We start from the raw sequence: 55,000 nt of genomic DNA, 5'->3' as shown, positions 1-55,000 counted from the left end.
TTATGTCCTTTAGATATTGTACATGTATGTGGACATAAATAAAGCATTTAAAATGTGTGTGTGTGTGTGTGTGTGGGCGTGTGTGTGTGTGTGTGTGTGTGTGTGTCTGTCTGTCTGTCTAACAAAAACAAGGTTTGAACACATTACACTAATCGTGTGTGTGTGTGTGTGTGTGTGTGTGTGTGTGTGTGTGTGTGTGTGTGTGACTGGCTGTGTGTGTGTGTGCGTGTGTTAAGATCAAACCCGGAATCAGTTAGCTTGAATCATGGTGGACTAGAATAGAGAAGCTACTGTATGGAGACCACTAAACACACTGAGAAAGTATTGGAAGTCTTAAACTTGTTTAAGTTGTTTTTAATCAAGTGAAATGGAAAGGTTATGGATGCCTGTAGTAAGACGTTGGATGACCCTTTATCAAACACATCATTACCCAAATGATAATAACCAACAGAAATTCCATCCTATATTTTCAATCCAACAATACAATCAGTGTCTTGTAGAGAAAAGCCAGCCTGGTTGTTTCTTGTGATCAGTTGATACAGTACAGTCGATCATGAGGTACAATCTTGACTGTCCCTCCTAAAGACCTCTTTATCCCCCCCTGACTGATGACTATAGATGATTCACTTAGGCTACTTTAGACACTTACTTTACTGTACTTGTGATTGCTTTGGATAAAGGCGTCTGGTAAAAGTCTAATATGTGAATGTAAATGTAGAATCTATCGGCTCTCTTTTCTATCTTCAACTTACCTTTTTTGTGTGTCTCACGTGTTCTTTTTGTCTCACAAAAAGGTTTATTTTTTCTGAGTGGGGCAGTCAGTCCCACTCATATTATTCATTTTATTGGACAGATACAGTGAAGACAGACAGGAAAGTAAGGAGAAGAAGGGAGAGAGGGCATGTCAGCAGGGCATGGGCCGGGTTCGAACCCATGCCGACATGGGCATATGTGTGCACTGTAGACCCCGGTGCTAGACCAACTCAGGCCACTGTACATTTTCGAACTACTCAAATACCAAGGCACAAACACAATTGCAAAGGTATTGTATACATATACAAAATAACTCACCGCCATTAGGCACAACAGAAAATGTTTAATTATTTCAGTGGCTGAGAAATGAGAGAGATCTTTACATTGGTTGCTGCTCCCAAAATGTGTACTGTAGCTTTACTAGGAATTATCTCAATGACAGAGTACATTTCGTACATTTTAGACCTTAATTTCTTTGTGTTTCTAAATGTTTACCCACTTTTGTGGTAGCTCGCAAATGTCAAATATTGACTTTTAACGCCATAGGATTAGAAAGTTAAATTGTTGTTGAGACCATGGGAATGCAGTGTGTGGAACATATGCCGTCATACTAATTGTTAAAAGTACTTCCAAGAAAGGCTCGCATTCTTGCATGCTGCATGTTTGTTCTTTATTGAACTCATTTTACTAGCTACACAATATTGTGGGTTTTGTCTTTAACCAATATTGTCTGTAAAACACCGCATAAAAATATGAAGATGTTTTCAAGGCATGGTAGATCAACTGTCCATTCCACAAAGGAACAAGTCTAGCATTCTCTAAAGTAATTAAGAGGAGCCAATCCAGAACATACATAAACCAAAATTACAAAGTAATATGGGTGATAGATCTGGGACTCGTCCCACACTACCCAGTACTTTGTTATTGGGGTTTGAGCTTTTAAGAAGTTAGTAGACTTACGTTATTATTATTTTATTTTGTTTTACAACGACTTTGATGAAGAAGTCATTAATTAAATAAACTTTCCCACAGTTTCTCTGACTGTTACTATGCATGCCTGTCATATAGTTGGTCAGCTTGTGCCAATATCTAATATGGGATCAACCGTTTGAATCAGAAGGCCTCAAAAACAACAACAACAACACCTAAAGTATCCATGGTTACAACAACAACAAGTATCCATGGTTACTCTGAGAAGAAGTGTGACACAGCCAAACCTCTATGACAGAGGCGTCAGATGGAGCCTGCAGCAGTAGAAGGGATCGCAACGCACTGAAATTAGTGGTTGGTTGCCATAGAGACGTCTGCTATCTTTCTGGGATTCCCCCCACACACACTCACATGATTCAGATAGGCAAACCCGTACACTTCTAGAAGAAAAGAATGTCGCGGAAAAAAAAGGAATGAGAGACAGCTTGAATTGTGGTTTCCACTGCGAGTTTGTGAGTCAGGAAACACGAGGGAGGGAGGGACAGAGAGAGAGAGAGAGAAAGAAAAAAAAAACTATTCTGGGATGGCTGTCATAGCAACATAATAAGCATGGGGGCAGGTTATGGCAGGGATGTTTCCATAGCAATGCCCTCTGTGTATATAAATATCAGATGCCAAAAAGCAGCTTGGGATGTTGCAACAAACACAGCTTTTTTTCATATCATAACTGCGTACATGAGGATGTGGTGCGTTGTTCTGGCCTGAGATTCGACTCGTTCGACGTGTGACACTGACGACTTTGACACGATTGTAACATCTTAACATCTTTGTATCGTCACCGAACAGACAGGCGACCTCGGGCGAATTGAGCAAACTCTCACTTACTTACTCAAGGATGCATAATTACTCGTAGTGCTCCACCTTGGATTTCAACACACCACCCCAGTGATCCCTCTCTCCTCACCCTCTCTCCTCACCTTTTTTTCCTGAATGAAAGACATAAAACAAAGCCAAGGCGTCAGGTTGAGCCACAACCTGCGTAATGTCACACTTTGTCATCAATGACTACCCTTCGGTTTCTCAATTTGTAATGCCTGAAGCCACTGTTCTGTTAAGAAATCTCTCAGCCCCGCTTAGATGATAACAACTTTCGCAATCGGCCTCTTCACAGGCCTCCCCTCTGTTGTGTTTTTACTCAGACAGATATCTTCCTGTGAGCAGCACATTCCTGCCATAGCTGTGGACTGTTCCAACAGTCCACCCCTTCAGTGGGTGGGATTGAAACCCTCTGGCAAGTCGATACACGACAAAGGTAATCAATCCTTAAAAAGGGGGACTTTAATCTATCTGTTGAGAGAACCGAGCCAGACTACTGTGTCGAAGGGGGTCGTTCGTGATTGGAGACGGGGTCTTGATATGGCTAGGCTGTTGTAACATTGTTATAAACAAACAAACGACCAAAACTCGACCAAAGGTCCTGTTTGAGTTGGTGTGTAACTGCCGTAATAATTACTGAAAAAAATGTATTCATAATTTGGTAACCGACATTTTGATGCTGCAATTAGGCCTACTAGAAAGAAATGGATAACATTACGCAACAACTTAACCTAACCCTAACCCTAACACGGTCAAACACGGTCAAACACGGTCAAACACGGTCAAACATGGTCAAACATGGTCAAACAGAACATGGTCAAACATGGTCATGGTCAAACATGGTCATGGTCAAACACGGTCAAACAGAACATGGTCAAACATGGTCATGGTCAAACATGGTCATGGTCAAACACGGTCAAACATGGTCAAACACGGTTAAACACGGTCAAACAGAACATGGTCAAACATGGTCAAACATGGTCAAACATGGTCATGGTCAAACACGGTCAAACACGGTCAAACATGGTCAAACACGGTCAAACAGAACATGGTCAAACACGGTTAAACACGGTCAAACAGAACATGGTCAAACAGAACACGGTCAAACATGATCAAACAGAACACGGTCAAACATGATCAAACAGAACACGGTCAAACATGATCAAACAGAACACGGTCAAACATGGTCAAACATGGTCAAACACGGTCAAACAGAACACGGTCAAGCGCGGTCATGACTGTTTCAAAGGGGATCATGTAACTGGCAGGTAATTGTGACGCAGCCTATTCCTCCGTCGCAACGTCGACGTTCTAACAGGAAAACAACGGACAGACAACTGAAGGGCAACCCCAGACTGGCCATGGACCCTTTCATCTACACTATAACAGCTCCCAGTGTTTCCTGAGAACCAGAGTGAACAAGAGACAGACAATAGTAAAACATTAAGTTTTACTACCGTCTTCTACCAATGAAAGGCTGTGTTGTTATTCGCCCCGATCCACAACCACCAGCAGCAGCTAGAGTCACTCTGCACAGATAATGAGCTCATCTCTCTCCTCTTCTCTCATTCGGTTGGATGCTAAACTGCATTTCATTGTATACTACTCTGCGATGACAATAAAGTTGAATCTAATGTAATCTAATGTAATATAATCTGATCTCCTTGGATAACTTGTATTGAGACATCCTTCTACATCTTTGCAGAATATAGGCCTAACACATAAAAAAATAGACACGAAACGTAATTCGTGAAGCTATATAAAATGTTCAATGTATAACTCTAAAACTCTTCTTTAGTTAATTAAATATACAATCGTACAACACTTTTACGCTTTCTTCTCATAATGACGATCGATAGTTGTGAGCGCTGCTGTGACGTGTGTGTGAGCATTGTGGGCCTTGTGTGTCTGCCGTGCAGAGTTAATAACATCACATCCCAAAATGCCCCACCTCCCAACTCTGGTAATCTGAGCCTAAGGAACTATGGGGTCTCATGTCCAAAAGTGCAGGGGCTGTCTGTTTTCCCTCTTCAGTCCCTCTCTTCTCCTGCCTCTCTGGTATGATATACAGCTTCTCCGTGTGTGTGTGTGTGTGTGTGTGTGTGTGTGTGTGTGTGTGAGGGGGGGGTGGTGTGGTGTGTGTGTGTGTGTGTGTGTGTGTGAGGGGGGGGTGGTGTGGTGTGTGTGTGTGTGTGTGCTCTCTCCTCATACAGTATGCTCACAGCCCAGGAGAGTAGCTAGACTCACAGAGGAAAACAAACTGAAACATTCCTATGGAATAATATCGTATATGAAATGAACAAAAATTCACGACCGAATACTTTTCTATGCTGCTGCTGCTGCTGCTGTGTGTTCCTGTTGAATGTTTATGTGGAGCGCTCCACACTGGCCTTCCTTCTTCAGCTATTTCCCCCTCAGCACAGTGACCTTTGACCTCCTCATTCCATTCCGATGCAGGATTGCCGTGCTGCATTTCAGCGCCGCGCAGACAGACACCCCTAAAGAGAGCTGTGTGTGAGACATTGGGAGAGACACACCCACTTCCAGGAAAAGATTGTCAGGGAAGAGTAATCTACTTTCCAAGGTTACATTCTTGTCTGTCACACGGACACTGATACATAACAACGTTGTTATTTACCTTTTACTTATACAACACTAACGGTGATAGTCAGACATTAAGAAACAGATATAAACAAATATCAGTTATATTGTATTTCTTTGCCAGTATCTTCTGTTGTTTTTCTTAACCGTTCAATTTGCTAAATAGTAGTAAATATCAATGTGTGTGTGTGTGTGCGCGTGTGTGTGTGTGTGTGTGTGTCCATGTGTTTGTGTGTATATGTGTGTATGTAAGTCTGTGTGTTTGTGAGTGTGTGTGTGTGTGTGTGTGTGTGTGTGAGCGTGTGTGTGTGTATGTATGTGTGCGTGCATGTGGGTGTGTGGGTGTGGTTGTGTGTATGTCCATGTGTGTGTGTGTGTGTGTGTGTGTGTGTGTGTGTATGTGTGTGTGTGTGTGTGTGTGTGTGTGCCCGCGCGCGTGTGTGTAATATTTATGCCGCAATCGTTAGGCAGGGGACCTAACATGGATTATTATGTTGCGGTCGGCATAGAAACGCCCCGTCATATTGATTAACATTTGCTGACATACGGTTTTGTATTGGCCATTAAAGTGTGTCCTCCCAGGCGGCACTCGTAAATGTGTCAGGATGAGTCAATCCAAATTGATGCACAATGTGGCTAAAACCACTGAGACTCCTCCATCCACCACGACACAACGCACCAGCGCGTCCCCAAATGTCTCATATCGAGATCCCCCCAAAAATAGAACAACCTCAGCATCACATTCATACTTATACACTTATACACTGACAACAATGTAACTAACAGTGGAGAGATTCTAACACGGTACCAACAACAACGTACTGCAGTGAAATAAAGTGTGTGAGCCGAGAGGAGAGGACAGACTTTAGAGGACAAGAAGAAGGAAAGGAGAGGTTTGGGGTGAGGCCTGTTTCTTCTCTGCGTGTTACTTCTCCCCAGCCTGAGCCTCCCCCCAGCCCCCCAGCCCCCCCAGCCCCCCAGCCCCCCAGCCCCCCCAGCCCCCCAGCCCCCCAGCCCCCCAGCCGGAGCCTCCTCCACCACCTCACCCTTTCCAGATGTGTGGGACACGCCAGATGCTCGGCACATGCATACCACGCTTAAGGTTTCACTTGGGATTGACAGGAGAGGAGGAGGAGAGTCAATGAACAATACAGAGTACTGGGTTTGTGGGGTGGGTTTTTTCTCTCGACCAGAAACATCGAACTGCATTTCAAACTCCCATAAAGCACCCGAACTAAAAAATGTCTACAGTGGAGTGTGGAGGAGTGGAAAAGAAGAGGAGGAGGGAAAAAAGTCATAGGGGAGTGCCAAGAAAGAAAGAAAGCAGAAGGGGAGGTTGGCAGGGACGGAGGAGAGCTGTTGCTGTTGGCATAATACTGTGTATTGTTCTTGTGGCTGGTTTGCTTTGACTTTTTTGTTTTAACTCTAACATTACTGAGCACTCCCCCCTCAGAGGCAAGAGACCCGGGGGTTGTTTTGGCTTCGGCGCAGCTCGGTACCGATGTGGTTGGAAACCAGAGCTCAAAGATGAAACCTTTAGAGAGGGTCTGCAGATGCACTACGCAGTGGGTCGTTACTCCTCTGCTTTGTCCTGTGAACTAACTTCCTCCCTTGCTTGTTCCTTCACACAAACAGGCGTTTCGAGGCAGTGATTATTGAGCAAGGGAGAGGCTCAATAAAAGCCAATCTTGGAAAGCTGAAAGGGGATACAGGGAGGGAACAGTGTAAAAGGATTGCTATCGTAGGACCATTGTAGTTCTGTAACTCTGATGTGGGTTAACTTCCTTACTGATGTTACATGCCTCGACCGTGATCCACAGGATGAGTGAGTCACTGGAGGACTGAGGGAAGCAGCAGTGTAATGTGGGAAGGTTTCCATGCGCTGATGTGCACGGGCCAGGCCAGCAGAACAGACTTAAAATGGGCGAGCGAGATTGGATTACTCATAAACGGCTGGATAGTCTCAGCCACAACGTGAGCCGTGAGTCTCGGCCCATAAAGCCAAACTGGATGTAGATTTGACGTCCCTCTCTGGGATACTTAACCCCAGTGTGTGCATCTATAATAAGGCAGGCCCTCATATGGGAATGTTATGTTTTCAGCCACAATCCTACAATCCTATAGTCCAATAAGAAATCTGCAAAAGTCTGCAATGTTTACTTATCAAGCTTTGTGTCGATGATACTATCATAATACAATGAACTGGTACGGTTCTACTGTTGACATTTGACTGGATTGAAGTGGATAGATATGCATACAAAGAAGACAAGTCAAACACTAGAATATACCCAATCAATCAAAACGAAAAAACGTTGTATTTGCACAGCACTCTTTGCTTAGCAATTACACCTTTCTCAAATCAAACTGGGTTCAACCCAACGCCGACACGCCGACACAGAAGGCAAATAGGCAGAGCAAACCTGAAGCTTGAAGTTACGCTTCACCTGATTTACGCCGAAGAGAGGATTGTCAGCCAGCCAATACGTGCTTAAAATAGTTTGATTGCAAGAACCTACTATGATGAAAAGGTGGACATCTATCTCCAACGCCATTGGGCTTATTGTCTTTTCATTGTATTGTTCCACCAGGTAAATCGCCTGAGAACTTGATCTCTAATGAGGTGGATGAAGGAGCTTCTTAAGGCAGAGATTAGATTGGCACGGAATTGGCACATGATGGAAACAGGAGGAATAGTGGGGATCAGGTTAAGGGTGGGTCAGCCTTCAAGGTGATCTCACACCATAGAGCCAGGGCGTCGATTCATTACTTGGCGGTTGACGAAAAAATGTAAACTGCCACTTGGGTGTCTGAAGGTGTGGATATCAACATGCAACCATGCATGAAGAATTGAGCCTTCTCTCTCTCTCACCGCTCGTTTGAAGCAAGCTAAGCTACACAACGAGTGGTCTAGAGTGCCCCGACCTGAGTGTTGACTGATAAACCAAGAGGCCAAAGTGGGTTGAAGAGTCTTGATGTACACCGTGGTGCTTACCCTGCAGAATTGTTTGTAGATTTTTTTTTACAAGACTCACATACAGGCCCGCCTACATTCACAACAGAATGTTATCAATCCGGGAAATAGCAACCCAGGAGAAAACGACCAAAGGAAAAACATAAACTGCTATTGTCTGCTGTAGTTGTGTAAACCATAACCAATCATAATGCATGGCTTTCTCTTCAAGGGTTTTTCCAAATGCTGAGGTCTCCTTGTTTCCATTCCAGCCCTGTTCAAACTCTTCCAATTCAAGGGCTTGGACACCCCCTGGAGGACTAACTCAGTATGACACCATCACCATTTTGACCCACCCATCTACCAAAAAAAAGTATTCCTCATTGAAATAGCAACGCTGCCATTTTGTTGAATCCATTTCCCAGACAGGACTGCCTCGTTCTTATGCTTAAATTTAGAACCAATACTGAGAAACAATCACAACAAACCCAATGGGTCAGTAGTTGTGGGACCACAAACTGAAAAGGACCAGACAACCAATCAGATGTACGTACCACAGGCAAGCTCATTCTTATGTAACAGCCTAGGAGACCAAAGGACTATAGTCACAAAATCATACGTTTGAGTCAAGAGAGAGAGAATGTGCAATCGGATTTATTGTTTTACATTACGGCTGTAAACCTTCTCAACCATTTATTTCATGGGAGGCAATTCGTGTCTTTCCTTTACCCGTGTCCACACGCCAAGATAGCACAACAGTTGCATTAACCGAGTACGCAGAGCATCATGCTAAAGTTGGGTAGGTGGGTTACAACTCAAGGCACACAAAACAAAAGAAGTCTGAAGTCAAGCATAATAACAACATCCTTTCAAACTTGCAATCAAACAAACAAACAAAATAATCCCAAAATAGCATTGTGGAAAACACTTTATTTCTCAACTCAAGACAACCACGTTCGTTTCGGCCATTGAGAAGCAATCCACGACCACTTGAATCTCCAAGAAGTTCAGTTTAAGTACAAGGTGTTGTAATGTCCTTAGGTTAAGGTGTTGATAAGACAGCAGACGTATGTTGGGGGGGTGGTCGGCGGCGGTGGCGGGGGTGGTGTTGTTCCCGTCCACCCTCACTTGAAGATCTTGCCCTGGTTGACGGCCTTGCCTACGTGCTTGAAGTCTCCCTCCCACGCAAAGTATTCCTTCACCATGGTCTTGGTCTCTTCGCTGTCCGCGTCTAGTTTGCGCCAGGCGTAAGACTCGTAATCGATCTGCCAATCGTCAGCCAGCTAGAGACAGGAAACAGGGCTGGGATCAGTACTGGGCAAAGCGACTAGCCAACTTCTACAGATCACCACTGAATAAAACTACTTAAAGGAGGAAATACAGGAGGTAGTAATCAGTAACCACTGGCTTCAACAGATCGATAAATATCGACCGTTTCAACTTTATTTTCCTCACTGTGTAAACGTTTATTACTCTTATTGTGACGAGGGAAGGTTATGTCTATGAAAACTCACAGGGAAGACGAGGTCCTGTCCTCTGAAGATCCAGATGCCAGAGATGCTACTGTCGTTATTCGTTCCGAAGAGGATGCAGCTAGCGAAAGCGTTCTTGCGCAGTTTGTCAAGACGCTGGAACATTCCTGGAGAAAAGGAAGAACAGGTCTTAGAACAACAGCTGCTGCAGACGGGTTCTGCTGTTGACAGTTGCTCACCGTAGAGGACAGAACCGACTTTGTTTAGTTGTGTGTTTAAGTCGCTGTCGCTAACATTTGAGAACGGAAGCAACGTGAGTCTCACGTTCCTGTCGTGAACTGACAGACTGACAAACACATAGCAGGTGCTTCTGAATGAATGGGACACCCAAGCGTATGGCCTCTAATGCAAATACTAACGTGACGAAATAGACCATCAGCCTAAATACTGTGATCAGGGGGGTATTCCATCGACGTCACTAAAGGAAAATCCAGGCTTATTCGGATCTCGCGAGACTTAACAAAATAAGGCTGGAATTATTTTAGAAATCTTGCGGGATTTATCAAAATAAGCCTGGATTGTCCTTTAGCGACGTTGATGGAATACCCCCCAGAAGTTGGAAAGTTAGTCATATGTTGAAGGTCTTTATTTATCCCCTGAGGGGAAATGACTATAAGATATTACTTATATCAAACAAAGGAGTTTCTGGTCATCAGAAGAGGAAAAAACACAGCTAATACCTTAACTCGTGCAATTGCCACTTCAAACCAATTCTCCTGACACCCTGACAGCATGGGTGTAAAGCCATCTTACAAACAGGGGTCTAGTGTGCCAATTCAGTTATTAAGTCGTGACGTGTTTCCGGGTCCAACGTTGGCTGAGGCGCTCTCTTCGAAATGCCTCAGTAATAATAATAATTCATTATATTTGTATAGCGCTTTTCCGAGGCTCAAAGACGCTGACAAATATGGGAAAAACAGGAAAATGCTCTGTCCCTTGTTGTATGAATAGATCCGAGTCTTAAAAAACGATTGAACTGTCATTCTACCGCTGTAGTACACTGGTAGGGGAAATTTCTGGTTTGGACCTGGAAATTGCTAAACGTCACGTTTGACGTCAGACTTAACAACCGAATAGCAGATACACAGGAGACAGGAGGAGAGGTCAGAGGTGGGCCTCACCTGTGATGAGGTTGCAGCTCATGAAGGTCATGGTGAGCTCGTCTGCGTACTTGTACTCCCCGTACCAGATGGAGTAGCCCTCCTTGTCAAAGTGTTCCCAGAAGTGGGGCACAGCCACGGTCAGGGTGTCCTCGTTGGAGTACTTCCTCTTGAACTCGTCCATAACAAACGCGCTGAGGAAGAGGAAGACGAAGAGGCAGGACAGTTATGAGCTGGCCATATACGTGCCTGTGAGAAATGGCTACATTCTATTTCGTACTTCTTTTTAACTCATTCAGTGCACAGGCTGTAGAAAGCAAGGCCATATTGTCAACTTGACAATGACAATATTTTAATGGCTGCTCATCCCTGGTTAATGTGATCACTCTGTAACCTTTGCACTACTGGTGCTTACATTACTACCTTGGAACTACTGTAAATTGATTGCACAGTGTCTCCTGACATAGCTTCCTTTATTCTTCTGCACATTATCAGGGCTTAAAGTGGGAAAAAATCCTGTGCCTGAAACTTTTTCTTGGGGAGGGGGGTCACAGTTTGAGATATTGGGAGAGCGGGTAAATGAATGTGCAACAATACTATGTGCAATATGACAACCCTTGTGTACATAAGGTTCAGATATAGGAAAAGTTAGGATATTTATAGCACAGCACAGTGTTTTATTGTATAGTATAGTAGTATAGTAGATAGTGTACATAGCCTTTATTTATGTAAACCAGCTCTTTTTCCTTTTTTATTTTACCCTTGGCCCTCGTGTTTTTAGTCTTTTTCCAAGCACCAGGGGAGCCCCCCCTCCTAAATTTCGTTGTATGGTACCTGTACTGTATTACAGTTTTTCTCAATTGCTAAATCACATTTCACAAAACTTTCCTCCATTTTCCCAAAACTCTAAACACAACACACTTTTCTAAAGCTACATAAGCAAAACCACACCTTCTCTCTTCAAAACTCAAACTCAAACCCTACCCCTAATCCTAACCCTAACCTTACTGTAACCCTAGCACCTAACCCTAACCCTAGTTTTCCCACATGTATGATAGTCATGCATAAAAATAAATCTGCGCTCCCTGTCTAACATTACATATTTTACATTACAGTAAGGCTGATTTTGCATGATAGTCATGCATTTTTAGATATCTATTTCCCCCCTTTAAATGGCATATGATGTCCGAAATTTTACTAAAGTTCAGCCGTGAAGTTGTTGCACTGTTGTCCTATCGAGTTTTACGTAAATAAAGGTTTGAAAATGTTTACCGTATTCCCACATGTACCGTAACATGTACAATACTGTACTGTATCACAACTCAATGCAAACACTACAGAGGATCCATTACACACAACAATACTCACTGAAAACAATGTTCAGGGTGTGATGTTTTTTTATTTATTTATGGAACTATACCACACACACACACACACACACACACACACACACACCACAATCATTTGCAACAAGTGTCTTCAATTTTGAGTCGTTATGTTTAATGAATGAAACCAGGTGTGTTCATTGTGTAAAAATGTTGCTGACTGTGGCAAGCATTTTGCATCACATGAGCTTTAATTTGAGAATTTGACATTTTGAGCAGAGTTTTTTGCAACTTGTGTTTTAGCAAGACAAAATGTGTTTAGATTTATGAGAAAAGGAGGATTGTGTTTTGTGAATTGTGTCTTCATGTGAAATGTGTTTATGGTTTTGGCAAATGGGAGCTAGTTTTATTAAATGTGTTTAGAGAACTGGTCATTTGGTTTAGAGAATTGGCTTTTGTGTTTTAGCAATTGGGAAAAACTGTAATGACAATAAAGACCATTCATTCATTCATTCATAATACTGTTTTATACTTAATAAAATAAAATAAAAATTAGATGTCTTTAAAAGGCCAAACTGATTGCATCACTTATTAAGCCACTATCACTATAACAATACAGAATAAAATATATACATGTCTTTAAAAGAACAAACTGATTACTTATTAAGCCACTATCACTTATGAATGAATGAATGAATGAATGAATGGTCTTTATTGTCATTGCTACAGTACAGGTACCAAACAACGACATTTAGGAGGGGTATTCTCCTTCTTGGCACCACGTCCCATAAGGCTTCCCGTCACTACTCAGGGTTTTTCCTGGCTCAAAATGAGGCGGAGGTGGTACCAGTGGTGTTTGACATCGGGGGGGGGGGGGACAGCAGGGCTGTCTGGGGGTCCTTAAACGAGCATCAAACACTTAATTTCTTGCATTCTGGTGAATTGATATGCACCAATTTGTGCCCTTTCGCCATCAATTTATGGTGGAAATGTCATTATATATGTAAAGGAAAAAACAATATTCAGGCACCAGATGGCCATTCAAAATCTAATGTAATATAATGCAATATAAGGCTCTCAGGCATTCTGTACTTTCAAATATGTATTCTCCTTGAGCAGTCAACATCAACTATCAGCTGTTTCGCTAGCAAACACAAAAGCTAAGTTATTTGTGAAACAGCGCCCCCGCCACCACGTCGGCGCAATGCCGCAATTGCAGTTTTTTTTCTTTTTTCGCGCCGGAAATCCGGCACTGTGCCGGAGTACTTTAAGCCCTGCATTATATACTGTACATAAACTACCTCACTGTACATAGCTCATAACTGTATATACCTCTAAACCAATGTACTAATACTACCACTGCACATACTGTATATTGCATAGTTACCCAACACTACCATTCTTGTTCTATTTATATCATGCCCTTATATCACTATTCACACTTTTGGTTGGATGCTATTCCTTGTATAGTACTTGTACTCTGCGATCACAATAAAGTTGAATCCAATCTAATTTGAGTGTCGAGTGACTGTTGCTAGGTAAATACCACATAAAACACCTGGCACCCGAGGTGGTGAGTGTTTCGGAATTATTTGGCAGTTGGTCAGTTAAACTCCAGAGTGTGTTCGTTCACTACCACTCAGATTTAAAAGGCATTAGATGGGTGAAAGTAGCAACACAAACCAACTTCACACCTGAGACTGAGCAGGTGCCCTCTTCCATAGAACCTGCACTAGCTAACACACGGTGCAACGACACGCAAGCGCAGCAAAAAGAGTCACGCATGTCTGCATGAGTCCCCCTGTTTGTCCTCTAGTCGTCTGCGTCGCCTCCAAATCACGTTGAGAACTTTAGATTAGCTGATCTAGCTAGGACGGAGCGATGGGAGAACGATGAGGTCACAATTGGATGTTACATTCCAAGAGCCAGAGTTGTTTTTCTGTTCCTTGGCGCTCCGCCATGGGCAAGGTATTCAGCGAGGTGCCCCCCCCCCTCATCCCAAACAGGCTTCCACCCCTTTGTGGCCACTTCCTGCTAAGGATTTCCCTCCGGCTTTCCGGAACTAGGAAAACCTGATCTGAACTAGTTTAGTTCCCCCCCCCCACGTCACCAACACAACCTCAAAGCTCCTACACTTGTCAGGACACGCATAGGGGCCAGCGTGGGTTTTGTGTTGGGGAGACTGATTGATTGATGGGTTGGTTGATTGGTTGATGATTCAGTTCTTTCTTTCTTAGTCAGATGTATTGATTGTAAGTCTCTTAGGAATAAGGCGTCTGCTAAATGCCAAACGTGTAAAAGAAGGGAAGAGAATGGTGCAACCTCATTAGGTGTTGACAAAAAAAAGAATGTTACGGTACATGTGGGAATACAGTACATGTGTGAAAACTAGGGTCAGGGTTAGGTGCTACGGTTAGGGTTAAGGGTAGGGTTAAACATGCCAGCATGTACCAAGTCGACATAGCACCTAACCCCAACCCTAACTTTCCCACATGTACCGTAACATACATATATATAATATTATATAATATGCCATTTACCTGACACTTTCATCCAAAGCGACTTGCATTCCCAGCAGGAATCGAACCCACAACCTAAGCGTTGTTCTAACGCAACACTCTACCAACTGAGCCACAGAGGACCACACAACAACAACAACAACAGCACGGCGTACCTCTTGGCCAGGTGAGCGAAGGGGTCCTTGGCTTTGGGCTCCTGGGCCATGGCGAGTTCACACTCGTCCATCTCCTCCTCCTCCGCCGGGGCGGCAGGCTTCTTCTCCTCCTTCTTCTTCTCTTTCTTCTCCTCCTTGGGCTTGGCTGCCTTCTCTTTCTTGGGGGCGGCGTCTTTCTTGGTGGGCTGCATGTCAGAGAACCTCTTGGCTGGAGGGGGAACGAACGATGATGTCATCATCACAACAACCAGAACCAGGAGATCCACATGTTTTTCATTGCGTCACGGTCAAGCCCGGAGCTCAGACACAGAAGGTTTTACTCAAGTTATCAAACGCTCACCCCGTTACAACAACACTCAGGTTCTCGCACTCCAAAAATCACGTTTCAGATCCAGAATCCATACAATCAATGATCATGTAACTTTAATGACTAAATAGACAACAACTGCGAGAATTCACAAACGAGGAATCCAATTTCCTGAACTTATTGTGTTGCCACAGCGATTACTAGCATGTTTTTCTTTCTGTTGTGTCTGACTTTGTCTGTAAATTCTGTAAAGCGTCCTTGGGTTTGTGAAAGGCGCTATATAAAAGCAAGATATTATTATTATTATGACTAAATGTTTAGACTCACAGTCGAACTGAGCCATCTTGTCACAGAGCTTGACCTCTCCCAGCACGGCCCTGAACTGTGGCTGGTTGACGCAGGTGGCGAACCAACGCGTCACGTTGGGGAAGGGCTGGCGGAAGGAAGGCTCCAGGACCTACAGGAGGAGAGACGGGGGGGGGGAGGGGGCTGTTAAAACCCAACCTTCTTAAAATAATGATTTACTCTCACTTTTGAAAAAAAAATATGTTTTGGCCTAAATATCATATATTCTAGATTAGTTTACAAAAAAAGATTTTTTTTTCCACACATTTTGGTTCAGTTGATTTGGTTTCTCAACTTGAAAAATTACATAAAATATAAAATATATATAAAATACTGACGCAAGACATTATTTTAAGAAGGTGACAATATGTGAAGCCTAAACAACGAGGCTTCAGCTAGAGGCCTGTCAACCTAAACCAAAAGGAATGTGATGTCATGGTGATGTCATGTGACTGTCATAAGAGAACACAGCAGGAACACCTCACCTGTTTGTAGAGCCACAGCATGGAGCACGCCACGCTGATGTCGGCCAGGCTGACCCTCTCGCCCACCAGGAAGGTGCGGCTGTTCAGGTGATGGTCCAGGACGCCCAGCACCCTCTTCACCTCCTCCTTGGCCTGCTCTGTGGCCTGGACACCAGACAGACACAGGGGACAACACGTGAGACACGGTGGACATGAAGTGGAACACATGAGCACATTGTCGGGGCGGCTGTGTCTCAGGAGGTAGAGCCAGCGTCTAATGATCGCAAGCTCAGCAGATCGGCGGTTCGAACCTCGACTGGCCACATGTCACATGAGGTGTCCTTGGGCAAGACACTGAACCTCAAATTGCTCCCAGTGAGCGGGGCCGGCGCCTTGCATGGCAGCTTGCTGCCATTGGTGTGTGAATGGGTGAATGAGAGGCCATTGTAAAGCACTCTGGAATAAGGCGCTATACAAGTCAGTCCATTTATTGTGCAGGGCTGGGGCTACATCTCCGTCTGCGTGACAAGTCCATTCTACATTCTCCAGCTATTCTTAATGCGACGAGCGACTTGAATAGTTTCACCAAACATAAATAACACCCCCCCCCCCCCCCCCCCGCCTCTAATCTAACACCCATTTAGAGCTCGTCATCCGATCTCCCTTCAAATTACCCAGTTTCACTGTAGGAAATAAGTGGCCTTCCCTTCCACCTGCTGAGTGTTTAATTCCGTCACGCGCTTGACATCACAATCAGCCCCGACATCACAATCAGCGTGCGTTACACACACACACACACACACACACACACACACACAGAGAGGCATAGAGACACACACACACACACACACACACACACACACACACAGAGACAGAGACACAGACAGACACACACACACACACACAGAGAGACAGACACACACACACACAGAGAGAGAGACACACACACACATATACACACACACACACACACACAGAGAGAGAGACACACACACACACACACACACACACACACACACAGAGAGAGAGAGAGAGAGACACACACACACCTGTTTGTTGAACTGCATGATCCCCAGGGTGGGGAAGACCCAGGCGCTGGCAGGGGGGATGATCTCAGAGTCGGCGAAGCTGACCCACTGCAGCACCTGGGCGCTGGCCTGGGGGCCGTGGCCACGCAGGGCTTCATTGCTCACTGGGGAGGGAGGGAGAACACACACGGTTATGCCCTGTGAGTGTGTGGCGGTGTGTGTGAGGGTGAGGGTGTGAGAGAGTGTGTGTGAGGGTGTGTGTGTGTGTGAGTGTGAGTGTGTGTGTGTGAGGGCGAGTGTGTGAGTGATAGTGCGTGAGTGAGCCTCTGTGTGCGTGTATATGTACCTCAGTGTGCGTGTGTGTCTGTGTGTGCTCAAAGGCGTCATCAGCAGCACACAGACTAGCTGAGGCTTGTTTCTATGACGTCTGGGTCGTCGGGGCTGTGTCAGAGCGCCTCCGGCTTGGAGCCATAAATCATCATCAAGTCATAAGTGAAAACAGCAAATCGGCTGATCTCCGCGGTATGTCTGGATGTGTTCCTGCTCAGATCAGTCTGAGAGGGTGTTTGTTGTCAACAAAGCTGGTACAGAGATATCTGTGCTCTGCTGAAACCACCAACGTCAATCTCAGTAAAAATATGTGTCACGTTCTAATGCTTCGGTCCTCATATGTGACGAATACATTTCCGCGTCGCTGAAAATCAATGACACACCACGCCAGTCAACTAACACAGCTTGTTGTGTGAGCCTGCTAAGTGCTAACACAGTAAAGTAGTGTTAGAGTTAACTACGTAGCAGTGGGGATAACTCATCCAATCCATTACGTTGCAGTATTTTCAGCTTGACTAGCGAGTTTGTGTTGTGTGATTCTCAACACACGTTGAAACATAGTTCCGTGTTTCAAAAGTAAAAGTCTGAACATTTTGATCGGTTGCCGATATGAAGATGAAAGACTAGAACGTGTCACATAAGACAATCCTGAGGGAAGTCACGTTACTAAACTCTTACTTCAAAGTTAACCCTCGAGGGGCAGGCAGGGCAGCTAAATCACAGTTCCTCTTATGAAAGATGGCAGCTGTAAAGATTCCATACCACTGAACTAGTCTAACCAGAATGTGCAATTCAGAAGGATAAAAGAAATGACTTACAGTAGTGAGCAATGGCATTACTCTCAAACAGACAGAATCCATCATCGCCCTGGAACGCTGGAACCTGTGTGGGGGGGGGGGGGGGTCGGACAACAGAGGGACAAAAAAGAAAGAAAAGCAATTAAGACTATTACTATTAAGCTATTACTACCTTGAATGAATTTATTTGACACGTAGAGAGCCTAAAAAGCATCCACGTATAAAAAGAGAAAGAGGAAAACTGACACCACGTGACTGCGAACCAAAACCTCTGTGTATTGCGATAAGAGAATAATCAGCATCCCAAACTGACCTTGCCCAAGGGGAAGTTGTTCAGGAAAGATGGGGTGCGGTTGGTCTGCCCGAAGGTGAACGACGGGGGGTTGCTGGCCACCTTGAGGGCCGTGCCGCTGTACTGGGCCGCAATCTGAGCCTTGAAGGCCCGCCAGTTCTCTGGGTACGTGTAGAGTGTCTGTCAGGGAGAGAGAGGAGAGGAGAGAACGAACAAACAAACAATCAAGGTTAAAAAGGAGGAAGCGTCCAGCGTCCATAATAAATGGTCATTCAACACCACAGCTCATGTCAAGGCCTGTTGGTCCCATCACAGCAAACATCCTCCCCATCACGTCAACGATGGCGCACACCTTGCATGACTTCAACACTTACTGTCTGAGTCAATACAATGGTTTAGCATGTCAGCAACCCATCAACAGCTACACACAGGGCAATAAAGCTATACGTATGGTTATGACAATGGCTTGAATCCCAAATTAAGCAGTCCCACAAAAGCTTCATTAGACTGTGTCATCATCCTGAGATCCCTGACGTACCTAGGTAACTAGACTGCTATGGGTGAAAACTTCACAGGTACTCAATAAATAAACTCAATAAAGCTATATGTATGGTTATGACAGTGGCTTGAATCCCAAATTAAGCAGTCCCACAATTGACATTACACTGTGTGTCATCATCCTGGCCCCCTGACGTACCTAGGTAACTAGAGACTTCACAGGTACTCAGGGCAAACGTAATGCCACGTCTAAGTTAAAACTGGGGACACACACACAGCCATGGGATATGGTGATGATGAAGTGTGTGTGTGTGTGTGTGTGTGTGTCTAAGCAGCATGGCACCATAATCACTAAAAAGCTGCGCACTGTAAATTCAGGTTGCTTGGATGAGACAGCTCAACTAAACGCAGGAGGACCCTAAATATTACATACATTACGGGTTTTAGTTAGGCTAAAACAACTAAACAGATAAAGCACCGTCTCTATATGGCATTGTATGATTAATACCGTCAGTACGTGGCACAAGACGCAGAACTAAAGAGGCGTCAACTCGCCCAGCCTTGAACGCTACGTAGACAAAAGTGATTGAGGGGGTTTAAATATCCCAAACAATCCACAAATAAAGCTTCATACGGGGTCTCTGGACATCGAGGACACGGTACGTGTACACAGGGGTTGACTAGATGGAAGGATGTGGACGATATTGGACAGATGGTGGGTGAGAATGGAAGTAATAATTGAACGGCTGAGCGCCTCTCCATCTTACTCACCCCGGCCGCCATCTTTAGGACGAGAGAAAGGAAGACCGAGGGCGCGTCGCGATGACGTATTTACTACCGGGAGGGGAGGGGTGCGACCGTCGCACAAATAAAACGTTTTTCTTTTTGACAATTACGTGGAACAATAATAATATATATGATTATATGTTATTTCATATATAATAACTCACAATGATATATATATTTATATAATTAGACATGTATTAATATACATCATTTAGATTTATTTATATATAAATATAAATGGCCCAATAAATGGGGTATGTTTGTATCTAAGGTAAGCATGATTTTAAATCAGGAGTCATTCCTCGTGCCATTGATTGTGATGTGAAACAGCTGTCGTTCCCTCCAACACACACACATACATACACTGACTTGCGAACCGTAACAGAGAACGCCAAAGAAAAGACAAAGAAACATTTATTTAACTTTTTCATTTGCACAAGTAAGACAGCAAATGAGAAGTCATTCAGATATAAACAAAAAATTAATATTGACAAATTCAGGGATGCGGTTTAGTTGATCCACATATGATGTGTTATCAAGATTGGAATCGTCAATTAACCCTATAATGCTTGGTAAGGTTTCCCATTCAAGGCAGTAAGCAACATTCCTTAACACCAAAAAAAAAATCTTCTGTATTCAACACTATGAGAACAAAATGTTTTACTTCCCTTGCATTATGCAAATGTATTTGCATTGCGTTGACGATTTCTACAAACACAAATCTAAAGGACTCCGTGCTATGCGATGATAGCACATTATCAACATAGAAAATAGAAAAATATTTGTATTGACAGTTTCCCTGGGACATTAACAAGACATATCGTAAAGAACATGTAACATCTGGGATGTCCGCGGGCGTGTCGGTGCACTCCTTCAGTAACTCAGCTGACCAGACCTAAGGAGAAAGAAAAGAGAACAAAATGAGAATTCAAGAAAAATATAAATGAATTTGTTGCCATTTTAAAGTTTGAAACAATGGAACAAGTAACACACATTTAATTGTAACTAGCAATCAGTTATTAGCCCACATTGGGTCATAATGCACACATCTGTTGGGCATGAAGTGGAGATGGACAAACAAATAACAGTGATCAACGGGGCCCAGTTGTTCAAAACTTTTCATCTGGATCAGAATGATTCAGACAAATAATAATAATAATAATGCATTTTATTTGTATTGCACTTTTCATTCAAAAGAATCTCAGAGTGCTACAGAGAGAAAAAACAACAACAACAACAACAACCGTAAAAACATAATAAGTTAAAAACAAAACAACCTAAAAACATAATAAGTTAAAAACAAAACAACCTAAAAACATAATAAGTTAAAAACATAATAAGTTAAAAACGAAACAAGTTAAAAACATAATAAGTTAAAAACGAAACAATCTAAAAACATAATAAGTTAAAAACATAGTAAAAAAACAAACAAAATAGATCAAAAGAATGAACACAGGTTAAGCAGTTGAAAAAAAAAAGATTCTTTTTTTGGTATCCAGGATCAGATCGAGCTGGCTGATTTCCCCCCTATATACGACTGAAAATCAGCCAGATAGATCTGATCCTGGATAGCAAAACAGAATCATCATCATTCTGATTCAGGTTAAAAGTTTTGCCAACAACTGAGCCCAGAAGACAAATATCCTACTTACCCAAATAATCATCCATGAGAGATCCGATCGCGAACTGTAAAAAGAGGAATGTACACATTAGAAACAGGTTACCAAACATCCGAATCAATGTTTGACAGGATGGGTTGACACAACATAGGGAAATGTTTGACCCGTTTCTCAAGTTCATTGTTCACAACTTTGGCACTTGTTCACACAATCAATGGCACTTGGAGAATGCGTCGGATGCCCTTCAGCACTTTATTCACATCTGGGTTTACTGTACGAGGGGGGGGTAATGAACCGTAATGAACCGTGTTCAACCCTGTTGACAGCGACACGTCACGTCACGTGAAATGATGATGATCATCATCATCATCATTCATAAATCAGATACAATGGCCGCGTTCGTAAAATTAGCTTTGAGAGCGCCGGAAGCGTCCACGTGACTGCCTCTTATCCAATCAAATCACTTGGTTCCGTTATGGCGTCGAACCCAGTGTGCGCTCCGGCTAATTTACGAACGCAGCTGACGTTTATTTGTCATTTTGTGACGTTAGAATTATGAGGTTATATCTCCATTTTTGTCAAAATTTAGTTTTTTACATACGTAATCTGATCCATTAGGTGTTTATTAATACCTGTGTGGTGTTATTTTTTTTAATGTTGACATTTTTGAGTTAGTAATTCATAAAATACAAAGGTTCCATCTCACAAAACATAATGGAATGTACAAACTTTGACGCTCAATATCTCTGAACTACCCTAAACGGAGATAGAACCTTATAATTCTAAACGGAGACAGAACCTTATAATTCTAAGCTCACGAGGCAGCATGCAATTTATGAAAGAACTCGTGATGAGAGAAAATCCAGCACAGGTGTGGCGCTTGTCTTTTGTGTACACAAACGCAACATCGGCTCCGATGCACATCTCATCTAGTCAGACGTTGCATCTGCCTTGTTCTCGTATGGGAGGTAATAACCGGTTATAAAACACTGAAAACTAGGTGTAATTGCAGTATACAGAGTAGATTGTCCTACAAAGACACTTAGACTTGATTTAGTAATCTATAAATTAATAAGACCCCTATACTTTCTTTTATTTATTTATTGTTTCTTTTTTATTATTACTACTCAATCTTTTCAGTTTGTAAAGCGTCTTTGAGTGTCTAGAGAAGCGCTATACAAGTCTAATGTATTATTATTATTATTATTATTATTATTATTATTATAATTATTATAACAGTACACTTTGAAGCTGCTAAACCTTCTCAGTCCTCCGACTGCATTTACTTCTCAAGCACTCCTGGGTCTTGATCAGAGGGAGGCTGGTGGAGGTAGAAATTGGAGGACGAGCTCATTGTCACGCATGGGTGAACGGAATGAGGAATGGTATTCATGCTATCATAAATGGAATGAGGAATGGGTATTCATCATCATTCATCATAAATGGAATGAGGAATGGTATTCATGCTATCATAAATGGAATGAGGAATGGTATTTATGGTAACATGAATGGAATGAGCAATGTTATGAAAACACATTTCCTCATTCCATTCCATGCATTACAACGTGCCCGCCCTCGGATTTCTACCTCCGCCAGCCTCCCCTGTTCTTGATAAGGCACTTACAATGTCATTCTTATCCACTCGCGTTCCCACAATCTTCAACCGGATCTCATCGTCCTGCTGGATAACGATGTCCTGAGGGAGGGAGACAGAAGGCTGTGTAAGAGGACGTGTGCGCAGCCACCGACTATCAATTATTTACTACACATAAAAACTATTGGTGGCCTTGGGAATAGTGAGTGGGACTGGTGATCAGAAGGTCATGAGTTCAAAGCCCACCTGGGAACACCACCACTAGTGTGCCCTTGAGTAAGACCTGGGAACACCACCACTAGTGTGCCCTTGAGTAAGGCACTCAGCCCTAAATTACTCCAGGGAGACTGTTCCTGTAATCTCTAACTGAAGGTCGCTTTGGATAAAAGCATCTGCTAAATGGTAAAAATGTAAATGTCACTTTTTAACGGTCAGAATTGACTTGACTACTACACCCACACCACCACTTGTTATTTAGGAGCAAGGCTTGTGGTTCTAAACCTTACCTCATCAACTGTCTTATAACAGGGGGGGTTAGAGTTGGGGTCAAACTCCATCTCAGAGGGGATCGACTGTCAAAGGAGAAACACATTTGTTTTAAACAGCGAGATGATGACATCATTATCATACAATCCTAATGCATAATCCTGTTTAGATGTATGTTTTAACGTTGTATTAAGACACTGATATTAGGACATTAAAGAATTTATCAATGCAACTAAAATAAGAGGCGTTTCCATTTGGACTTACGTGGCGAGAGATGAAACACGACATGGGGCCGATTTCAGTGAACAAGCCAACCTGAAAGACACAATACTGAAATGACTTCCTTCCACACACACACAACGAACACTGTCGGGAAATGACTTCACCATTCAAGAACATTGATATATATGCCATGAATGGTGGACTGACGATTCACATGCTTAGCATTCAAATGTATTGATTGTAAGTCGCTTTGGAATAAGGCGTCTGCTAAATGCCAAAAATGTAAATGTAAATGTAAATATATTGTTATATAAACAGCATGCATTTATTATTTACTCTGAACATGATTTCAGGGGGGTATTCCATCGACGTCGCTAAAGGAAAACCCAGGCTTATTCTGATAGATAGACACACACACACTCACACTCACACTCACACTCACACACACATACACACACACACACACACACACACACACACATCTATTCTGATAGATTTATCAAAAATAAGCCTGGATTTTCCGTTAGCGACGTTGATGGAATACCCCCCAGACAGTATATATATTTTTTTTTTCTTCCTTACTTTGTTGACCTGTGTGACCACCGCATCCACCACCTCCCCTTTGAAGGGACGGAACACGATGGCCTTGTACTTGACCGGGTAGAGGACGAACCCTCTACCTGGCTGGATCACACCTGCCCCGATGTTGTCGATGGTCGTCACGGCGATAACAAAACCATATCTGAAAGAGAGAGAGAGAGGCAGCAAACCAATGTGTGTTTAGTGCTAGTATTGAGTATTGGTCCCAACAAACAACAGTGGCGCTGTGTAGGTGTAGGCTAAGTATCCGGGGAGGTATTCCATCAACGCCCCTAAAGGAAAACCCAGGCTTATTTTGATCTTGATTAAGTCTCGCGAGAGTTATCCAAAACATGTGCTTTAAGATTTTTCCTTTAGCGACGTTGATGGAAAACAACCCAGGCAGGATGACTTCTTCTTCTCTACTCACTTCCCCGTGCAGGTCCCCTCCACCTCGGTGAACAGCTTCTGCTTCACGGTGTTCAGCAGGTTGGGACCGAAGTAGCGCGGGTGGAGCAGGATCTCATGTTCCAGAGAGATCTGAGCATGGAGGAAAGACATATACATACATATACAGATGTATATATTATATCTCACAGCAGGATCTCGTGTTCCAGAGAGATCTGGGCATGGAGGAAACACTCGGTAGTTGATCATTCTGTCTGGAAGGTGTAGTATAGTATACAGGTGCAACTCAACAAATTGGAATATCGTGCAAAAGTTCATTTATTTCAGTAATTCAACTTAAAGGGTTAAACTTAGCTATTATATAGACTCATTACATGCAAAGCGAGATATTTAAAGCCTTTATTTGTTATAAATTTGATGATTATGGCTTACAGCTTATGAAAACCCCAAATTAAATATCTCAGAAATGTTTAAAATTACATAAAATCAATAAGAAAAGGATTTTAAATACAGAAATGTCAGCCCTCTGAAAAGTATAATCATGCATATGTACAATGCAATGAGTCTATATCATATTGAAGTTTAACCCTGAAGTTGAATTACTGAAATGAATGGGCTTTTGCACGATATTCAAATGTTTTGAGTTGCACCTGTATACATATGTATATTATTATATCCCACAAAGAAGAAATCACCTTCTAGCTAAAAGCTAAACAATAACAGCAGCACGAGTTAGTCCTGATCATGGCTGTTTAATTAATGTAAGTAGGAGCGTCTGACAACTCACGTGATAAAACATGATCTCCCGCTATCAGGTGATTTATTGTCGCGTGTTTCTTCTCTGGATCGATCAGATCAGATAGTTAGATCAGCAGAAATCAATAAATCATCGTTTTCCTGGTAAATGTTCTAATAATCTTTCAAGTCCAGCGGCTCTCAAGCACACCACGGTTCAAAGGTTTTACTTCCGGAGTACTTACCCAAACGCCCGGAAGTACTTGCTGTAGGATTTCAGATTAAAAGCACGACACACGTTTTCTATCCCTCTGCTTATGGCCAGGGTTACCTGACTAATACCTTATTTTACCTATAATGCTAAATATTATTTATACAGCTTTAGTTTATGATCTAAGACAAAAAAAACTCCAGGGACTCAAAATAACCAAAACATTTTATTTACAAAATAAGAATTAATTCAAAAACAAAAGCACAGAATGCACCAGGCATGAAACTTAACTACGTTGAAAAAAAAATGACTACCCTTATAGATAACAAATGCCTCATTTGAACCGTGCATTTGCCTATTCTCAAAATGTGTGAAATGCTTAGAGCCTATCGAAACACTCACAACCAAGCAAGCGCAAGTCCAAAATATATACAACATACGCCACATATCGCCAAATATACAGTAAAAAACAGCAATGTAACTGGACAAAGGGTGCTGAAATACAAATGAAATGACACATTTTAAAGCTCAAGCCTCAAGGATGATACAGTCTGCGGATGCTTTTATGTCGTTTTTTTACCACAGTGGTTAACATCGACATTAGAAAGAGTTTGGGCGTATTCTGACGCCCAGTCCCTCTGGAACACCTCCTGTAGTTGACTCTGCAGCGTCCTCTGACCCGCACAAGTCTCAACGCCGGTCTGGTTGACCACTAACCCGACACCGGCCGTGTTGGTGAAGTAGTTCTCGGACCAGTTGGAAGTCCCTGAGGAGAATAATCCTCAATCCAATTACTCAATTGGCAATACAGAGTCACAGCATTTTCGATAGATGTTTCAATTTGGTTGGATGCTAAACTGCATTTCGTTGTATAGTACGTACTTGTACTCTGTGATGACAATAAAGTTGAATCTAATCAAATCTGCCTAGCAAACATATGACTAATTGTAACATTGTCAGTTTGAGTCTCAAAACGTCAAATAAAACAGGTCAAAAGCACAGTAACGGTGATATATATATATATACGGTACCTATGTAGGCGACTCTGTCCGTCACCATGTACTTGGCATGGTTCACCCGCGCGAAAGGAATCTTCCTCTGCAACGGGTTGGAAGGCACCTCGAACACTTTCTGTACGACACATCAAAGAAAAAGTACAATCAAAGCACCGCTAAGCAACTAACTGACAGCAGAGAACAGAAGGTGGAGAGAATGAAGGGAAGGAAACCTATAACCAGGAAACCTATAGGAAACCTATGTTATGCCCTTAAGCTAAATGCTTGTCCTGTCTACTTTTTTGTGCCTAGGTCTACCTATATTTTACAATTTTAAATGTACTTTTTTCCTCCAGGGAGCCGTATACAACATCATGGCATAGGGACTGCGGATGGAAAACTAGCTTTCGGGCTAACTCTGGCGTATTTACAATTTATTTTTGTTTTATTAATATGCACTGTCCCTTGAATAAATAAATGAATCTGAATCTGAAACCTATAACCTATCACAAACCTTCTGAAACATCAAAGCACCTTTCAAGGTCTTTCAAGACTCAATTCCCTCAAATTCAAGGACCCAACACGGCATAGTTTGAGACAGATTTAGTTGAGAATTTATATAATAGGAACTATCCGCTCACAGACAACAATTAAAAAGAGAGGCTTGAATGTGTGAACACTAGATGGTCTTTTGCCTTCTCTACCACAGCACAGCAAAACAATATATTGTGAAATATGTGTTAAGTTAAGCAAATTCACAAACTTTCAAGGATTTCAAGGACCCGTGGGAGCCCTGCCTTACGTACCACGTTGATGTTGCAGGCCAGGGGGGCCCCGTTGAGCGCCGTCAGGGACTGGAGGAAGACAAACATGGCGCGGGGGGAGTGTTGCCAGCAGCTCACCAGCAGGCTCACCTCCACCCCCCTGGTGCACGCCGCTGCCCGGAGGGCCGAGTCGATCGCAGGCCAGAACCTGATAAACACAAACGCATAACGGTAAACGTTACGTACTTGTATAGCGCCTTATTCCATCTTTTTTTACAACGGCCTCCTCTCATTCACCCATTCACACACCCAATGGCGGCCAAGCTACCATGCAAGGCGCCGGCCCGCTCATTGGAAGCAATTTGGGGTTCAGTGTCTTGGTCCCAAGGACACCTCGACACATGGCCAGCCGGGGATCGAACCGGCGACCTTGCGACCGTTAGACACCGGTTCTACCTACTGAGCCACAACCGCCCCATACACACATACACATACTCCTATTAGACTTAACTTTGCTCAAAACAACAAACACACAGCATGCATACAAGTAAATGTCCTGATCAACAACAACAACAACAAAAAGATTTGGGCCACATGAATACACTGAGGGCTGATGATGACATTTGTACATGTTTGGCATTTAGCAGACACCTTTATGCAAAGCGACTTACAACAAATACATTTGACTAAGTAATAAGTGAATCATCTGACTCCACCAGTCATAGCAGGTAAAAGTAATACACACTCAGGCCTGGGGCCATTGGCAGTCGTCGTGCTAGTTTTTTTTAATGATGACACTGGAGAAACTGTACAGGGGGGGGGTAGAGGGGAAGTAGATGTCTCAGGAGGGACAGTTAAGGTGTAACACTACACTTGCGCCCTTGCTGGTGGAATGAGCGGAATGAGCTGTCCATGAGCTTCCCACGGCTGTCAGAACTGCAGTCACTCCCAATCCTCCGTCGGAGAATGAAAACCCATCTCTTCAGGTTACAACTGCTCCTCCTGAGACATCTACTACCCCCCAGCACTGTGTCTCCTGAGACATCTACTACCCCTCTGCACTGTGTCTCCTGAGACATCTACTACCCCTCTGCACTGTGTCTCCTGAGACATCTACTACCCCCCAGCACTGTGTCTCCTGAGACATCTACTACCCCCCAGCACTGTGTCTCCTGAGACATCTACTACCCCCCAGCACTGCTCCTCCTGAGACATCTACTACCCCCCAGCACTGTGTCTCCTGAGACATCTACTACCCCCCAGCACTGCTCCTCCTGAGACATCTACTACCCCCCAGCACTGTGTCTCCTGAGACATCTACTACCCCCCAGCACTGTGTCTCCTGAGACATCTACTACCCCCCAGCACTGTGTCTCCTGAGACATCTACTACCCCCCAGCACTGTGTCTCCTGAGACATCTACTACCCCCCAGCACTGTGTCTCCTGAGACATCTACTACCCCCCAGCACTGTGTCTCCTGAGACATCTACTACCCCCCCAGCACTGTGTCTCCTGAGACATCTACTACCCCCCAGCACTGCGTCTCCTGAGACATCTACTACCCCCCCAGCACTGTGTCTCCTGAGTCATCTACTACCCCCCAGCACTGCGTCTCCTGAGACATCTACTACCCCCCAGCACTGTGTCTCCTGAGACATCTACTACCCCCCCCCCAGCACTGTGTCTCCTGAGACATCTACTACCCCCTAGCACTGTGTCTCCTGAGACATCTACCACCCCCCAACACTGTGTCTCCTGAGACATCTACTACCCCCCCCCCCCCCCAGCACTGTGTCTCCTGAGACATCTACTACCCCCCAGCACTGTGTCTCCTGAGACATCTACTACCCCCCAGCACTGTGTCTCCTGAGACATCTACTACCCCCCAGCACTGTGTCTCCTGAGACATCTACTACCCCCCAGCACTGTGTCTCCTGACACATCTACTACCCCCCAGCACTGTGTCTCCTGAGACATCTCGCTTTGGAATAAGGCGTCTGCTAAATGCCAAAAATGTAAACGTAAAATGGGTGATGATGTGTTCACCTGAGTGGCTCAGTGAACTGGGACAAGGGGAGATAGTCCATGACCGAGATGTGGACGTATTTCTGGGCGTCTGAGATCACGGAGAGGATGGCGGCGAGGTCGTCGGAGCGTCCGGATGCAGAGATCTGGGGAGGAGCGCTCTGGGGGAAAAAAAATGGCCGACTTTTTACTGTCAGAGGCCTTATGCAGAATATAAGAATATAAGCGGAAGGGATTAGTTAGAGGTCAGAGGTTAGAGGTCGTTCGACTCACAGACAGATAGACGAGAGCGGGGACCCCGTTGAGTTTCAGAGTCAGCGGGTGTTCCGAGCTCGAGAGGGCCGAATAGCGGGCGGGCCAGAACAGCGGCAGGGAACCGTTCTTCTGCGCGCCGACGTACCAGTACACCCCGAATATGCGTGACGCGTCCTGGGCCAGGCAGCTGCAGTCCTCCACGGACACGCCCACCTCCTTCACCTGGGGGGCAGAGAGGAAGGTGTTAGATGATGATAATACACCATATATATATTTTACGGTACATGTGGGAAAACTAGGGTTAGGGTTAGGTGCTACGTCGACTTGGTACATGCTGGCATGTCTAACCCTAACCCTACCCCTAACCCTAACCGTAGCACCCTAGCACCTAACCCTAACCCTAGTTTTCCCACCTGTACCGTATTCCCACATGTACCATAACATATACACGATCAGACAAAATATTATTTGTATTCAACCTTTATTTTAAAGAGTCCCATTGAGACAAAATCCTATGCTACAAAGTTACAAAAGTCGGCAAATGATCTAGATCAGTGGTTCTCAAACCTCTCCTCGGGGACCCCCAGCCACTCCACATATTTGATCTGTTCCACCACCAGCACACCTGATTCAACTAATCAAGTACAAAGATTTCATCATTAAGAAGATTAGATACCTGGGTGAGGGATCGCCAGTCCATGTTGGCGCTGCCCAGGTAAAGATGCTTCTGGTCCACCACCCACAGCTTGGTGTGGACGATGCCTCCTGTGACAGACTTGAGATCCACCTCACGCACCTCCGCACCTGAGAGAGACAGAGAGGGAGAGAGAGAGGAGGTCAAAGGTTAAAAACACACAGGATTGAGTTCACTAAGGTGCATGCCACATAATCGCAGGGTCCCCGGTTCGATTCCAGCCATCGAACTATCCTGCATGACATCTATCCTCTCTCTCATCCACCCTTCCTGTCAACCTCTACTGTCTCTATCCCAATAAAGCAGAAATGGCCTAAAAACATATTTATATATTTTAAAAAAACATGCCATGGCACATTATCTAATAATAGTGTTTGAGAGATTACATTATCCCATTTAGCGAGTATCAGCATGATAGTTCCTGGAATACCCACTGTACATGTACCTGTTTTGGCTAGATGGATCAATGCCAGTTCCTGGGAGACTTAAAGCACATGTACTGTACCTGTTTTGGCTAGCTCCTCTGTGTCTTCAGTAGCAGACTGAGGGCCGTTCACAGCAATCTGAAGTTTCACTCCTTTTGACTCAAGTTGCATGAGCTCCTTGAACACTTCCTTTCCCTGCAAAACACACGTGCACACATGATTCAAGTAACACCTAAACATAAACAAACTGTATATCTTTTATGGGGTGATTGATGACAAGAGAAAGCACAAATAGATAGATAAATGCCAATGTCTTGCCAATTGTACTCTTTGTATCCGTACATTGATCCGTAATAAAAGCAATTCTGATTCTGATAAAGATCTCTCTCTTTTATGAATGAATGAATGATCTTTATTGTCATTGTAACAGGTACAACGACATTCAAATGCAAACCCTAGGTGCTAACAAACAAACACAGTCCTAAGATAATAAAAAAACAAGAATGAGACATAAATAGGGGGGGATATAAATAAAAATAGGGGGATAAGTGATCGGTAGGCATATGAGAATGTATCTATTATGTGAACTTCTATACGTATATACCGGTACACTATATGGCCTATTCACAGGGGTGTATATACACAGGGGGGAGTTAGCATGTAACTGTATACTTTTATAAACATATCATGCACGTAACTGTGTACTTTTATAAACATATCATGCATGTAACTGTATACTTTTATAAACATATCATGCACGTAACTGTGTACTTTTATAAACATATCATGCATGTAACTGTGTACTTTTATAAACATATCATGCATGTACTTTTTGTATACGTTTACCTGCAAAGCACTAGGATCTGAGTCTCTGAGAGAGAAGTAGAAGGCTGCGATGTCGACAGAGCTGTTCGCCTGGTTCAGTAGATTAATCCAAGCCTCAGCGATGCTTGGCAGGGGCGTGGAGTCGGTTGGATAAAGCCCCTGGGGGATGCTCTCAACCAGATTCACACTGATTTGGATGCAGAGACAAACAACAGTTAGAATCAAATCTCGACTCCGCCCCCCCCCCCCCTCCCCCAAAAACCCTGTGAGTGAAACAAGAGTGTTGCAAATCTGTAAAGGCTTTCATGATACTCTTTGGATGAAACAAACTTTCTTCAGGGTTCCGACAAGTCAAATTTAAGCCCTTTTTAGACCTCTTTGAATATAATTTTAGACCTATTCGCAACACCATATGATAGCTATTTGTCATCCTCAAGGTGATGAAATTAGGGATTGCACTGCCATACAGACAAAAAAGTCTGACGAATAATTAATATAAAATAAATATTGGTTCCAGCTTGATTCATTTACGTGTAAATAGATGTGGTCGGACTGATTTCCTTGCAGGACAAGCTTGTCTCATTTTTAAGACCTATCACCTCGTTTCTTTAGACCTAATAACTGAAATATAAGACCTTTTTAGGCCTTGTGTGTCGGATTGCTGGATTTTAAACTTTATGGCTGTTTTAGACCAGCGTGGGAACCCTGTTTCTTACCGACAGTCTGAGCTGCAAGGCTCTTGTGGCAGCAGACCCTCCAGCCAGTGCAGCTCCAGCTGGGCCACCAGGGTGGACACGGAGGAGGGGACCCCGTAGTGCCAGACGTGCTGACCCAACCCCCCGCAGAGAAGCAGGGAGGAGGGGAGGAGGAAGAAGAGGAGGAAGCTCCAGCCACACGTCTACAAAGGGAGAATCGATAACATTAGAATGATCAAATTAATAATAATTATTATTATTATAAGCATTTTGTATAATGCTTTTCTCAGTACTCAAAGACACTACATGCCATGGAGAGAACAAGAACGGATAGAGACATAAAAAGTAAAACAGAAGCAGTAAAAGATAACAGGCAATAATCAGCCTCATATAGTTCTTGCTCCTGTTTAATATGAAAGTCCCATTATTTTATTCTATTGCTCTGATCAGATTGTATTTGTTCTATTTGTTGTTGTTGATCTGGTGTTGTTTTATTGTGTAATTCTGCATTGTTTGTTTTAAGTGTTGTTTTAATCTTCTGTCTTGGCCAGGCTTCCCTCGGAAAAGAGATCATTGTGTCTCAATGGGACCGACCTGGTTAAATAAAGGCTAAATAAAAAAATAATAATAATAAAGATTAAAAGCGAGTTTAAAAAGATTGTTGGGGATTGTTTGAAATAGCACAGGACAAATAGGGAATATGATATCCAAGGATATATCTACATGTTTGTCTTCCATCAATAGGCATCACAATAGTTTAGCCTTACTAAGTTTGATCTATAAATATCTATAAAGCACCGTTCCTAAACGACATAACTGACATTGATGACTGGTATTATAAATATTCCAGATCTAACTCTGTCTTTTGTCTAGCTGTTTAGCAACATACTTTATTATATTACATGTTTCTCTTCGTCTTGTGAGTTTAGTTGTACTGCTGTACAATGTTTTTTTTTTAATCGAATTGTACCTGATTATTCCACATGTCGGTATTGCTCACAATCGGTATGTCGATTGTCAGTTATAGTCTCGTACCCTATGTTTTTACTAAAGACACTTAGCTTGACTGAGTGTCTTTCTATCTTTTGTAGATTGTATATTTATTATGTCTGTATGTCTGTATTTTGTATGTTCAGGACCCCAGGAACACTAGAGGTACATCCGTGTGCTTCTAATGGGGATCCTTAAATAAAATAAAATCTAAATCTAAATCCTAAACACCACCTGACCTTGTTGGACTGGCTGGTACTGGTGGTCCTCCGGGGTACTGGCGGGGCGCTGGCGGTACCGGCATCTGTAGTACCTTCTGGAATCGCTGAGCATTTTCCAGACACATTTTCCTTGATGGGAATAGATTTTTCTTCATCTTCATCCTCCTCCTCCTCCTCATCATCATCATTCCTGTCAGTGACCTCAGATTCAGGGAGGCTTTCCATGCCCAGCTTCTCAACTGGACGTTGTTCCTCGTCACACGGAGAGTCTGAGTCATCCTCTTCTAATACGAATTCCACATCCTTGGACTCGGTCTCACGGGGAGGTTCCTCGTAGCGTTTCTTCTCGACATTCTCCGCCCGATCCGGATTATTCTGGTCTCCGTCGTCATGGTCACCCTCGGCCATCTCGAAGGATTCTTTCTCAGAGGCGCCGACGACGCAACTATCCGTCTCATCCTCAGCGTGGTCTTCTTCTTCTTTTTCATCGATTTCTTCATCGATAACTTCTTCTTCTTCTTCTTCTACTTCTTCCGTCTTCTTTGGAGCTTTCTGTGTTATCTGGGTGAAGGATTCCCCGTCCCTGGTCGTGTACAGACTTTGGTTGAGAGTGGTGGTGAAGTCTAGGGTTATAGGCCAGGGTCTAAGTAGTTCAAAGCCAGGGTCCCCTGTCTCCGCCCTGATGGCTGGCCGCTGGCTTACTATCACGGGATGGGACTGTTGCGTGGCCCCGTCTGTCGGTAACGGGGACTGGTGGTTCTTCTGTTGGTTGGGTACTAGGGTCACATCCGGGGCGGTGGTGTTTTGCTCGGGGGTGCTCGAACGAGAGGAGGTTTCACTGTTGCCTTTGGCTGGACGAACCGAGGGCAGTTGGAGAGACGTTTCCCTAATGCCTGGTAGTTTGGATCTTGAAGCGTCTCCGACGCTGCTCGCTTTCTCAGCCGTCTGACTCTGGTTGGAGGCCTCTTTCTTAGAGAGAGACGGACCGGCCAGCTCTGAGCTATGGCTACCGGTCGGTCGTTTCTTGGCCAGCGAGCTGTGGAAAGTAGGAATCCGAGAGGCGGGTTTCCCACTTTTCCGGACGTCATCCCTCTCGTCGTCCGACTTTCTGCCAGCGTCATCCTCGAGGTTGATTCTACTCAACACTACAGCACACTTCTTTAGAACCTGTAGAAAAGATATCCATTTTACCAGGTGAAAAAGAGACATGTCACAGATCAATCAATCAATCAATCAATCAATCAATCAATCATAACTCCTATATTTGTATAGCACTTTTATACAAAATAACTATTGTCTCAAAGTGATTTACAACAACAACAATACAAACAATATGAATAAATGTGAGTATGTTATGGCTACAATGTTAACAGTAAAGTAATAATAAAGGAGTTAATGATACTGTATATTGCACATGTCTCCTGACATGGCTTCTTTTATACTTCTGCACATTAGCAGAAATGTACATAAACTACCTCACTGTACATAGCTCATAACTGTATATAGATCATAACTGTACATAGCTCATAACTGTACATAGCTCATAACTGTATAGCTAATAACTGTACATAGCTCATAACTGTACATAGCTCATAACTGTACATAGTTCATAACTGTATATAGCTCATAACTGTATATACCTCTAAACTAAACTGATGTTTACAACACTACCTCTTCACATACTGTATATTACATAGTTACCTATCACTACCATTCTGGTTCTATTTATATCATAGCCCTTATATCACTATGTGCACTTCTTCTTGTTGGATACTAAACTGCATTTCGTAGTATAGTACTTACTTGTACTCTGCGATGACAATAAAGTTGAATCTAACCTAATCTGACCTAATCTAATAATATAAAGGAGACAATGATGCAATTCAGGGCGAGGTCCAAACCCTTACTGGTGTCTCGGTACTGACTTCTTCTGCCACATCAGAGAGATGCTCTTCTTCCTCCTCCTCCTCTTCCTCGTCCATCAGGGCTCGGTTCTCCAAAGCCTCTCCTATTGACATCTCAGAGACTGAGTCCTAGACAGATCCCACAACACACAAAAGACTTCATGTTCATTTCGGTTGTGGTCAATAGCAAATAACGGTGGCTATACGGCAGCTATGTGGATGTGATCTAGCTCTCTCTTTCTGTTCACTTTTACGATACTAATACAAAATAACTATTGTCTCAAAGTGCTTTACAACAACAACAATACAAACGATATGAATAAATGGTTGTATTGTTTGCAGGGTATATACAGGAATCTTGAGGTTAATTTGAAAGTGACAGTTGGATCTAAGTGGTGACAGTTGGATCTAAGTGGTGACAGTTGGATCTAAGTGACAGTTGGATCTAAGTGACAGTTGACACTAGAACAGCCGTGTCTATGTTACCTAATATGAATAAACGGAATAAAATAAAAAATGTAATAATAATATTAATAATTCAATAAAAGCAGATAACCGGTAGCTCTACGGTAGCTGTGTGGATGTGGTCTAGACTCTGTGCTTTTTGTTGTTGGTGAACTACCGTAATAAGCCTAAAAAAGTTCAACTGTTCAAAAAGTGCAACTTCTCTGCTTTCAGAAACTGTTTAAATGTTTTAGATTGGGCATATAGTTCATGAATTACGGTAGTAATGATCTACCTCTTTCTGTTCACTTTTACGGTACTAAAACAGCAGAGAAACACATGCAAACTTTGACATTGTTGAGTTAAGTCATTCATAAAACACAAAGGTTGACTTACAAGAGTTGACTTTTATAAATGGACACAAAGTGACACTGACATGATTAGTTTAGCAGCTCGGAGGCTAAACTACAAGTTTGCTCTGGAGTCATTCTTCGGTTGTTTTAGTATAAAAGTATGACGTTGACTTACCGTTGGTTTGGTACAAAGTTAGGTGGATATTAATAAGAGATAGATGGTAATAATAATAAACGTGTGCTACCTGGCTACACAGCTAGCACGCTAGGCGTGATGTGTTCTCTCTTCCTCTCTCTCTCTCTTTCTCTCTCTCTCTCTCTCTCTCTCTCTCTCCTCCCTCCCTCTCTTCCTCTCTCTCTCTCTCCTCCCTCTCTCCTCCCTCTCCCTCCCTCTCTCTCCCCCCTCCCTCCCTCTCTCTCTCTCTCCCCCCTCCCTCCCCCTCTCTCTCTCCCCTCCCCCTCTCTCTCTCCCTCCAACTCCCTCTCTCTCCTCCCCCCCTCTCTCTCTCCCTCTCTCTCTCTCCCCCCTCCCTCTCTCTCTTTCTCTCTCTCTCTCTCCCTCCTCTCTCTCTCTCTCTCTCTCTCTCTCTCTCTCTCTGCCAGCTAACCAGCTACGTGGCTATAATATGAAATGTCAGATGAGGAAGAGAGGAAGGCGGAAAAGCTGATCTCCAGTCAGTGGATGTATGGATGTATGGATGGATGGATGGATGGATGGATGGATGGTACCTACCTCCTCCACTAAATAGGTGGTATTATCTGAGACTTTCTCTCTGATGCGGGTGGATCTCCTGGGTGTGAGACCATGCTGTCTGTCTCTCTCTCTCCCTCTCCCTCTCTCCCAGCTAACCGGCTACGTAGCTATAATATGAAATGTCAGATGAGGAAGAGAGGAAGGCGGAAAAGCTGATCTCCAGTCAGTGGATGTATGGATGTGTGGATGTAAGGATGTATGGATGTATGGATGTATGGATGTATGGATGTATGGATGTGTGGATGTCTGGATGTATGGATGTATGGATGTCTGGATGTATGGATGTATGGATGTATGGATGGATGGATGTATGGATGGATGGATGTATGGATGCATGGATGTATGGATGTATGGATGTATGGATGTCTGGATGTATGGATGTATGTATGGATGTGTGTATGGATGTATGGATGTAAGGATGGTACCTACCTCCTCTAAATACGAGGTATTATCATTGCCTTTCTCTCTGAGGCGGGTGGATCTTCTGGGTGTGAGAGCCGCATGCTGTCTGTCAGAGCTTCTTAGTGCCATGATCACTGATCACACAGATGTCTTCAATCGTCGTTTCAACAAGTAAAACCGATCTAACTACACGTAATTAAGGCAATTACATAAGCAAACCGATGTTTACTGAGCGGATAACTTTGTTAATAAACGGCGAATCGAATGGTTTATATAAATAAATCAGTTTAAGTTCCGTTTCTTACCAACCAAAGACTGTTGGAAGTCAAAAGTAAACAATAACTTGAAGTAACCGCGATTTCCTGTCTTGATTACAATTGGTGGTTTGGAGAAGAAAAAAAGCCCCGCCAGCGCCCCCTACCGGTCTATACAGTGGATGATCCATGGGCTGCGTTCGTAGCTACGCTTTGGAAATCTTGATCAGCACTCATGGAATGCCTCTTGTCCAATCAAATGTCTTGGTCTCTTTGTGACGTTGAATCCAGTGTGCGCTCCGGCGCCCTCAGAGCGAGTTTACGAACGCACACGATGACACATTGGTGGTTTGGCACAACAAGCATGGCTTTCACACAGAAACGTCTCAGCGCCACCTATGGGCTTAAAATGGATGATCATGGCTCATCATATCAAACGATTAACTATTATTAATCATAATCATAATCACAATCATAATCATAATAATAATACATTTTATTTATGGGCGCCTTTCAAGGCTCTCAAGCACACCTTAGTACAAGACATAGTTAAAACCACATATCAAAACATTCAAAACTATTGAATGAGAATGCAATACGATATACCAGAAAACCCTTGTCCCATAAATAAATAATGAATCCGATGGCCAGCAACACCTACAGCCTAATGTAATCCACCTTGATTGATTGATTGAGTCAACACTATTGATGGAACAAAAATACGTAAAGAAAAACAAAAACAGCCTTTTTTTTCAGAACTGCTTTTCTTTCAGATTTTGTAATTCCGTCATTTTGTCATTCCTTGGACAATTAAGCAAAGAGGCACGGATCCCTGGGGTCAGGAGAAGGCCTGTTCCTCCCCCTCCATAGTCCTCCCAGCCTCCACAGCATTCCCCCTACACCCCCAATATCCTGTTACACCCCTCCCTCCTGTACCCCACCTAACACAACCCCCCTCCCAAACCCTAACATAACCCTCCCACAACCCCTACACAACCCTCCTACAACCAAAGCACAACCCCCCTCCCAAACCCTAACATAACCCTCCTACAACCCCTTCACAACCCTCCTACAACCAAAGCACAACCCCCCTCCCAAACCCTAACACAACTCTCCTACAACCCCTACACTTCCTCCAACAAAAACACAACCCCTCTCCCAAACTGTAACACAACGCTCTTACAACCTCAACACAACCCTCATACAACCCCTACACAACCGTCCTACAACCCAAACACAACCCCAATACAACCCTCTTACACCTCTACCTCCCACCCTCCCTCCTACAACTCCTGGATAGACCTCAGACATTGTGCCATATTCTCCTCTCTCTGTATCCTGTGTAACACTTTGTAACTATTCAATGAGAATACAATACGACACGAATGACACTATAGACATACACAAATGCGTAGATACTTAATAAGTAATTTCTGCCTGTTTGTGTTCTGATACATATGGTTATGTCAAACATAATTCTGGGCTGAGAACTGTGCAGTGGGCTTCCTACACAAGATGCATGTGTGTGTATCCAAGCCACCAGAGACCTGATAGCTCGTGCCACTTTTCAAGCATCTTGTTGTTCAGTATTTCTCCACCAGAGGCCGATAGAGAGCAGCAAAAGAAGTTCAGTCTCATCACATTGTTTCCCTCTTATAAATGCCAAACTGTTGACTAGCATGTCAGCCTTGTCTAAGTTAATCATTTGATTAAATGATTAACTGATTTTGTGTGTGCTATTGGGCCAAGTCAATTTGTGAATAAACCTAAATTAGTCTTGTGAATAAACCTAGTTTAGGCTTATATTAGATTAGATGAGATTCAACTAGAATATTGAAATGTTTTATTTTAATTAATGACGTTACTTTTAAGGATGCCATGTTGCAACTGGCCGGGGACTTCAGCTGAAAATTAGCCGACTAGGCTAACGCTGCCTTTTTTTACTGTATTTTATATGGTTCATGTATTTGGATTGTCCTCGATATAATAAACTAATAAACTAAACTAAACTTTATTGTCATCGCAGAGTACAAGTAAGTACTATACAACGAAATGCAGTTTAGCATCCAACCAGAAGTGCAAATAGTGATATAAGAGCATGATATAAATAGAACAAGAAAGGTAGTGATAGGTAACTATGTCATAAACAGTATGTGCAGACTGAGGTCGTGTTGTAAACATCAATTTAGGCTTAGATTAGCCTCTTCTCATAGCTCTCTCAGTCTCCTGAGGCCTTGAATATGTGCTGTAGTGTGCAGGTTGATACACATGCAGCTGCTTAGGCAACTAAACATCACTTTAACAGTGAAGTAAGTAAGTGTTGAAGAGGCAGGCCCGGATGGGTGGGGCTTGGTCTCAAATCTGCTCTATTGGCATTTTTGCCCAAATAATAACTTTGTAGTTATCCTCCAACATCAGTTATTTAGGCCTATAGAGGGTGAGGTGTTTTGGTGAGTTGTGGAGAGACGGGTAAGGCCAATGCCTTTCACAATGCTTTTCTACTCTTGGTAGAAAAGCTGCATCAAATACAAGTAGCCTAGTTACCCTCAAAAGCTTCAGAGAATATCAACCTTACCAGAATATAAAGTAAAATCTCTGACCTCAAGGCTGATGCTGAGGGACAGAGAGCGGGGGAGTGAAAGAGAGAGAGAGAGAGAGAGAGAGAGAGAGAGAGAGAGAGAGAGATAGAGAGAGAGAGAGAATATGAAGTCAGTGTGGTATTAAATTCACTACTGCGGGGAATGTAATATTGTGGTGGATAGTCTACTACTGTGTATGCAAGATCAAATAAAGAATACCTGGTATTTCATTCCTGTCTGCTGTTCACAGAATTCATCGGGTGCACCAACTAGGAAGTTGAACAGTTCACCAGAAGGAAATGTTACATGCGTAAGTGTGAGGTGTGTGTATGTAAGGTGTTACTTGGGGACTTCACACATTACACAAGGGCAAGACCAGCCCGACCCATACTTTCCTGGTTCAGATAGCGTATCATATTTTCCTTTCACATTGTCCTTTCCAGCACTGTTCCAGCACTGTTCAGTTCAGCTGAATTATGGTTCAGTTATTCTTATTACTATCACTATTATTACTCTACACCCCCCCCCCCCCTTTCCACGACTGCTAGTTGCACACACCCCTGGTCAATGTGAACACCCTTTGCACTACTGCTGTTTACATATACTACCTTTGCACATACCTATTTTTGACATATCCTCTGTTTATACATCTGTACATACCATACTGTACATATATACCGTAACTGTACATATCTACCTTAACTGTACATAGCTACCTTAACTATATTACCTTAACTGTACATGGCTGCCATAGCTGTACATATCTACCTTAACTGTACATATCTACCTTAACTGTACATATCTACCTTAACTGTACATAACTACCTTAAATGTACATATCTACCTTAACTGTACATAGCTACCTTAAATGTACATATCTACCTTAACTGTACATAGCTACCTTAACTGTACATATCTACCTTAACTGTACATATCTACCTTAACTGTACATATCTACCTTAACTGTACATAGCTACCTTAACTGTACATAGTTACCTTAACTGTACATGGCTGCCTTAACTGTACATATCTACCTTAACTGTACATATCTACCTTAACTTTACATATCTACCTTAACTTTACATAGCTACCTTAACTGTACATAGCTACCTTAACTGTACATAGCTACCTTAACTATACATAGTTACCTTAACTGTACATGGCTGCCTTAACTGTACATGGCTGCCTTAACTGTACATAGCTACCTTAACTGTACATATCTACCTTAACTGTACATATCTACCTTAACTTTACATAGCTACCTTAACTGTACATAGCTACCTTAACGGTACATATCTACCATAACTGTACATATCTACCGTAACTGTACATATCTACCATAACTGTACATATCTACCTTAACTGTACATAGCAACCGTAACTGTACATATATACCATAACTGTACATAGCTACCTTAACTGTACATATCTACCTTAACTGTACATATCTACCTTAACTGTACATAGCTACCTTAACTGTACATATCTACCTTAACTGTACATAGCTGTTATATTCAATGTCGCCTTTTGATACTAAGGGAGACATTGGACATTATAGAACTAGGATCACTAGGCCATTACACCATACTCGTGTTTTTGAGATTTGTATTGACAGGAAAATGGACCCGGGTGCTGATGAGGCACTGTCAGCTCCAAATAGCACCTAGAGCAGTACTGGAACCGGTACAAGGGTGTACCAGGACCACCATCAGGTTGTATTGCTGTCATCTTTACTGTCTCTATTGTGTTGTTGCATCATAACTGTGCTTAAGTTTCTCTTTTGGCAGGACCTGTGACCATACTGGATGCAGAACGATGCAAATACAACACAAAATTTATGGACAGTGTGTACGCCGATAATATGCAAGGAATTTTTCCTGGATACATGGTGTACAGGTTTTTGCCCTTGCTTGCTTGCTTTGTGCCGGTGGTCCTGGCCTCCCCTGGACCGCTGGGTACTGGTAAGCAAACTGGCTAGTAGTCGCTCTATTGGTAGAGGGCTGCAAGGGAATTTTTCCTGGCTACATAGTATACAGGTTTTTTTTACTTTTGCCTGCTCGCGGCTCTGTCAGTATTGATTGATTGATTGACTGATTGACTGAACATTTTCATTGTGTGAAGCGCATTGAGTTACATCTTGTAAGAAATGCGCTATACAAATAAAATTTGATTTGATTTGATTTGATTATATATATATATACCTCTAAACTACGGTACTTGTCTACTGTACCTATAGCTATCACTGTTATGTTTTTATATCACTATTTGCACTTATGGTTAGATGCTAAACTGCATTTCGTTGTCTGGTACTTGTACTCAATGACAGTAAAGTTGAATCAACGTCGTCCAGCCTGACTCTGATCACCCAGATCGAGCCAGCCAGAGGAGGAGTTGTACAGTGTTACTGCAGCAGATCTCCTATAGCGCTCCTTAGTGCAGCAAAGACCTCCTATAGCACTCCTTAGTGCAACAAATACCTCCTATAGCGCTCCTTAGTGCAACAAAGACCTCCTATAGCACTCCTTAGTACAGCAAATATCTCATAGCGCTCCTTAGTGCAGCAAAGACCTCCTATAGCACTCCTTAGTGCAACAAATACCTCCTATAGCGCTCCTTAGTACAGCAAAGACCTCCTATAGCGCTCCTTAGTACAGCAAAGACCTCCTATAGCACTCCTTAGTGCAACAAATACCTCCTATAGCGCTCCTTAGTGCAACAAAGACCTCCTATAGCACTCCTTAGTGCAGCAAAGACCTCCTATAGCGCTCCTTAGTGCAGCAAAGACCTCCTATAGCGCTCCTTAGTGCAACAAAGACCTCCTATAGCGCTCCTTAGTGCAGCAAAGACCTCCTATAGCGCTCCTTAGTACAGCAAAGACCTCCTATAGCACTCCTTAGTGCAGCAAAGATCTCCTATAGCGCTCCTTAGTGCAGCAAATACCTACTATAGCACTCCTTAGTGCAGCAAAGATCTCCTATAGCACTCCTTAGTGCAGCAAAGACCTCCTATAGCACTCCTTAGTGCAGCAAAGACCTCCTATAGCACTCCTTAGTACAGCAAAGACCTCCTATAGCACTCCTTAGTGCAGCAAAGATCTCCTATAGCGCTCCTTAGTGCAACAAAGATCTCCTATAGCACTCCTTAGTGCAGCAAAGACCTCCTAGAGCGCTCCTTAGTGCAGCAAAGATCTCCTATAGCGCTCCTTAGTGCAGCAAAGATCTCCTATAGCACTCCTTAGTGCAGCAAAGATCTCCTATAGCGCTCCTTAGTGCAACAAATATCTCCTATAGCACTCCTTAGTGCAGAAAATATCTCCTATAGCGCTCCTTAGTGCAACAAAGATCTCCTATAGCACTCCTTAGTGCAGCAAATACCTCCTATAGCACTCCTTAGTGCAACAAAGATCTCCTATAGCGCTCCTTAGTGCAACAAATATCTCCTATAGCGCTCCTTAGTGCAACAAAGATCTCCTATAGCACTCCTTAGTGCAGCAAAGACCTCCTATAGCGCTCCTTAGTGCAACAAAGATCTCCTATAGCGCTCCTTAGTGCAACAAAGATCTCCTATAGCGCTCCTTAGTGCAGCAAAGACATCCTATAGCACTCCTTAGTACAACAAAGACCTCCTATAGCGCTCCTTAGTGCAGAAAATATCTCCTATAGCACTCCTTAGTGCAGCAAAGATCTCCTACAGCGCTCCTTAGTGCAGCAAATACCTCCTATAGCACTCCTTAGTGCAACAAAGATCTCCTACAGCTCTCCTTAGTGCAGCAAAGACCTCCTATAGCGCTCCTTAGTGCAGCAAATACCTCCTATAGCACTCCTTAGTGCAGCAAAGATCTCCTATAGCGCTCCTTAGTGCAGCAAAGACCTCCTATAGCACTCATTAGTACAACAAAGATCTCCTACAGCTCTCCTTAGTACAGCAAAGACCTCATATAGCACTCCTTAGTGCAGCAAAGATCTCCTACAGCTCTCCTTAGTACAGCAAAGACCTCATATAGCACTCCTTAGTACAGCAAAGACCTCCTATAGTGCTCCTTAGTGCAGCAAAGACCTCCTATAGCGCTCCTTAGTACAGCAAAGATCTCCTACAGCGCTCCTTAGTACAGCAAATACCTCCTATAGCGCTCCTTAGTGCAGCAAAGACCTCCTATAGCGCTCCTTAGTGCAGCAAAGACCTCCTATAGCACTCCTTAGTACAACAAAGACCTCCTATAGCACTCCTTAGTACAGCAAAGATCTCCTACAGCGCTCCTTAGTACAGCAAATACCTCCTATAGCGCTCCTTAGTGCAGCAAAGACCTCCTATAGCGCTCCTTAGTGCAGCAAAGACCTCCTATAGCGCTCCTTAGTGCAACAAAGATCTCCTATAGCACTCCTTAGTGCAGCAAAGATCTCCTATAGCGCTCCTTAGTGCAGCAAAGACCTCCTATAGCGCTCCTTAGTGCAGCAAATATCTCCTATAGCGCTCCTTAGTACAGCAAATACCTCCTATAGCGCTCCTTAGTGCAGCAAAGACCTCCTATAGCGCTCCTTAGTGCAACAAAGATCTCCTATAGCACTCCTTAGTGCAGCAAAGACCTCCTATAGCGCTCCTTAGTGCAACAAATACCTCCTATAGCGCTCCTTAGTGCAGCAAAGATCTCCTATAGCACTGCTTAGTGCAGCAAAGACCTCCTATAGCACTCCTTAGTGCAGCAAAGACCTCCTATAGCACTCCTTAGTGCAACAAAGACCTCCTATAGCGCTCCTTAGTGCAGCAAAGATATCCTATAGCGCTCCTTAGTGCAGCAAAGATCTCCTATAGCGCTCCTTAGTGCAGCAAAGACCTCCTATAGCGCTCCTTAGTGCAGCAAAGATATCCTATAGCGCTCCTTAGTGCAACAAAGACCTCCTATACCGCTCCTTAGTGCAGTAAAGACCTCCTATAGCACTCCTTAGTGCAGCAAAGACCTCCTATAGCACTCCTTAGTGCAGCAAAGATCTCCTATAGCGCTCCTTAGTGCAGTAAAGACCTCCTATAGCACTCCTTAGTGCAGCAAAGACCTCCTATCGCACTCCTTAGTGCAACAAAGATCTCCTATAGCACTCCTTAGTGCAGCAAAGATCTCCTATAGCGCTCCTTAGTGCAACAAAGATCTCCTATAGCACTCCTTAGTGCAGCAAAGACCTCCTGTAGTGCTCCTTGGTGCAGCAAAGATCTCCTATAGCGCTCCTTAGTGCAACAAAGATCTCCTATAGCACTCCTTAGTGCAGCAAAGACCTCCTATAGCGCGCCTTAGTGCAGCAAAGACCTCCTATAGCGCTCCTTAGTGCAGCAAAGACCTCCTATAGTGCTCCTTAGAGCAGCAAAGATCTCCTATAGCACTCTTTAGTACAGCAAAGACCTCCTATAGCACTCCTTAGTACAGCAAAGACCTCCTATAGCACTCCTTAGTACAGCAAAGACCTCCTATAGCGCTCCTTAGTGCAGCAAAGACCTCCTATAGCGCTCCTTAGTGCAGCAAAGACCTCCTATAGCGCTCCTTAGTGCAGCAAAGACCTCCTATAGCGCTCCTTAGTGCAGCAAATACCTCCTATAGCACTCCTTAGTGCAGCAAAGATCTCCTATAGCACTCCTTATTGCAGCAAAGACCTCCTATAGCACTCCTTAGTGCAGCAAAGATCTCCTAAAGCTCTCCTTATTGCAGCAAAGATCTCCTATAGCACTCCTTAGTGCAGCAAAGATCTCCTATAGCACTCCTTAGTGCAGCAAATACCTCCTAGAGCGCTCCTTAGTGCAGTAAAGACCTCCTATAGCACTCCTTAGTGCAGCAAAGATCTCCTATAGCTCTCCTTATTGCAGCAAAGATCTCCTATAGCACTCCTTAGTGCAGCAAAGATCTCCTATAGCACTCCTTCGTGCAGCAAATACCTCCTAGAGCGCTCCTTAGTGCAGTAAAGACCTCCTATAGCACTCCTTAGTGCAGCAAAGACCTCCTATAGCGCTCCTTAGTGCAACAAAGACCTCCTATAGCACTCCTTAGTACAGCAAAGATCTCCTATAGCACTCCTTAGTGCGGCAAAGACCTCCTATAGCGCTCCTTAGTGCAGCAAAGACCTCCTATAGCGCTCCTTAGTGCAGCATGCTAGCTACAGTGAGGATAGACCATAGACAGAGCAGTTCACTGTGCTATACAGTATCTATGGGATGGATGCTATCTAGATGCTAGTGAAGTGGTTGTATGCTATTGCCTCTGTCTCTATATTGAGTTTGGTATTGTGTTTCTGCATACCCTCCTCACACCACACACACACACACGCACACGGCCACACACACACACACACACACACACACACACACACACCCTCCGCCCTCTAGTTTTTAGGGCATGGTCACATGTGGCAGGTCACTGATCCTCATCATTGTCTCCCACAATGAGACTGACCTTTAGTATATTTGCAAAGAGACATTTCCCTCATTGTGAAATTCATCCAGGTATAAAATCATGACTGTGAGTCATATTTAATTTGCTCATATTGGTCTATTTTAAGGCTTCAACATACTTCCTCGTACTGTCTGCTGCTCTGCGTCCTAGTTAGTCACGGATGCGGATCGGATGCCTCTCTGTCTGTCTGTCTTTGTGTGTCTTTGTGCTGTGTGTTTGTTGCACATCCTCCAATCGGAGGGGTAGTTGGAGGGGTGAACGGGGCTCTATAGCTTCCTGTGGTGGACAAGGGCTGCGGCTGCTACAGCTGTTTAGGAATTTCCCCTGCTCTACTTCCTCTCTATGCCGATTGGCTGACAGCCTCTGAGACAGGAAGTTCCCAATAACAGGTCTATACTGGCTTACATTATGAAAAACTCCCAAAAGACAATTAATAGCTTGTTAGGGTTAGGGTGCCCTTAAACATGATGATGTCCACTTGACATAATCGTCATGATGGAGGGGGATGTTGTTTAGTGTGCAAGGTTCATCATCTTGAGTTAATAAAAAACCCAAAAACATTTCACTGTTTAGGCAGAAAATAGAGGTTTTAATTAATTCTATATCATTATAATAACTTATCACTTAATTGCAAGGAAACCTTTTGAGATCAAGATTGTACAAAGACAACTTTTAGATTTTGAACTTACCTTCTAATAAGCCCTTTGCATCCTATAAATGTCTGTCCACGAACGTACTGTGTCTGGTTTTACTGAGTTAAACGCGCCACGCTCTGCAGTTGGGTTGGTGCAAAGCATTCAGCCTCACTAAGCTAATGCATCATCCCCTCTCATTCATTCAAATCCTTTCCAAATCCTTTGAAATGACATACAGTACGTTTTGCCTACTCATCTGCTTGTGGTAAAAACTTTGATCTATTCATTCCCCTTTTGCTTGAGTTTGTTGTGGGCCAATCTTAGTTCAATTCTTAAAAAGCTGTTTCTTTCCACATGGGCAACTTGACCACAAAGGCCCTGCTGATACTCTGTGGAAGAGAAGACCAACAAAAGGTTGAAAGAGAAGAACGATGAGGCGGCTGTGGTGCATGAAGTAGAGCCGGTGTCTAATGATCGCAAGCTCGGCAGATTGGCGGTTCGAACCCCGGCCGGGCCACATGTCGAGGTGTCCTTGGGCAAATTGCTCCCAATGAGCGGGCCGCCGCCTTGCATGGTAGCTTGCCGCCATTGGTGTGTGAATGTGTGTGTGAATGGGTGAATGAGAGGCCATTGTAAAGTGCTTTGGAATAAGGCACTATGTGAGTGCAGTCTATTTACCAAGAATAAAGCCTTTGGAAGTTTCCAGAATGACAATAAAAGAAGACTGATTGCTCCTCCGGAACACTGACTGACTAGGCGACTGGGCGGCTGTGTCTCAGGAGGTAGAGCTGCCGTCTAATGATCGCAAGGTTGGCAGATCGGCGGTTCGAGCCCCGGCTGGCCACATGTTGAAGTGTCCTTGGGCAAGACACTGAACCCCAAATTGCTCCCAGTGAGCAGGCCGGCGCCTTGCATGGTAGCTTGCCGCCATTGGTGTGTGAATTTGTGTGTGAATGGGTGAATTAGAGGCCGTTGTAAAACGCTTTGGATAATTAATTAATTAATTTTGCCATTTAGCAGACACTTTTAATCCAAAGCGACTTACAATTACGAATTACAGGGACATTCCCCCTGGAGTAACTGAGGGCTAAGTGCCTTACCCAAGGGCACACTAGTAGTGGTGTGGTTTCAGGCGGGATTTGAACTCACAACCTTCCGATCACAAGTCCAACTCACTATCCACTAGACCACCGCTATAAGGCAGTAAGTCAGTCCATTTACCATTTACTAGGCGACTGTGCATTAACACCCATCATGGCACCCTGGGAGGAATAGTCAGTGCGCTCTGTGTGTCCCTTACTGCTGCCACTACTCAGCCAAACCAGGTGACCTTTGACCTCTTAGCCTCTCCAGGTGAGCTCTCCACTGTCATCTCTGTGTCAGGTAGCCTTTAGTCTTCATGTCAAATTGGATAATAATGTTTGTTTATATAATAATAATAATAATAATAATAATAATAATAATACATTAGACTTATATAGCGCTTTTCTAGACACTCAAAGACGCTTTACAAACTGAAAAGATCAAGTGGTAATAATAAAAGAAACAAAAAATAAATAAAAGAAAGTATAGGTGCCTAATTAAGGTAGTGCTCGGGACACATGGGGAGGGGAGGGGGAGAGGTTTAACTGGTGAAGGTGTTGGCCTGTCTGATGTGGTTGGGGAGGGCGTTCCAGAGGGACGGGGCTGCGACTGAAAAGGCCTTATCAACCCCAGGTCCGGAGCTTGGTCCTGGTGGTCTTGAGGGTGTTTTGGTCGTCAAACCTGGTCGTCAAACCTATATATGTTTACAGAACCCCTAGCATAATGGTGTTACATTTAAAGTGTGACCTAGGAAACTGCTTGTTACTGCTACTACGTCTGACTTCAACCTACACTATATGGACACAAGTATGTGGGCGCAATTATCGTCTGGGGCTGTTTTTGTGGTTTGGGCTAGGCCCCTTAGTTCCAGTGAAGGGAAATTGTAATGCTACAGCATGCAATGCGATTCTAGAGAACGCTATGCTTCCAACTATGTGGCAACAGTTGGCTGGTGGAGGTAGAAATCGGAGGACGGGCCTCATTGTAACACACGGAACAGAATGAGGAATGGAATCACACCGTTGCATGCATCACAATGAGCTCGTCCTCCGATTTCTACCTCCACCAGCCTCCCCTGCTACAGGTATATACTGCATCTCTATGCTTCTGCAAGCTGCTCTCAACGGGGATGGAGGTCGGTGGAGGGGGGATTCCGCTTCAGCCAGTTATAACTTGTGGCTTTAACCAATCATCTATTTCTATAGATAAGGTCTATCTGTATATAAATACAGTATCTAGGTATACAGGTCACTGGTTATAACGCTGTGTGACTGGCTATGACTACCTGTGAACGTGGGCGACTGTGGCTCAGGAGGTAGAGCCGCCAAAGGTCGGCAGATCGGCGGTTCGAACCCCGGCCGGCCACATGTTCGAGGTGTCCTTGGGCAAGACACTGAACCCCAAATTGCTCCCAGTGAGCGGGCCGGCCGGCGCTTTGCACGGCAGCTTGCCGCCATTGGTGTGTGAATATGTGTGTGAATGGGTGAATGAGAGGCCGTTGTAAAGCAGCATTGGGTAATAAAGTGCTTTATTCAGTCAGTCCATTTACCATTTAAAGTGGTCCCCTTTGGCTCAGTTGGTAGAGAATTACACTAACAACACTTAGGTTGTGGGTTTGATTCCCGCTGGGACGATATATACTGAAATAAAATGAGCCTCAACTAATGGCAATAAACTATAGAGAATCTAGGCCATTGTAGCTCTGGCCAGTGTGGCCTCCTCCTCCTCCTCCTCCTCCTCCGTCTGCAGGCCTGGGTTTAGGGGAGTGGTACTGTGGTTCAGGATGGATTGCTGCTGGGTGAAGTTGGATGATTAACCCTGTTGATGTTGGCAGTGAGGCTGGGCAGGGCAGAACAGGGGGAGAGAGAGAGAGGAGAGATTTAGCATCAGGAAACTCCCTGTTATAATTCACTGCCGCACCTACTGAACAAACTTATACATGAACGTTTTACGAGCCTTGAAAAGTGGAATCTGTTGTGGTCTCCTCTGTCTCGTAAATCACCGTGGCTCATGAAGCTGTTTGATGCCCGTTATAAATACTCTATTATGCGATCAGTCTTCAAAGCGGAGACGGGTCTTCTGATGGGGAGTCTTTTGGTGATTGCTAACTAGACTTCAATGCTATTATTATTATAATATCTCATATATCTCAATATCTCTGAACTACCCTAAACGGAGATAGAACCTTATAATTCTGAGCTCACGATATAGCAGCTGGGAGAAGAAGTGGCTGATCATATTCTTCAATCAGTAGAGCTTCATTTCTTGGTAAAACTGTGAGCTAGTGACAAAATATCAGACCTATGATGGTGTGTCAGATAGCTGCTTATTGACAACGGTCTTCACATTCTCTTTATACCAGCCTGTGTCTCAGCTCAATGTGTGTGTGTGTGTGTGTGTGTGTGTGTGTGTGTGTGTGTGTGTGTGTGTGTGTGTGTGTGTGTGTGTGTAGCACTCTGAGATTCTTTTGAAGGAAAAGTGCAATACAAATAAAATGCATTGTGTATGTGTGTGTTTGTATGCGTGCGTGTGTGTGTGTGTGTGTTTGCATGTGTAGGTGGTGTGTGTGTGTGTGTGTGTGTGTGCTTGCATGTGTGTGTGTGTGTGTGTGTGTGTGTGTGTGTGCTTGCATGCGTATGTGTGTGTCTGTGTGTGTGTGTGTGTGTGTGTGTGCTTGCATGCGTATGTGTGTGTGTGTGTGTGTGTGTGTGTGCTTGCATGTGTGTGTGTGTGTGTGTGTGTGTGTGTGTGTGTGTGTGTTTGCATGCATGCGTATGTGCTTGCATGTGTGTGCAGCTGTTGTCAGGGCATCTTTGAGTTAAAAGAGGAAAGAAGAAAAAAAAAAGCGGCCTGTTAGAGTGTAGGAAATCCCCTGCAGTCCGCCAAGACCCAGGCCTCCAGCGCTCTGCGGCAGCCAGGCGCTCGCTAGGAGATTGCACACTTACAACCACAAAACGCTTCATTTGACGTTAATTGACACATTGAGAGAGAAATGCAATAGCAGACCTGGCTCTCACATTGCAGTGCATGTCAGAATATAATCTATTGCTTTGACAGCTTGTGATCTATACATTTACAGTGTTTGGTTCTCTTCCAGTTTGTCATAATCTGCAGGATGACATATACTGTGTGTATGAGATGATGCAGCTTTTCATTGGTCCGGACTCTTATGCACCTTGACCTTGACAGGGATTCTCTATTGGAACCTTATTCGGTTGATTAAGATTATTCATAGTGGGCCTTTATCCAAAGCATGAAGTTATAGTACACATATAGCCTATATGTGGATGTTGACATTTACAGCTTTGTCGTGGAATTGTGCAAAGAGTTGAGCTGAGACCTCAGTTATACGGGTCACAAACAGCATTGTTTTGAACCATAAAGAGCCGAGCTCTCGATAATAATGTGGTTTTTATTTAATATTGGAAAAGAAACACCACAGAGTAGCCCTGGCTGTTTCTGTTTGCTGTTTTCTGTTCTCAGTAGGCAAGCTACGCACTTGGACTGATACCAGGTCCCCCTGTTTGGGCTGAGGCTATCAGGGCCTTTCACTATGTGGGAATTCCCCAAGTCTAAAACACAGTAAATTTGCTTCCCCCCTATTCTATTCTCCAGTTTCCTTACAAAGTGCGCCTCGGACACAGGCAGAGATGTGTGGGTGAGTGTGTTATGTTTGTTTAGTTTTGTTGAAATGTATAGAAAGATTTATTTTTTATTTTAAGATTTGAGAAAATTACTCTTGCTTTATTTCCCTCTTGTCTTGACGTTTTTTTCGTTTTTTTTCACTTTTGGTTTGCACAGAATGTCATCCGAATGTGAGCAGCATAGGCCTAAATCATGACAGTGAAAGAATTATTGGTATATTGGTTTAATTTGTGGCGATCGTTTGCAGTAATTCCTTTAATTAATAATTAATTAATTTGGGTGTAATTTAACATATTATAAAACAACACATTGCATCTCTTTAATGCTATATTTTAATTGAACATTTTGATAAAACAACTAGTTTTTTGGGGGGGGTGGATTAGTAAATGTTTGTAGATTATTGTTGGGCATGTTTTTTTTTTTTTTTTTTTACTCAAAAGCAAACCACAAATACAATTGTACACAGCATCACTCCCAATTAAAATGGTAAAAGTGATCAAATGTAGTGTGCAGAGATTAGAGTTTTGACTAATAGGAGTTTATAAATCACTCAGAATTTCCAGGTGCATTACGCATCTCTTTACTTCAGGAGCAAAAGCCAAAACAATGTGGCACAGATCAAGCTGATATCTTCAACTCATTTAAATGTTTTATGTTATCAAGAGATTATAACGCAATACTGGTGAAACTGTTTCTTTGAATGACTCTGTCCAAGCAGCTGAGAGAGAATGGACTTGTTGGTGAGGGGTTGCACGTCGAATTATAGCCTTGTGATTACGACTGCTTTGCCTGAGAAATTAGGACATAATTTCTGTTCTGAGAACTGATAAGTCTATCAAAACCTGTAGACAGGTGTGCTCAGTGGCGTAGCACACTAATGCACATACCATATCATCGCAAAGTTTATTATATTATTATTAGTAGTAGTGTTATTGTTATTATTATTATTATTAGTAGTAGTAGTAGTAGTAGTAGTAGTAGTAGTAGTAGTAGTAGTAGTAGTAGTAGTAGTAGTAGTAGTAGTAGTAGTAGTAGTAGTATTACTATTATTATTATTTATATTATTATTATTATTATTATTATTATTATTATTATTATATATGCCATTTAGGATATATAATGTCTATATAGTGTCCTGTTCGGACAGACGGCGCGTTTGCAAACAGACATTGTGTTCAGTGTCCAGTACAGTGTCCTCTTGTTCCAGGAAGCGTAGCCTAAGTTATGTGCCTTGTCGTGGAAACTATTGATTTAGGGCCTCGGCCTCACCTACTGACAACCACAACCCAAAGCCAGTTGTTTGAGGTGCATCATTACATTTACATTTACATTTTTTACATTTTTGGCATTTAGCAGACGCCTTATTCCAAAGCGACTTACAATCAATACATTTGAATACTAAGCAAGTGAATCATCAATCCACCAGTCGTAGCAGGAAGAGTAATCCAGCTCAGGCCCGGGGCCATTGATAGAAGGAAAAACCTTCTTCTATCACCTTCTTCTAAACCTAGGTTATTTTATTTTATTTATTTTTTATTTAGACACTGGAGAAACAGAGAAACAGTACAAGGGGGGGCAATAGAAGTTTTTAAGGACACAGTAGAGGGGAAAAGCGGGTGTCTTCAGGAGACTCAGTGCTGGGGGGCAGTAGATGTCTGCATCATGCAGTGTCCCTCAGGCCTTAGGCCGGGCACCTAGGCCTAGGGCAAACAGATCCAGGCAGGGGGACCCGCCCTTTTCCAGTCAATGGGCCCGCCCTGCCTATTCAATGTTAGGGGAAGCACGCATCATACATCATGCAACTTGAATCATAAAGCTGCTGTATGTAGTATCTCATTATCTGTCAGGGGAGGCTGGTGGAGGCAGAAATCGGAGGACGGGCTCATTGTAGGCTAATGCATGGATGGGAATGGGGAATTGTATCAAATACACAGTGTCCTCTGATTTCTACCTCCACTAGCCTCCCCCAGGTAGTGTCTCTGTGTGTCTGTGTCGCTGGCTGTGGAGAAGGGAGCGTGAATGGAACAGTGATGTGTAAACATGTCTATGGAAGGGACACATTATGAGGTACTGTAGCCTTGTATGGGTAACTTTCCCTTGATGTAAACACTGTCCCTTTACTGTGAGCTCAGTCTGGTCTAAATCTGACTGACTAGTGTGACAGCAGCTGAAGATGTTGGCTAGAGTTCAGCACTATTCTGCATGGAATATAATACTGTAGGTCAATAAAGTCCTAAGAAAAGAGTCCACGTCCTTGCAATTACCACAAGATGTCACTATTGTATTTAAAGGCTGTAATCCAGGCAGAACGTTCATCATTTATGACAGATAAAATAAGAGTCTTGATCCATCTCAGCGGGTTTAATTTGTTGTGGTTATCAACGCATTTTGCATTATGTATTTATGTAAGAATGCAATTTGGCTGATAGTAGGCTAGATCTAATGTTAACCTACTCTTGGTTAACATGAATGTCAGTATTTACTATACTATACTAAATAGTAACGGACCTGGGGTGATGGGGCCTTTTCAGCCGCAGCCCCGTCCCTCTGGAACGCCCTCCCCAACCACATCAGACAGGCCAACACCCTCCCAACATTTAAACAGGCCCTCAAAACCCACCTCTTCAAGCTCGGATTCACCGGTTAACCCTCTCCCCCTCCCCTTCCCATGTGCCCCTTCGATAGCTCAGTTGGTAGAGCGGAGGACTGTAGTGGTTGATGCTGTCATCCTTAGGTCGCTGGTTCAAATCCGGCTCGAAGGAGGAAGTTTTACACTATGTGCAATATGACAACCCTAAGGTTGCAGAGAATAGGAAATGTTAGAATAGGTATAGCATAGCATACAGTGTTTTATTTGTACAGTATAGTATAGTGGATAGTGTACATAGCCTTTATTTATGTAAACCAGCTCCTTTCCCTTCTTGTTTTTTTTTGTTTTTTTTCTTTCCTAGCACCAGGGGAGCCCCCCCCTCCCAAATTTCGTTGTTTGGTACCTGTACTATAGCAATGACAATAAAGACCATTCATTCACTACCTTAATTCGGCCCCTATACTTTCTTTTATCTCTTTTTTGTGTCTTTTTATTATTACTACTCAATCTTTTCACTTTGTAAAGCGTCTTTGAGTGTCTAGAAAAGCGCTATATAAGTCTAATGTATTATTATTATTATTATTATTATTAATAA

General features: G+C 43.4%; 3 protein-coding genes across 3 annotated transcripts; all 3 read right to left on the bottom strand.

Annotated features, from left to right (window-relative positions):
• Positions 1–8,742: 8,742 nt before the first annotated feature.
• Positions 8,743–19,607, bottom strand: eef1g (eukaryotic translation elongation factor 1 gamma). Its single transcript, XM_080526145.1, has 10 exons — positions 19,574–19,607; positions 18,326–18,484; positions 18,034–18,097; positions 16,907–17,049; positions 15,879–16,022; positions 15,376–15,505; positions 14,742–14,949; positions 10,764–10,936; positions 9,625–9,749; positions 8,743–9,393 (listed from the first exon to the last, which is right to left on the bottom strand). Exons 1-10 carry the CDS (start codon positions 19,583–19,585, stop codon positions 9,235–9,237), a joined length of 1,317 nt encoding a protein of 438 aa, XP_080382271.1. The 5' UTR covers positions 19,586–19,607; the 3' UTR covers positions 8,743–9,234.
• Positions 19,608–19,994: 387 nt separating this feature from the next.
• polr2g (RNA polymerase II subunit G) lies at positions 19,995–25,442 on the bottom strand. The gene is made up of 8 exons (XM_080526603.1): positions 25,284–25,442; positions 24,519–24,628; positions 24,092–24,251; positions 23,552–23,602; positions 23,308–23,373; positions 22,832–22,903; positions 21,241–21,274; positions 19,995–20,483 (listed from the first exon to the last, which is right to left on the bottom strand). Exons 1-8 carry the CDS (start codon positions 25,293–25,295, stop codon positions 20,470–20,472), a joined length of 519 nt encoding a protein of 172 aa, XP_080382729.1. The 5' UTR covers positions 25,296–25,442; the 3' UTR covers positions 19,995–20,469.
• A 424-nt stretch (positions 25,443–25,866) lies between these two features.
• pld7 (phospholipase D family, member 7) lies at positions 25,867–31,733 on the bottom strand (the record flags this gene model as incomplete). Its single annotated transcript, XM_080526297.1, has 9 exons — positions 25,867–26,208; positions 26,474–26,573; positions 27,244–27,409; positions 29,249–29,388; positions 29,501–29,704; positions 30,159–30,286; positions 30,682–30,796; positions 31,448–31,613; positions 31,714–31,733. The coding sequence occupies 9 exons, from the start codon at positions 31,731–31,733 to the stop codon at positions 26,006–26,008; spliced, it is 1,242 nt and encodes a 413-aa protein (XP_080382423.1). The 3' UTR covers positions 25,867–26,005.
• Between the last annotated feature and the right edge of the window lie 23,267 nt (positions 31,734–55,000).

The sequence above is a fragment of the Nansenia antarctica genome (genome assembly GCF_963989245.1).
Source record: "Nansenia antarctica genome assembly, chromosome: 3".
NCBI lineage: Eukaryota > Metazoa > Chordata > Actinopteri > Argentiniformes > Microstomatidae > Nansenia > Nansenia antarctica.
The sequence above is the reverse complement of the archived record's forward strand: the minus strand, read 5'-3'. Positions and strand labels throughout refer to the sequence as shown.

Bases quoted from the DNA above. Each gene is read 5' to 3' on its own strand.
- eef1g (XM_080526145.1), bottom strand. The intron at 9,750-10,763 runs GTGAGGCCCACC...CCTTTTCTCCAG, and splicing joins GAGCTGCAACCTCATCACAG to GAATGTTCCAGCGTCTTGAC. The intron at 9,394-9,624 runs GTGAGTTTTCAT...TCCTGTCTCTAG, and splicing joins GACAGGACCTCGTCTTCCCT to CTGGCTGACGATTGGCAGAT.
- polr2g (XM_080526603.1), bottom strand. The intron at 23,603-24,091 runs GTAAGGAAGAAA...TGTGTCTTTCAG, and splicing joins TGGTCACACAGGTCAACAAA to GTTGGCTTGTTCACTGAAAT. The intron at 22,904-23,307 runs GTAAGGTTTAGA...TCCCTCCCTCAG, and splicing joins GTTATAAGACAGTTGATGAG to GACATCGTTATCCAGCAGGA.